Raw genomic sequence first — 72,089 nt, 5'->3', positions numbered from 1 at the left:
GACTATGTTTGTCGTAGCTATAAATCACAAATATTAGTCAAAGTGTAGTTTGTGAATAGTGTAAAAGTCAAACGGTATCAACTAAAAACAACGGAGGTAGTATACACTAATCAATAATTAAGATTAATTAAACAAAATTTAAATACACAAAGAATTGATATAAATACAGCAACCTAAGCTTATCACGAAGTATATGTTCCTATGTACAACAATCAAAGAGTTTAAGAAAAAGATAACAATCTAAGCTTGAAATTTGTTGTGCCAATCATCGTCAATAATGTCACAAATAAGTTTAAAAGATTCCAGAGGAGAAGAAATAGAATTCGTGAACGAATTTCCAGCGCTTAACATTGTGTTGTCAATTTCATCGCCGTTGTCGAGTTAGTGGAGGTAGTGAGAGCTTCTGGTTGATGTCGAGAAAGAACTAGAGCATGTTCATATATGCTGAAGGAGTAATTAAAGAAACAGTAAAAGTAGAGATACTTTTAATCTTGACCATATGATCCTATGTCTAGGGGTCAATGTTACTTCTCATCCTTCTCACATAAGTTTTACCTTCTGACATGAGCCTAAATCTGGAAAGTAGACTTAAGTATCTTTCCAAAAATATATTATATGCCTTATTCCGAGTTGCAGATCAAAAGTTATCGAAGTTTAAAAACGCGTAAAAACTAAAAAGTACCGTGCCACGACAATTTCTACCATGCCACAGCAACCTTTGCCGGTCTACGGTGCTTTATTCTTCTGCAGCGGCGCCTCATTTCTAGTGTTTCGTACCTCACTTCATCATTTTCTTCTATAAATATGATAGAGGTTTTAAACACGTCGTTATATGCTCAAACTCGTATCAACAATATTTGTAAACACTCGACTAATTCTAAACACGAGCATAGGGGTAAGTCAAGGGTCGGTCCACAAGGAATGGGAGAAAGGTTACTAACGTCTAGGGTTAAGCTACTTCAAAGCTATGAAAGGTTTTTGTTACATAAGTTATGGTATCAAATCAAACTAAATCACTAGAGAAATTTAATATAAAAAACACTAGGTATTAGGATCCACATGCAATCAAGATAATGCTAATCGAGGGAAAACGATCAATTAAACATTGCAAGGGCTAATAGTAGTAATCGCAATCGAAAGAATTCAAAAGGTTAACTCCTAGAAGTCAATCTTGGTTTCCTCTATGAATGACTAAACTAGAAGAATTACAATTTAAATTCAATCAATAAATGCAATCCCTAAATTAAGTGGTCATGTCATTAGGAAATCCAATGCAATCTAGCTTGAAAATCAAGGCTAGCTACTCTTATTAATCCAGCACATGCACAATTCTATCAACCAATTTAACTACAACATCAATCAATCAAATTCCTTCAATTAGCAATAATCCATCATTCCTGCATGCTTTATCATCACCCTTGCAAAGATTCTACTCACTAATCATTATGAATTGAAGAAGCAAAACTAAGCTAATCATCATTAACCTCATCATAATTGCAATACAAACTGATCAAGATCAAAACAACCAACAAACTTGAAATTGCAACAATTAACAAAATCAAATGAAAAGGAATTGGATTAAGAAGAAGAAGAATCTTACAAACTTTGATTAGTCAAAGAAATTGTGCTTGAATTCAATGTAAATGAAGATCAAATTGTTATCACCAAAATCTTTCTCAAGTTTCTCTCTCTAAAATCTAGTATAAAAATGGAAGTTGAAGTCTAATTCTAGTTGATAGTATAACTAACTAGGAGGAAATAAGGTAAAAGTCCAAAAATAGACTCGTTCAGGCACGCCCTATCACGAGCATGCGCGCCCGTGACAATCTGGGTACAGAGCAAAAAACCAGGTGGCGCTCCCGTGCGGAGGACATTCGCGCTTGCGCAGGTGGTCTGCGAGAGAGCCATTGGAGTATGGCATCTTCTAAGGTGCGCTCGTGATATAGGTGGCGCGCTCTTTGTGATCAACACTAGGTATGACAGTCCCAAAATGAGGTTTACGGTGGGTTCAACACGATATTATCATGCAAGCGCAATCACCAAATCTTGAAGCTAGTCATTCCTTGCCTTGTGAGCTATGTAAGAGCTTCTACCTTGCACTTTGAGCTTCTTCCAAATCGAGAGATCATCATGAGGGGTCTCAGGCTTCACCTTATACCTACAATCAAATAAAGAATAACAAATAAAAGAGAAAACACAATAAAATCTTCAAAAATTGAAGAAAAGGTGAAATAAGCAAGAAAGAAATAAACTAAAGAATAAGAGGTCAAAACTAAGTGAAAAGAAAGAAAGAAATCTATAAAAGCAACCAAAAAAATTCTATAACATTGTCATTTGAGTGCCATAAATGGAACTCATCAAAATACAAGGCTCTTTCACAATTTCGGGGACCAACACACATTCTCATCTCTCTCTCTCTCTCTCTTGCTCTCACACACACACACACACACACACACACACACATTCTAAGCCTTAAACCTATTCTCCTAATTACACCATACCTTCCGAAGCACTCCAAGAAGGCCGTACAATACCCGAAATTCCTTACTTAAATCAAGGTGTGAAAGGTAGAACCGATTGAGGGTTTAGACTAAATCAACTCTACTTTAATTTAATTTCATTTCAATTGATTTATTATATTTTGAAGTTACTAACGTTTTATTTATCATGCAGTTTAAAGAAGAGCATAACATGAGTAATTTATTCAATTACTTACTTTTTTTTTTTTTAAATTGTTGCTAGTATCATGTTAGAGTTTATTATTATATTCTTGATGATTTGACTAACGATATTATGGTTAAATTGCTTCCAATGTTGATGTTTATTTTATTATTATTTTTGATCACCATATTTCATGAAGGAATATGTAATTGAATATAACGACTAATAAGATAATTTGGACGACCAGTTTAGGTTTCTTTTTAATCTTGTTGTTTAATCAATTGATCACAAATATTTTAGAATTATGTGTGCATTAATATTCAAACAATTTAGACTAATTTAGTTTGGAGCAAATTTAATCTTTCTTTGTGAACCTTTGAGATCGCAAGAAATACTTTTCGTTATAAGAATCGAGTAGAGGCTAATATGGGCGAATATGACTCCATGACTAACTTTGTACCATCATCCCCAATCCTCCTTTCGTGGTTTTGAACCATATGGAGTTAGTAATATCATGGATTATGAATGGAGTGTAACCTTCACGGGTCAATCATTGTTGCCTATCGTTGTCCTTTATCGTGGTTGCCTTATATGATTCATTAACAGTTTACAAGTTCCTTAAAAATTTGTTGGCTGCTCCCTACTTTCCTTGTCCCTAATAGTATAATTTCAATTCTCACTTCCTATGACTTCCAACCATATTCACAACATGCTTAGGTAGGCGCACTTCGAATAATGCCTACATTTATATAATATTGTTTCTTTACTTTTTATTATTTTAATGCATTTCCATTGTCATTTTATATTGATAATTCTACTTAGAAGTTTTAAAATTTCTACTTGCTAGGTAATTTTGGATATAATAGTGTGTTAATGATCAATTATTTAATTTGTTTTCCAGAGTATCAGTATTCAATTGTTCAAGTATAAGCATACTACAACGGATTTATATTAATGCAATGTAAGTTGCATGCATGTTCTTTTGTTTTTTTAAAAATATTGTTGATTTGTCATCTATTTGTATTCTTAACATATAATAAAATATAATGTTGTTGATGGCAAACTCCCAACCTAAAAGGGCACCTATATACTCTTTTGATCAAATTGAGGGCCATTTTCAAAGACCATAGACATAGGGAACCCATACCGGGTGATGATATTCTTTCAAATGAAAGAGATGACATCCTTAGTCTTTATGCCTCTGACCGCCTCTACTTCAACCCATTTGGTGAAGTAGTCGACATCTACTAAGATATACTTCTTTTGGCCTAGCGTAGGTGTATGCGGTCCCAAGATATCCATGCCTCATTTGGCGAATGGTACTAGGCTATGAATCGCCGTCAAATTAGTGGCAGGACGGTGTATGAGCTTGCTAAACCTTTTACACTTTTCACATTACTTCACCATTTTCATGGAATTTGCTTCCGTGGTCGGCCAAAAGTAGCCTTGCTGGGTGGCCCTTCCTGCTAGGGCTCTACCGCCTATATGTGAGGCACAATATCCCAAATATAAGTCCTCCAGAATTTAATGCCCCCTTTCTGGTGTGATGCATTTCAAGAGTGGCTTCAAGAAACCTTAGCCTTCTTGAACAACTCTACTTTGTGAATTTCAAAGTTGGCTGCACGTTTTTTCATGATGACCATTTCTAGGTATGTATTCGGTAAAGTGTCGTCTAACAGGTAAGCCTGGATGCTATCCATCTAGGTTGAGCTCCGGTCCAGTACAGTACATTGATAGGATCCTCTTGAATACTTCATTTTTCCATCACCTCCCAAAAGACTGACCGAGGTGTGTCACAGGAGGAAGATGATGCCAAATTTGACAAAGCATTCACCTGATTAATCTCTGATCGAGGCACTTGACTTAGATGAAATTCATCAAGTGTCTCGAACTCTATTTTGACCTCCTAATGATATTTGATCATAGCCGGATGGGTGGCCTCATAGTCACCATGGTATTGGCTTACAACCAACTATGAATCGGAGTAGGCGTCAATTTTCCTTGCCCCTGTCGCCTTACACATGCGAATGCCGGTGATATATGTGTTTTATATGCTATTTTATCCCCAGTCCCACGGTCAATCTTATGCATATTTGAGCTCTTCGGGGCTACTTCTAGTACTAATCCGTGGTTTCAAGTGTTTTGTAGACTTGATATTTGTTTTGTAGGAAATTCCGGACTTGTAGGTGATTTTTATGGTTCTCCGGCCATTGCGAGACATCGAAGCCTATGTTCACATTTATGACCGTCGTTCGTAGCCCAAGACCGATCATATCGGTGATTAAGGGCTTGGTTCGTGGAATTGGTCTAAGTAGTGGACCAAGGAAGAGGAATTGGGCCATAAGAGTTGGAACCCAAAAGAAGAGAAGCAAGAGAAATCGGCGAAGGAAAAAAAGACCGGGCCTGATGAGGCGGCCTACGGCCCGTTCAGGCGGATGCCTAGAAAAGCGGAGAGAAGAAAGGTGGCCCAATCGGGTGGATGCCCAGAAAAGCGGAGAGAAGAAAAGGCGAGCCCAATCGGGCGGCCCTTCGCCCGATCGGGAGCTTGTTTTTCCTGGGGCGTTTAGGATTGTGTTTTGGATAAATTTTTGGGCTTAGTATTTAAACTCTTTTTGTAACCTTTTTTTAGCTACGTTTTTCATTAGGAAAAATTGACGGGAATAATCCCGACTTTGCTCGATTCGCTCAAAATAATCTCAACTTTTGTTTAATTTTTAATAGTCCGAACTTTAATATGAATTTGCTTTTAATGGTCCCAAGTGACCAAAAACTTGTTAAGTAGGTGAATTTATTTTTTTAGGTTTAATTTACACGGGTCACCACTGCATGTGATTGGTCAAAAATAAGATTTAATTTAATTTTAAAAAAAACATGATTATTTGTTAGTAATTAACACTAAATTTATTTATTCTGAAAAAAACCCACTAATTAACTCTTTTTAAAAAATTAACATTGTCCTCAACAACAACAAAAAAATAAAATAAAAAATAAACGCAAACTCAGAATTTAACTCAAAGTAACACTGTTGTAAACACCCAAATGTGTCTCTCCAAAACCAAACCCAGTGATGAATACCTTTCATGTCATTTGATTATCGAACAAAGCGAAAGTGTGAAAGGTCTAGTGATATGGATGTTTTTATTAAAATATCTTTCTTTATGTTTTTGAAGACATTTCTTTTCTTACTCTATTTATAAAAAACGTCCAATCCAATTTAGTTTGGTCCATGATAAGGGTCCAATAATGGTGTAGTTGGATGGGGCTTGAAAAGACCTTTCCAACGATATATTATAAGCCCAATTCCGATGAATAACGAGGAAGTTATGGCCAAAATACTAAAATGGGCCCAAACCGGATTTTACCTACGACCCAATGATCATGTGTAGGGTCCAAAGGTTTAATCCTATTCCTAAACTAATTAGAATTTATTAGAAGCTTCTATGAGTTTCTAAAAGATCTTAATTATCCTTTTTGAAAAGATAAAATCAAAGAATTTGAAATTGAATAAAACTTTCCTTTTTTAAGTCCTAATTCTATTCGAATTTAAAGATGTTCAAAGATAGTCAGATATTATTTTTGTTCCTCATAATATTTATCCAAATCTTATATGGTTAGATAGATCTTGAAGTTATCTTTCCAATGATATATTATAATATTAATTCTGAGCTATAACGAAAAAGATATGAAAGGAATACGAAACTCTATCCAAATCTGACACCCTTCTACTATTTCGGCCATATCTATTTATCTACAAAAGATTTTAAGCTGATTCTAATTTTGTTGGAAATTAGATTTCAAGAGCTTTCTAAAGACATATTATATGACTTATTTGGACTTCTGGATCAAAATATATGATAAAAATAAAATCCGTAAAAAAGCTGTCCCAGTGCCAAACGACAGGTCTGTCGCCTGGCGCTACTCCTGTCGTCTGGCACTGACTTTTGTCGTTGGCGACAGAAGGCCTTTTATTCCAAATAGGATTTTCTTTAATCCCGTGCTATTTTTCCTATAAATAGGGGTCGTATCTCCCCGTTTTTCATCATTCATAACAATCATCTCTCTCTTTTCTCTCTCTAAAAAAGCTAGAAGCTTTCCTTCTCTCTCTATTCTTTTTCTAAACCTTCCCTTTTACAAAATTCCAAATACATTAGCTCTAGACACACCTAGCCAAGTTCGAGGTTTCCTTTGCCTTAGACATGAAAGGTTGATAATTTCTGAGGGTTTGGTCCCAAACCTTATTACAATTCTTTAATTGTTTTATTTATTATTTTCATTGAAGTTATTAACGTGTGTATTTTGTTATTAGAAAGAGGTACGAGTTATCGAAGTAAGTACTTTGGGATCTTTTGATATAGAAATCATGCTTAAATTATTTTGTTGATTCCTAGTATCATGTTAGGATGTTATATTGCTTCCTAGTATCATGTTTAGGATTAACTAATATTTCTGATATTATTATGATGCTTCCTATTCCTTTTCTAAATATCATGTTAGTGTCATGTTAGGGCTAATTGATCTTTATTGTTTAGTGACATGCTAGGGTTTGTTTATTAATCTTGTTAGTATCATACCTAGGATCTTGCTATTATTATTATGCTTTATTGAGAATATGATTGATGATGATTGTTGTTGTTATTGTTGCTTGATATATATTATGTTGTTGTTATTTCTTGATCCCGCCTTTTATGCATGTTTGAAGGGAATTTGTACTTGTAATCACGCTTAATAAGATAATTAATAATCTTGTTTAGGCTAATATGATTATAGTTCAAGTGATCGCCAATAATAGTTTTGTTTGTGCATTAATATTCAACCAACATAGATTAAATAGGTTTAGGGTTAACCTATTGATTGTATGTTAGTCAGAAAGCGCACATGAATACGAGAAGAATAAAGTAGAGGCCTATTTTTAGGGCAAGTTCAATCTCTTTTAGGTTAGATTTGTACCTTCATCCCCGAACTTCCAGTTATGGTTCTAGACCTATTGGAGTTAACGATCTCCTGGATCGTTAAGGGGTGTAACCTTCACCCCGTGAACGGTTTACAAGTTCCTAAAACTTGTTGGCGACTCTTTTACTCTATCTTCCTTCCCTTTGGACGCCACCATGCTTAAGTTTATGATCATAGTGGGGCTCAAGTGTGGGATGCTTGAAATATTCCCTACAACTGTCCTAAAAAAAAAGAAAGAAAACTAACACTTAATTAACAACGGAGTACTAAATAATTAAAAAAGCAATTTAATGTTGCAAAGTGCAAATAAACTGCAAACCATGCCAGCCACCAACATTAACACCAACACCAACGAGTCAACGACCAGACCACCTCCACCACCCTACCTCTCCTGAGCCACCAATACCACCCATCCACCTTCACCGCCCTACCTCCCCGACCCAATACCACAACCACAACCACTGTAACCAAGGCGGCGTCCAAGATCGGTGATTAAGCGGAATCAACAGCGCGGTCGAAAGAGCCAAGGCAGAGAACAAGCTGCCATGTAACTAGCTAACGTAGGATGACGCTTGGGAGGAAAGCGAGGGAGTGGAGAAGAGCAGCGATGGCTGACTCGATGGTGGGTTGTTGGTTTTAAAGGGTTTCGTGAGGGAGAAGGGTTGGTGGTGCAGAGGGTGGGGCAACGCGGCGCCGGCACAGGGGGGAGAGGGTCTGGTAGTGGCCGGAGTTGGAGGCTTGGGGTCGGGCTAGCGGGGTAAGTGGCGGAGAGGGTGGTTGGGGCTGTTGGGGTGGGTGTTTTTTTTTTTTTAATTTTAATTATTTTTTTTAATTTTTTCTTTGAAAAATAACTTTTTTTAATTTATTTTTATTTTATTTTTTGACCAATTAGGTGCCAACACGTGTTAACTAACTTGTTATAACAAGTTAGGTGACCGATTGGAACCAGTAAAAGCAAGTTGATATTAAAGTTGGGATTATTAAAACATAATCGAAAGTTGGGATTATTTTGGGCGAATCAAGCAAAGTTGGGATTATTCCCGTCAAATTTTCCTTTTCATTATTATTTTTCATGCTTAAACTTTTAGGGAGATTTTTAGTTGGAGATTGTTGTTGAACTCAAGTTTTCCCCTTTTAGTGCAATTTCATATTTCCTTCATTCGGTATTATTTCTCGTCTCTTTTATCGCTTTACTTAATGCTTTGATTTTAATTGCTTTATTAATTTGAGTTTTGATTTTAATCATGTATTCTCTATATGTGTTGATTAGTTTTAATTTAAATATGTGTGAGTAGTTAATTTTTAGGGTTCTTGGGGGATCCATAATTAATATGAAGGGATAATTTGTTATTGTTGATTATTGATATTGCATGATAATTTCTTATTGAATTCTTTTAATTCTTTACAATTAGATTATGAATCGAGCAGATGTGATTTGATTGTAAAACTATAGCAATATTGAATTGATGAATCGAGCATATGCTAATTTTATATTAAAGGTTATTTTCAATAGGAACTTAGATCTAGTAAATTGCGAGAGCATGTTAGATCTTTGTTGATTAATAAATTGTGCGAGCCTATTAATCATGTTATGTTTGCAATATTGATTGTTGATTGTTATGTTTTATTCTGGAGTATTAACTATTGGTGAACCTATGACCATAGGCTTTTTATTATTGATTTATCCCTTAGATTAATTCTTTCAAACCTTTTTCGTTCTTAATAATCTAGATTATATTAATTGTTTAGGAATAGAAGAACGTTGTTTCCTTGTGGATTCAACCCTACTTCCCTATCTATTATTAGTTAGTGGTCTTAGGAATTACTTTTGATTAGGTGATACGACTCTATCTTGTCAGCCGCCTAGCAGGGCCTCATACTCAGCTTCATTATTTTAAGCTTGAAATTGGAACCATAGTGCATACTCGTACTTGTCCCCTTTAGGAGATTGACGTATAATTCCAGCACCACAACCGTTTATAGTAGAGCTCCCGTCTACATACACCTTCTAAACCTGATCTAAGTTCTCTGGCTCTACCGGACGTGCCATTTTAACGATGAAGTCGGTAAACGCCTGGCCCTTCACCACTTTCCTTAGTTCAAAGGTGATTTCATAACTTAGAATTTCAATAGCCCATTTCATCATTCGGCCGGACGTCTCTAAAGTTGTCATTGAGCGCTTAAGCGTTTAATTTGTACAGACTACCAACGGATGTGTTAGGAAGTATAGTCTCAACTTTTTGGCAGCTATAAATAGAGCTAGGCCAAATGTTTCAATCGTCGAGTACCAGAGGCTTGTATTTCGAAGAATGTGGCTAAAAAAATAGAGCGGGAGATGATTGCCATCTCTCTCGACAAGGAGAACAGCACTAAGAGCATGATATGAGACGGCTAAATACATGTAAAGCATCTCCTTTGGAAATGGGTTAACAAGCCTTGGCAAGGAGTCTAAATGCTCTTTCAATTTCTGAAATGCCTCCTTAGCATCATCTCCCCATTCAAAACTAGTTTTCTTTCTGACGGCTTGGAATAAATAGAGGCATTTGTCACCTGACCGGTTGAGGAATGTCCTGAATGCCACTAGACAACCGATTAACTTCTAAACTTCTTTGACAGTGTGGGGTGACTTCATGTCAATTACCGCTTGTACCTTCTCTAGGTTTTCCTCTATCTCCCTCCGATCAATCAAAAATCCGAGAAACATCCCAAACTTAACACCAAAGACACACTTCTTGGGATGAAGCATGACCTTGTGCCGCCTGAGTGTGGTGAAGGTTTCTCGGAGATCAGCAAGGTGATTCATCTGTAGCTTGGATTTGACCATCATGTCATCAATGTACGCCTCTACATTCCTACCAATTTGGTTAATGAAGAACGTATTAATTTAACGACACGAAAGACTAGATTGTTGATATAACTAATCCTCCTATGGCCAAACAAAATTTGTAAACACTTAACAAACCTAAATATAAGTATAGAGGTAAGTCAAGGGTCGAACCCAAAGGAATGGAGGCAAATGCTATAGTCACGTGTTAAGCTATCCCGAAGATTAAGTAATTGGTTTGGTTAATTAAGAACTAATCAACATAACAATTCAAATATGGAAATAAATATCAAAAACACTAGGGAATTAGGATCCACATGCATTCAGGATAAGCATGCCAATTGGATAGGAAATTGATCAATTGAATAATGCGAGGGAAAATAGTAATTGCAATCAAAAGAACTTGAAAAGCTATTTCCTAGGTGTCAAACTAGGGTCTCTACGAATGACTATCATAGGAACATCACAAGTCAAGTTCAATCGATAAATGTAGCTTCCAAATCAATGAGTCGTATCAATGAAATCTACAATGCAATCTAGCTTGAGAATCAAGGTTAGCTACTCCTCAACAAATCAAACACATGCACAATTTCTATCAACCAATTTAATCACAATACCAAATCAATCAAAATCCCCCAATTAGCTATGATCTATCACATACATGCTTCAACACATCCTTAGCAAAGAATCTACTCGCTACACATTGTAGAATTGAAGGAAAAAACTAAACAAGTCATCAAAATCATCATCAACATTGCAATCAAATTATCAACAATCAAATCAATCAATCATCTAGAAATTCAACAAATTTCAAAAATCAAACATTAAAATTGGATTAAAGAGAAGGAAATTCTTACAAAACTTTGATCCATTATCAAAGAAAATGGAGATCACATGTAGCAATCATCAAATCATCAAGTTTCTCTCTCTAGAATCTAAGAGCTAAAGTTTTCCCAAATTGAACTTCTCTCTATAAAAATCTAATTCTATTCAATTCTAATACAATTCTCTAATCCTCCTCTCTCTAAAAAAGAAGAAAATCTATATATAGTAAAACTAACAAAGGAGAAGTTAGTTAGATGTCCAAGAACCCATACAGGCACGCCCTTACCCCAAATTACGCGGCCGCAAAGAAGAGGGTACGGAACGGGAGACAGGAGCCGCACGCCGCGCACAGGTGGTGCGTGCCCGCGTCCCTGTCGTGCGCGTCCGCGCCTCTTGGTTGCGCGCCCGCGCCTAGGAGCAGGGGAGCCTTCCTCGTGCGACCATTTATGCATCCCGTGCGCTCCACTTGATGAACATTGGGGATGGCAATCTCTAAACGTCCCCACGGTGGGTTCAACACCACTTTTGATGCCAGCGTAACATGAGAGTGCGGCCTTGAAGACTTGGAGCTTGCACACCTTGACTTTTAAGTTACAAAGGGAGTGATAGGCTTACATCTTGAGCTTCATATGACCCAAGGAAGAGCCATGGAAAGCCTTGGACATCACTGTTCTCCTATAAACAAAGAAAAACAAAAAAATAAAAGAGAAAAGGCGAAATAAACTAAGAAATGCAAGAAAACGGGAAAACAACTAAGAAATGCACAAACTAGAGATATAAAAGATAAAACTAAAGAAAAAGAGATAAAATGAGCTATAAAAGCAACTAAAAATCCTCCCAAAAGAAGCTAAATGAGTGCTATAAATGACACTCATCATAATTATTTGCTAGAATGTAGTAGGTACATTATTCAAGCCAAACGGCATCACACACTAGGTGAAAAAACAAAATTGGCACCGGTTCAAAACCCCTCAATGCCACCGGTTTTGAACCGGTGCCAATGTGGGGGGTGCCAATTACTTGGATGAAAAGCCACCGGTTCAAATCGGTGGCAAAAATGGTTATTGGCACCGGTTAACCGATGCCAAAAATGACCTTAAAAAAATTTTCCATTGTTTTTGGCACCGGTTAACCGGTGCCAAAAGTGCCCAAAATATTAATTTTTTTTGTCTTTTTTCACTTAAAAATTAAATAAACTAAAATAAATAAGAACACAAAATATAAATCCAATATCAATCCTTATAATCGAATCTCTACAATATATAATCAAAAAAAATTTACAATATAGATCAATAAAATAGATCAATTACAACATATAAATAAAAAAAAAGAAATTACAATATAAATCAAAAATAAAATTTACAACATCACAATAAAAAAATAACCCCATACAACATCTAAATCAATATACTTGCACCTTGATTCTTGCATCAATATACCTGCACCAATTAAATCAAAAAAAAAAAAAATCGATTAAAAGAAATTATAGTAGATGCGAAAAAAATATTAAAAAAAAACCCAGAAAAAAAAATCAGTTAAACACCCAGAAAATAAAAAAAATCGAATTAAAATCAATTAAAATAAAAACAAAAATCGAAAATCAGTTAAAAACCCAGAGAATAAAAAAAATCGAATTAAAATCGATTAAAATAAAAAAAAACCCAGAAAATAAAAAAAACGAATTAAAATCGATTAAAATAAAAAAAAATCGATTAAAACAAAAACCCAGAAAATAAAACACAAAAACGAAATAAAATCGATTAAAATAAAAAAAAATCGATTAAAATAAAAAAAAAACCCAAAAAAAACGAATTAAAATCGATTAACATAAAAAAAAATCGATCAAAAAATTGATTACAACAAAAACCCAGAAAAAAAAATATGAAAAAAATCGATTAAAATAAAAAAAAACCCAGAAAAAAAACGAATTAAAATTGATTAACATAAAAAAAATCGATTAAAACAAAAACCCAGAAAAAAAACGATTAAAATTGATTAAACCTCGAATAATTTTGGACTAAACCCTAACCTTGCTCATGCATGTGTTCGTGGTGGTCTTGGTGGTGGTGGAAAAGTCGGTGTTGCAAACGAAAGTGGTGGTCTTCGAATGAAAGAAAGGAGGAGGACACGAGGGAGAAGGAGATCGAGAAAGAGAAAGAGAAAGAGAAAGAGAAGGAGGAGATCCAGAAAGAGAAAGAGAAGGAGGAGATCGGGGAGCAGGAGAAGAAAAGAGGAGGAGAAAGAGAAGGAGGAGATCGGGGAGCAGGAGAAGGAAAGAGGAGGATAGGAGAGAGAAACGGCTGAGAAGAAATTAGCTAGGGTTGGGGGGAGTTTAAAGGGCCGCGTTTATTTTTTTAATAATTAAAAGGACCGGTTCACAAAGGCACCGGTTCAAACCGGTGGCCTTTATTTTTTTCCACCGGTTTTAAGTGAACCGGTGCCTTATATCCCGGTTCAGCTTCCCACCAATTTTTAAGGCTATTTTTGCCACCGGTTTGGACTGAACCGGTGGCAATTAGGGGGTGCCTTTTTTATATTTTCTACTAGTGACAGTATAACAAAATGACCCCTGATCAGTGACGAATGCCGTCTTTTCTTGATCTTTTTTCCACAAGGGTATCTTGGCATCCATAAAACTCATCAGGGGCATGTACGACTGTAGAGGCGACCAGGCTGTTGATCTTTGGAAGTGGATAGTTGTTCTTCGGACAAGCCTTGTTTAGATTTTTAGACTCAACACACATGCGCTTGGTCCCATTTGGAATTTTGACAAGGACAACTCTAGCCACTCAATCTGGGTAGTGACACTGATCGTGGGAAAGTAGGTCATTGGGGCTACTACCCTAAATCAAATTAGAAATTTATAACCTAAACTTATACTAAGCTAGTTAGTGGGAAGTAAAAGGTTGATCCGCAAGGAAATGGAGTTTTGCTCAATCAAAGTGCAATTATAAACCTATTGCATGTATCAAATGGGCAATTTGAAAGTTTTTGTGTTTTTCAATGATCGAAATTACAACTATTAAAGATAGAAAGCAAGCAAATTAAGAAAACTTAAGCTAAAAATACTGAAATAAGGAAGACAAACAAGGATAGAGAGAAATTGATCAAGCACTAGGGAGAGGGGGTTCCAATCATGATCAACCTAGACAACAATGATAATCAACATGGATTCAGGCCAAGGAATACAAATCCTACTCAAATAATTCATTCCCATGCAATTACACAAGCAAATTGATGAAATAGATCAAACCTAAACTAGATCATTCCCATGTATCTTATTTAGAATTCAAATATTGGAATTAAAGGTGCACATCAATAACTCCAAGCAATTCAAGCACAAAATCATCAACTCAAGGCTAAATCCAATCAACATAGTCCTAATTAATCATGATCTTCACCCCCTTCCCTAAATAGAAAACTAGGCTAGAGAAGTGAAATTTACCATCACTACTACGCTAAGCATGGATTCAATCTTAACTAAGCTAAACATGATTCAAATTCAAAGGAAAAACAAACAATCAAGAAAAATCAAAGAAATAAATGGAAATCAAGCACTATCAAAGCAATTAAATCAAACTAATAGGAAAGAGTAAAAAAAATACTATTATGAAGCTTAATAGATGAAGGAAACTTGAAATACTAGCATTGGATTGAAGAAAACTTGATTACAATGATGAAACTTGAAGATTAAGCTACTTTCTCTCTCTAAAATACTAGAGTTTCTCTCACTATAAAATTCTAATTAATATTGAAAAATAGGATGATAATGAAATTCAAGAAGAAATTTATTTATAGTGCTTGAAGAATATGGAAATAACGAACCAAGGAGAGCCATCTTAAGCCATGCCGCGCCCTCTCCAAGCTGGGTACGGAATTGCAAAACCCACAAAGCCGCGCCCGCGACCCTATATGCTGCGCTCGTGGGTGATAGGTGGAGAGGCCTCTCTAGTTGGGGAGAGGTCGCGCTTGGGAAACAGGGGGAATTTGATCCTCAAAAGGTCGCGCTCGTGGTTTGAAGTGCCGCGCCTGCGGCTAACTGGGGAGAGCAACCCTCTCCCAAGGCGCGGCCAACCTTCTATAGTTCCATCCAAGGGGCTCCAAAACACACTGTCCGCTCCCGCGTCTTTAGCACCACGCCCGCGGCTTCTTGTAGAGCTGTGCGCCCTTTCCTTTAAGCATCTCCTTCTCTTCCTTAGCCACAAGTGCTACTTAAGCTCCATCCATAAGTGCAAAAAAACCTACAAAAACAATGATGAAAAGATAGAAAACACAAGAAAGGATAAAAGAAGAGGAAAAACACGAGAAAGAACAAAAGTAACAAAAATAAAGGCAAAAATGGCCTGAGAAGGCTCAAACAAATGACAAATGAGGGAAAATCCTTAGTGAGAAAGGATGAAATAGTGGCATAAATTTCACTCATCAAAATCCCCCACACTTGCCTATTGCTTGTCCTCAAGCAAAACAAAGAGAAAAGAGAAAAAACAAACACTATAAAGACTAACACAACATGGAAAGGCTTAGAAAAATCAATCAAATCTTAGGGTGGAAATTTCTCCATTCAGACTTAAAAGAAAAAACAAGCGCCAAAGAATACTCACCTTTCTCAATCAAACGAGGGAAAACACGTTCTAATATGCTCATGGTTGAAAGAGACAAACCTAAGCTAAGCTTAGAGAACTAATGATTTCATTCTCTGCCCTAGCCCCATCCAAAACGGTCCGTGTTCTCCCTACTAGCTTCAAATCACCCCCTAGTTAGCTCCTCATGATTCCACGAAGGAGTCGGAAAAAGATAAATTTTGTGAAAACATAAGGTCATCCCGACATCTCAACTATGTATACTCTATCCATAGGGTTGAAATCCATCTCCCTCCACCGGTCTTTGACCTCACCCCACTAAAGTCTAAGGGTCTTTACTAGGGTTGTAATATCATGGCTAGAGGTAAAGGTGGGGAAATAATTTGAAAATTTGGAGGCAATTCCTAAGTGAAGCAAAAGAGTGGCCATTTCTTAAAAACATACTTAAGAAAACAACCAAATCTCAAACAACCAACCTTCAATACAAATTTCATACATTACTACATTTATTTAAGGGAAAAGAACTTCAAAACTTTAATTTCTTTCTTTTTTTTTTGTATATTTTTCGTTTCAATTTTTTAACTTTTTTTCCCATTTTCATAAACTTTTATTTGGTGTCCTTGCCTTTTTAAACTATGGACGGCTTTTTCTATGAAACTTCATTTGATTTCCTTGAATTGCATCTTTCTCTTCAAACTGTTCTTGCATATTCATATTTAGCTCAACTTTCAATACCTCACTAACCAATGTGCAAAGTATTTCTTATCCATATTCAACACGCACAAAACTCAAACCTCACATGCCAAATGCTTCATTAACTAAGAGGGTTGTTAGAACATAGGCCATTTGGTTTGTAATGCGGTTGAAACAAGAAAGGGAAATATTAGTGTAGGGAATATTTTAAGCATCCCACACTTGAGCCCTGTGATCATACACTTAAGTATGGTGGCGTCCAAAGGGAAGGAAGCTAGAGCAAAAGAGTCATCAACAAGTTTTAGGAACTTGTAAATCGTTTACAGGGTGAAGGTTACACCCCTTCACGATCCATGAGATCGCTAACTCCATAGTGGTCCTGAACCATGATTGGATATTCGGGGATGAAGGTACAAATCTAACCTAAAAGAGATTGAATCTACCCTAAATAGGCCTCTACTTTATTCTTCTCATATTCATGTGTGCTTTCCGATCTACATACAATCAAATATTAATCCTAAACCTGTTTAACCTATGTTGGTTGATTATCAATGCACAAATAAATCTATTATTGGTGATCGCTTGAATTAAAATCATATTAGCCTAAATAAAATTATTAATTATCTTATTAAGCGTGATTTCAAGTACAAATTCCCTTTAAATCTGCAAGAAAGGGCGTGATCACGCAATAACAATAATATCAAGCAACATAATAATATTAATACAACAAATCATCATCATCATAACAATCTCATCAAAGCATAAGAACGTTAGCAAGATCCTAGGTATGATACTAACATGATTAATAACAAATCCTAGCATGTCACCAAATATTAAAAATCAAAGCTTTAGCCCTAACATGATACTAACATGATAAAAGAAATTGGAAAGCAACCTAAACATGATAGCAGAAAGCATTAAATACATCCTAACATGATACTAGAAATTAATAAAATCTAAGCGTGCTTTCTAAAGATATAAAGAAATGAAATTACTCACTTTGTTACCTTGTATCTCTTTCTATCAAAACAATACACTCTTTAGTAACTTCAATGAAAATATTAAATCAAACAATAAAAATAATATTGATTGAAATAGGGATTTGGGACCAAACCCTCAGAAATTATCAACCTTTCACGTTTAGGGCGAAGGCAACTTCGAGGTTGGCTAGGTGTGTCTAAGTCTCGTGATGGAGGAATATTGTACTTGAAAAGGAAAGGCTTAGAAAGAGGGAGAAAGAACAAGCTTTAGCCTAGAGAGAGAAAGAGAATCGAGGATGATTGTTGGTTCTTTGAAAACGGAGGAAATCGACCCTATTTATAGAGAAAAACGACCAAAAATGATTAGAAAAGAGTTAGAATTTGAATCAAAATAAAATTCCTTTTGATGCGGCGCGATAAAAAGTATCGCGGCGCGATAGGATTATCGCGTCGCGATAAAAACAATTTTTTGCGGATTTTGTTTTTATCGTAACTTTTGATCCAAAAGTCGAAATAAGGCATATAATATGTCGTTAGAAATTTCTTGAAGTATACTTTCAAACCCAATTAGAATCTTATTATAATATTTTTTAGAATAAAAGACAAGGCCGAAATAGTGGAAGGGTGTCAGTTTTGGATAGAGTTTTGTATTTCTTTCATATCTTTTTCGTTATAGCTCGGAATTAATATTATAATATATCATTAGAAAGATAATTTAAAGGGATACCCAACCATTTAAGATTTGGATAAAAATTATGAGGCACGAAAATAATATCTAACTGTCTTTGAACGTCTTTAATTTCGAATAGAATTAGGACTTTCAAAAAGAGGAGTTTTACTCAATTTCAAACTCTTTAATCTTATCTTTTCAAAAAGGATAATAAGATCTTTTATAAACTCATAGAAGATTCTAATTAATCCTAATTGGTTTAGGAATATAATTAATATTAATGAACCCTCCACATGATCATTGGGTCGCACATAAAACTCATTTAGACCCAGTTTAGTAGTTTGATCATAACTTCCTTGTTATAACTCGGAATTGGACTTATAATATATCGTTGGAAAGGTCTTTTCAAGCCCCATATATACACACTTATTGGACCATGGTTATGGACTACACTAAACTATATTGGACGTTTTTCATAAATAGGATACGAAATGAATGATTTTCGAAAACAGAAATGAATTATTTTTATTAAAACATTTTAGAAAACAGAAGAATTCATAAGACTCTTCAACATTTCATCTTACTCGATATCAATGACGTGAAAAGTACTCATCAATGGGTTTGTTTTTTGGGGAGACATAATTAGGTGTTTACAGAAACCCCTACTTTGACTGAGTTCGGAGAAACGTAAGTTTTGAAAACAAAATTCAAGGTAGCGATAGGGACGGAGAATGATTTAAAACGTTCTGCAATCCTAAATCATTCTTGTAACGCCGACACCTGCAAACTAGCATTAGTTAAATAGATAAAAGAGTTAGAAACGCATATCTTGCACTGTCGAGTACACGTTTCTAGAGTAATCGATTTTGTTGTTGAATTTTGTTGTGATGACCTCTACAGTGCCTCGTGAATGCCATCTTGCTGCTGTTGATGTCGTGGCCGTGCTTCGTCGCTGTTGATGCTTACTCGTCTCTAAACAATGGAGATTTTTTAAGGAATGTTCACTCGTCTCTGAACAAAAGAGCTTTGAATGATATGTCCATGCGTCTCTGAACAAAGAGCTTTGAAATGATATGTCTACGCGTCTCTGAACAAAGAGCTTTGAAATGGTATGTCCACGCGTCTTCGAACAAAGAGCTTTGAAATGATATGTTCACGCGTCTCTGAATAAAGAGCTTTGATGAGATGTCCATGCATCTCTGAACAAGAGCTTTGAATAGGATGCCCATGCGTCTCTGAGAAAAAGAGCTTGAAAGGGATGTCCACGCGTTTCTGAACAAAAGATCTTGATGTTGTGTATCCTGTAAAATCAAAGATTGCCAAGGGACTTTGCTGGTTTTTTTCTTAGGGTTGACCTAAGGCTTGGTGTGCTTAACTCAGTGTGATTAGTTGACTTGAGGTTGACTCAAGGTTTAGTGTGTTTGACTCTTGTGTAACTTAATGTGTTTTGACACATGTGTTAGACTCAACTCGATGTGATGACACGACATGACTCAATGTGCATGACTCGTGTGTGCATTGTATTGTGATTGTGCTCGTGTGACTCGAAAATGCAGAAAAAGAAAAAATTTCCCGTCATTTTTGTGGAGTGTGCCGACTTTCTCCCGAAAAAGAAAGACGCAAAAAGGAAGAAGTGAAGTGTTTAAGCGTTTGCAATGCATGTTGAATGAGCTTAGTCAAGTGTATGCATTGATGTTGTATCTTATGGTGCAAGGATTATAGCATCCTAGGATATCCTAGTTGAGGACTCAATGATGAAAGTATTTGGATAACTTAGGCACGGAGGCTAAGTACTTCATACTTTGCGATGCAATGATGATTACAAGTGATGAGTGATTTTGATATGACAAAGCATGCTTCAACGTTGTGTTAAGATTTCATGAAAAAGGGTTCCTAGGTGAAGGTTTATTTGGCCATGTATCTGTGATGTGTGTGAAAGTGACACTAAGGTTTATTTGGCCATTATTGGACGGGTTGAGTATTTAAACTTTGGAGTGATTAAATCCATATTCATTCCCAATATATTTCATAAACCAATCCAATTCCTAGTTCATTTCTCTACACCATAACTTACTTTCCACTTTTCGTGTCCACATCACAAAACTGTGAGAAACTGATTTTTTGGCCCTATAATTTTGATCCAATTATTATTTAATTGGATAGGCCTTGAAAGAATATTTCCAAGAATATATCATAATCCCAATTCCGATTTAAAACGAAGAAGATATGAGCAAAATACTAAACTCGACCCAAAACCAACACCCTTTCACTAAAACGACCATTTCTTAAAATCTAAAAATGATTTTGACCTGATTCCAATTGGGTTGGAAAGTAGACTTTATATAAATTCCAATTATATATTATATGCCTTATTCCAAGTTACGGATAAAAAGTTATCATAGTTTTAAAAACGCGTAAAAAATTGGAATTACCGAGCAATAACTAAATTGCCGCGTCATGGCAATTGCTGACATGTCACGGTGCTTGTTATCATTACACGGTATTCTGCATAGTGTGGTGATACACATATCATGACACGGTGCTTTCTCGTGTCTTTTCTGCGTTTCTTTTCTCACGCGCTTATGAACCTGAACGCAAATCTGGAAAAATTGTACACCGTGACACGGCGAAATGTGTCGCGCCACGGTGGACATTGCCACATCGCGACATCTTTTGTCGTGTCACGGCACACATGTCGTGACACGGGATTTTTCCGTGTTTTCTCCGCGTACACAACTGCACGTGCTTTATCATTTTAGGGCAAAATAGTGCACCGCGACACGGTAATATGTACCGTGTCACGGTACCCTCTGACCGTGTCACGACAGATAATGACCGTGTCACGGCAGACACTGACCGTGTCACGGTGCCCCAAATTAGGGTTTTTATCTTTTCTAAGGTTTCGTGTGATCCCTTACTCATTTCCTCTATAAATACGAGCCTCCTTTCTGCATTTCGGGGTACCAAATCATTCTCTCTTCCTCTCTTCTACACCATAAATCATTCTCTTCTCTCTATCTCATATTCCAAGCCTTAAACCTATTTTCCTAACTACATCATTCTTTTCTTAAGCACTCCAAGGAGTCCATACAACACCTGAGGTTTCGTCCTTAAACCAAGGCGTGAAAGGTAGAATTAACTGAGGGTTTGGACCAAATCAACTCTAATTTTAATTTAATTTAATTTCTATTTGATTTATATTTTTGTTGAACTTACTAACAGTTTATTCATGATGTAGCAATTTAAATGAGCACCCAAAATGTGAGTTATTAATTATTTTAATTACTTATTTTATTTTAATATTGTTAGTATCATGATTAGGTTTATTTATATTTGATTTGACTAATGATATTATTGTTAAATTGCTTCCAATATTAATGTTTATTCTATTATACTTTTATGATCATCATATTGCATGTTAAAAGGAACATGTAATCGAAAATCACGCTCAATAAGATAATTTGGACAACTGATTTAGGTTCCTTTTTAATCTTGTTATTTAATAGAAGTGATCACAATATTTTAGAATTATGTGTTGCATTAATATTCAACCAATTTAGCCTAATAATAGTTTGGAGCAAATTGAATATTTTGTTTGTATGCCTTTGAGATCGCAGGAATAACTTTTCACGATAAGAATCGAGCAGAGGCCAATACGGGCGAATATGACTCCATGACTCACTTCATACCATCATCCTCGATCCTCCTTTCGTGGTTCCGAACCATATGGAGTTAGTAATCTCATGGATTATGAATGGGGTGTAACCTTCACGGGTCAATCGTTGTTGCCTATCGTTGTCCCTTTATCGTGGTTGCCTTTTATGATCCGTGAACAGTTTACAAGTTCCTTAGGTGGCTCTTTACTTTCCTTGTCCCATATCATTGTCCCTAATCGTATATGTCAATTCCCACTTTCTATGAGTGCTAAGCATATTCACAACATGCTTATGTAGGCGCACTTCAAACGACGCCTACACGTAGTAACCGGACTCGTCGGGAAACTCACATCTTGGCACATTGGGGTCTAAGGGACCCAGCCAATAAGGGTACGTAGGTGGTTGTCACCCCTACAAGATGGCACAGGCCCTTGTTGAGCCAGCGCATATGGATAGTTAATTAACCGGAGGAGTGAAATCCCATCTACGCACACTAGCATCATAAAGTGCATTTGTTTGAAAGAAATTGTGTTGTTGAGAGACGAACATACTTAGCATGCTGTAGGCGTTGTTTGAAGTGCGCCTACGTTAAGCATGTGTGAATATGCTTGGCACTCATAGGAAGTGGGAATTGACGTATACGATTAGGGACAAATAAAGTAGGGAGCCACCAACAAGTTTTTAAGGAATTTGTAAATCGTTCACGGATCATAAAAGGCAACCACGAATAAAGGGACAACGGTAGGCAACAACGATTGACCCGTGAAGGTTACACCCATTCATAATCCATGAGATTACTAACTCCATATGGTTCGGAACCACGAAAGGAGGATCGGGGATGATGTTACGAAGTGAGTCATGGAGTCACATTCGCCCGTATTGGCCTCTACTCGATTCTTATTGTGAAAAGTGATTCTTGCGATCTCAAAGGCATGCAAACAAAGATTCAATTTGCTCCAAACTATTATTATGCTAAATTGGTTGAATATTATTGCAACACATAATTCTAAAATATTAGTGATCACTTTAATTAATAACAAGATTAAAAAGGAACCTAAATCGGTTGTCCAAATTATCTTATTAGGCGTGATTTTCAATTACATATTCCCTTCAAACATGCAATATGGTGATCAATAAATATATAATAGAATAAACATTAACATTGAAAGCAATTTAACAAAAAAATTGTTAGTCAAATCAAATACAAATTAACCTAATCATGATACTAGCAATATAAAAATAAAATAAGTAATTAATTAATTAATTACTCACATTTCGCGCGCTCCTTTAAATTGCTACATCATGAATAAATTGTTATTAGTAACTTCAATAAAAATATAAATTAAATTGAAATTAAATTAAATTAAATTAAAAGTAGAGTTTGGTCCAAACCCTCAGTTAATTATACCTTTCATGCCTTGATTTAAGGACGGAACCTCGGGTGTTGTATGGACTCCTTGGAGTGCTTAGGGTAAGTATTATGGAAGAATAAGGTGGCTAGGGTTTAGACTAAAGCAAGAGAGAAAGAGAGAAGAGAATGATTGTTGGTGTAGAGGGAGAGAGAATGATTTTTAGCGTAGAAGAGAGGAAGAGAGAATGATTTGGTGCCTCGAACTGTAGAAAGGAGGGGGATATTTATAGAGGAAATGAGTAGGGGATCACACGGAACCCTAGAAAAGATAAAAACCCTAATTTGGGGCACCGTGACACGGGAGTGGTTGTCGCGACACGGCAATAAGTGTCGTGACACGGTACAAAATACCGCGTCGCGGTGCAATATTTGCCCTAAAATGATAAATCACGTGTAGTTGTGTACGCGGAGAAAACACGGAAAAATCCCGTGTTACAACACGTGTACCGTGACATGGAAAAGGATGTCGCGACGCGGCAATGTCCACCATGGCGCAGCACGCGGCGCCGTGTCATGGTGTACAATTTTCTAGATTTGCGTCCAGGTTCATAAGCGCGTGAGAAAAGGAACGCGGAAAAGGCACGGGAAAGCACCGTGACACAGTGAAGAATACCGGGTCGCGGTACCAGGCCTTGTGCCACATCATCATCCCCCGCAGCGCGGAAATTTTAGCTAATGTGCGGTAATTTCAATTTTTTACGCGTTTTAAAAACTATGATAACTTTTGATCCGTAACTCGGAATAAGGCATATAATATATCATTGGAGTATCAAGGCCTATCCAACCAAATAATAATTGGATCAAAATTATAGGGCCACAAAATCAGTTTCTCTCGGTTTTGTGATGTGGACACGAAAAGTGGAAAGTAATTTATGGTTTAGGGAAATGAGCTAGGAATTGGATTGGTTTATGAAATGTATTGAATGGAAACATGGATTTAAGCACTCCAAATATGAAATACTCAACCCGACCAATAATGGCGGTGAAAGGTTGTTCATCATCGGGTTTGGTTTTGGGGAGACATTTTTAGGTGTCTACACATGCTAAGTTGCATGCTCTCCATTTGCGCTCTCATAGCCGCCATCTCTTGTTGGTAGTCAAATTATTGGTATTGTTGTTTTTGTTGTTGTCTTCTTCTTCTTCCTTGATGTTGTTGTTGTTGAATAGGAGGGATCACCTCCACCTCATCTTCATCCACCTCTTGATTACCACCCTCTTCATCATATCCATCATCCTCTATTCCTGTTTGAGGGAGGACACTTGAATCCTTCCTCACCCGCCATGGGTGATTAAATCCTTCCTTAGTGAAGGAAGTGAACTCCGGATTAAGGAGGAAACAATGATTCTCAAGGGAGTTACAAGCAAGCTCCATATCCTTCCTTTATCCTCCGTATCCGCAATGAATTTCATGGTTTTCAACTACTCAATGTCAAATATATGTCACTTCCACCACTCTTCTCTACAGGGGTGCAAGAACGTAACTTATCTGAATGCCCCAACTTTTCCGCCAACCTGTGACCATACCCCCACAATGAATTTCCCCCGTTTTCGTCCTTGTAACAATAGCCTCAATATAATTGGTGAAAAGATAACCAAAATTAACTCTATTACCCAATTCCGACTGAACAGCAAGCCAGAAAGCCCGGATTTCCTCCGCGGTTACCTTACCTATGCCTTGCTTATTAAAAACCATATTGCCAAGAATTCGGTGTAGAATTTGAAGGGCGGGGTGCATGATTTGACTATCTAAGGAGTATTTAGCATTGAAGTTATCCATTCTTGGGATGCATTTCCACCATGTAAGGGGGTTATACTCATGAAAACCTTCATGTTCAGGAAAGAAAAGATTGGCATCGGGGTTAAGATCGAGGTGTTGATTGAATTGGCGAAGATTTATGGTTTCTTTCTTGTTAAAAAGTTGGAAGGAGATGAAAAGATCTTTACCTCCAAAGGCATGACATTCAAAAGAGGCTAGAAATTCAAGGGTAGGTTCTCGATAAGTTCGGTATGCTTTAGTCACAAAGGAACCCAACCTTAAATTGTCGAATAAGAACCAACAATCCTCATCTATGCCAAGCTTGCTTTTTGTATCTTTGTGGTAGTTCTTGGTGGGTCAGATTTTCGGAACAGCAAGTTTTCATATATAGGCTTGTGGTGTTTGTTAGTGAATTTAAGTGGTGGCAAAGGTGGTGGTGGTTGTTCGGTGTTTTAAGGGGTTTGAGAAGAGGATCTTTGAAGCTCCTTCCCATTCTTGCTCTTCTTAGAACCACCCACCATATTCATAATCACCAAGATTTAAGCAACACAACTCCAATAACAAACAACAATTTCACTTACACAAAACTTTCACAATTCACACACTCCACAATCCACCAATCAACACAAACCAACCAAGACAAACCACCAACAAACAATAATTTACCAAGAATAATCAACAAATTTCAACACACACTACCATTCACATATCAAAGTTCACTAAATAAAACCACAAATATAACAAATTTAATCACCAAAGAAATGCTCAAAATTCAAATAAAACTAGAGAGGAGGTGATTATACCAACAAAATTGCCCAAAATAAACTCCAACTAGCCTCAAAAGCAAGAACCCCAAGCAAGGTTCAAGAATTTCCAATGGAGAACCCACAAATTCGGACCTTTGTTGATGGAGAATGGAGAAAATGATGATGTAGACATCTACTTTTGGCCTCCTGTCTCGACCGGAAGTGCTATGACGATAAATAAAATCGTCTTCGTGTTGGATCAACGTAAAGGATACTTATGGACTATTGATTAAGTCATAAAAATACAAAACGTCTAGCCTGACCCAAAACGAAATGAACCTAAGTCAAATTAAACTAAGCCCAATCAATAATTAGGCCTAAACCCGAAGTTAAAACCTAATTTTAACGGACTTAGAGACATATAGGTTAAAATCTAAAGCTGTCGCAGGAAAAGTCGTGCGCAACTCAACGAGTTGCGTTAATCTAGCGCGCGCAACTCAAAAGGTTGCGCGTGGCACCCAACGCAACCTCCAGTGATGCGCTCGGGGAAGATTTAGAATTTTGTGAAAATACTTAATCGAATCTTAACATAATACTACGCGCAAGACAATTAGTTACGCTGCCTCTAGCAGCGCATCCAACCACTTACGCGCAGCAGGCGTGCGCGACCTTTTGAGTTGCGCGCGCCACCTGCTACGGTACAATGCTCAAACCCTAAACGCACTCATTCCCTATAAATAGAGGCTTAATACGAAGCTTAAACACATAGAAATTAACCTAGAAAACTGGCAAGAACTTTGTGAACTTGTGTACTAATCACCCTCTTTTCCTAAACACTCACCCTTCTTATTACTTGTCCTTACGGTGGAGGTTCCCAAACAAGAAGGAGTCCATAAGTGTTCTAAACGAAGATCTAGCAAAGAAAAGTGGTTAATTTCCCGAGCACTTAGATAAATCACCTTTTCTTTGTTGTTTAAATAACTTTAATCGATTAATCAAAGTTGTTTGATCACCTTAAATAAACTTTTAATTAATTAATATTCACATAGTATCTTGTGTTAATTAAAGATTAGAACTGGAACAATTAATTGTTGTTTTGTCACCTAAGTCAAGGCGAATCTTGTTTATTTGTCGTTCTTTTCATGAATTTCAATAAAAAAGAATAACGACTTTTACAATGTAATTCCTACGTGATTGATACATGTAAAATTAATTAACTTATTTTTAGGTATCACGTTGCATATATTGTTTGGTGATGAATGTGAAAAAGGAAGAGCTAGTAGAGGCTGCACTAGGGCTAGAGCGATTCCCCCTAAAAGGAACGTTATTTTAGTACCCTCGCTCTCGAACTCATTTCTGGTACAAGTAGATCAATTTGGGCATGGGTAAACTTAGATTCATGCTAAATATCCCTTGAACTCTACTTGGGAGAAAGACATGAACAAGGTTTATGAGTTTTCCTAAAACTCATTGGCGACTCCTTACAAGTTTCTAACAAAAAAGCGTAATGATAGGATCAACTCTAATTCAAGGTCCCCCAAATAGTTAGGAATTCCAATCCTAATACACTCTAAAAAGTGTAAAGTCCTAGTATTTTAAAGGGCCATAAGCATAAAGGAGAAGGATCTCCTACGATGGGCACACCCTCCTTACAGTGGCGACTCAACCAGGGACTTAGAGGTTACAAGATTGGTTTTTAGTTATGGTCCAAGGTTTCCAACACTAGATTGCCTATGTGTTGTAACGGGAACTAACTTGGATAATCTCTAGTTAGAGAGCAAGACTTGAATGCATAATATCTTCCTTTTTTCAGAAAAGTAAAAACCAAACAAGCAACATTGCATCATGCATAATCATAGCACACTATAACCATTGGGAATTGTGATGAGTGTCATTTATGGCACTCATTTAGCCTTTTTTTAGATGATTTTTAATTTCTTTTATAGCTCTTTTATCTTTTTATCTTTAGTTTTATATTCTATTTCTCTAGTTTGTGTTTTCCTTAGTTGTTTTCCCGTTTTCTTGCATTTCTTAATTTATTTTGTCTTTTCTCTTTTATTTGTTTGCTTTTCTTTGATTTCAGGAGAAATTTGATGTCCAAGGATCTCCATGGCTCTTTATCAAGATTTATAAGGCTCAAGATGCAAGTCGGTCTCTCCCTTTGAAGTTCAAGTGTTGAGGTGTGCAAGCTCCAAGTCTTCTAGGCCGCGTTCTCAAGCTGCGTGGACATCAAAAGTGGTGTTGAACCCACCGTGAGAGCATTTGAAAACTTCCACCCCCAATGTTCACCAAGAGGAGCGCACGGAGGCATTGATGGACGCACGAAGGAAGGCTGCCTTGTTCCCATTCGCGGGCGCGCATGAGGCTGGTGCAGGCACGTGCAAGGCGCGGGCGCGCAGCCTTGTTTCCCCTGTTCCGTACCCATTTCTCCGCAGCCGCGCATTATGAGGATAGGGCGCTCCTGTACAGGTTCTTCTTGGACGTCTAACTAACTTCTCCTTTGTTAGTTTTACTATATATAGACTTTCTTCCTTTTTAAAGAGAGGATTGTATTAGAAGAGTACTAGAATTGAATTAGAAGAGTACTAGAATTGTATTAGAAATTGAATAGAATAGATTTTTAGAGAGAAAAGCTCAAGATTTGGGGAAACTTTTGTTCTTAGTTTTTAGAGAGAGAAACTTGGTAATTGATGATTGCTATATTTGATCTTCATCCTCTTTGATATTGATCAAAGTTTTGTAAGAATTTTCTTCTCTTTAATGCAATTTTAGTGTTTGATCTTTGATATATTTTTGAATTTCTAGTTGATTGTTTGATTTGATTGTTGATATTTTTATTACAATGTTGATAATGAAATTGATGATTTGTTTAGTTTTGTTTTTCAATTCTACAATGTGTAGTGAGTAGATCCTTTGCTAGGGATGTGGTGAAGCATTTATGAATGATAGACTATTGATATTTGGGGATTTTGATTGATTTGATATTGTGATTAAATTGGTTGATAGAATTTGTGCATGTGTTTGATTTGTTGAGGAATGGATTTTCAAGTGATTTTGATTACAAATACTATTTTCCCTCGCATTATTCGATTGATCAACTTCCTATCAAATTAGCATGTTTATCGTGAATGCATGTGGATCCTAATTCCCTAGTATCTTGATATTGATTTCCATTTAGAACTTGTCGTGTTGATTTGTTTTGTTTTACCAAACCGACTAATCAATCTTCGGAATAGCTTGACTTAAGACCATAACATTTACCTCCATTCCTTTGGGTTCGACTCAGACTTGCCCCTATACTAGGAGCAGGTTTGGTTATAAATTTTGTTTGATTGAAGGAATTTTAGAATCCAACGACCTAGAATTTCCCTTCCGTTAAAATGGCGCCGTTTCTGGGGAGTGGCATGGTTATTTGATATAGTTGATTGAGTCTATTCTATCTTACTTGAAAAATACAAAAAGATTTTTCTTCTTTTAGGCTACATTCGTAGCCGTGCTATTAATATTTTCCTTAAAGATTTGTATACGTAGGGCACGAGATCGAATTTTAGTGCCATTTGATCCTGAAATTGAGAGACCATAACAAAGATAAGGGTTGCTAATCGTTCCTTAAGTTCAAGTCCCTTAAGAGAGGAAGACCATTAAGAAGAAGAAGAACGAGAAAGCATAGGTGCTAATCTGAGAGTAACATTAGAGGAGTTGGGAACTCCGGGAGCCTAAAAGTTTGAAAGCGGAATTGCTCCTGTGTCGGAATTGCTCCTCCCACGACACAGGAAGATTAGACTAGCGATGATTACATTGATAGAAAGGCTCCAATTTAGTGGAGCCAAGCATGAGAGTCCCCTCAACCATCTCAAGGAATTTAAGAAGTATTGCAATACCATTAAGGTGAATGGGGTTACTCAAGAGTTCAATCGACTTAAACTTTTCCCCTTTTCTCTCATTGGACGTGCTCTAGAGTGGTTGGATAAAGAGGTGAAACCAAACTCTTTGAGGACATGGGATGAAGTGACAAAAGAGTTTCTATCTCATTTATATCCACAAGAGAAGACGGCCGAAGCAAGGACACTCATTCAAAGCTTCAAGAAAAAGGGGAATGAGAGCTTATATGAGGCATGGGAAAGGTATAAGGAGTATCAAAGAGAGTGCCCACATCATGGGATTCCCACCTATCAAATCATCCAAATTTTCTATGGAGGTCTAAGCCTTCAAGGAAAATTTTGCTTAGATGCCGGTGCAAGAGGCCCTATCATGAACAAGACGGAAGAGGAGGTGGTGGACTTAATTGAGGACGTAGTGAGACACTACATGGATTGGCAAGAATGCAAGAGAGAGTGGACAAGCAAAAGTGGTTCTACAGTGTATTCGATCGACCATCTCAATGTCATCAACAATTTGTCCTCACAAATTTCAAACTTGGGAAAGGAGATGACCTCGATCAAAGCAAAGCTTGAGAGTGCTTCATCACAAGCACTAATTCTTCCCTCCCACAATAAGGGGAGAGGTACATCTTCTAACTTAAATCCTCCTTCTACCTCAAACAATATGCCAAATGGTTGTTTGTTTTGTGATATATGTGGATCGTATGATCATGATGCTTCTAATTGTCCACATGCTTTTGATAATTGTGATGATGTTGATAACAATGAGTGTGAACAAGTGAACTTTGTTTCAAACAACAACAATGGGCAAAAATTTGATGGACAAAGGAATTTTGGGAATAGGAACTCTTACCAACAAGGGAACTTTGATAATTATAACCAAAATGGAGGTTATAAAAACCAAGAAAATCAAAATTTCCGAGGCAACTATAACAATCAAGGCTATAATAATCAATGTCAAGGTCAAGGGTCTGGAAACCAAAGCCAAAATCAAGGCTATGGTAACCATCACCAAAACAATGGCCAAAATCAAGGCCGGGGTAATTGGAGCAACCAAAATCGAGGTAATTTTTAAAACAACAATCAAAGGGGACCTGAAGGATTTATGCCTTCGTCAAGTGCAATTACTAAATATATATATGGATCAAATTATGGAGATAATTAAGTTCGTACATTTGGGTCGTTGTTATATCATAGCTAGTGGTACTAACGATCTTTCGGCTAGTAAAATAGGCCAAAGCCTAATTGAACGTATCTTATAAGGTCACACAAAGGGCCTAGATCGAGCACGAGAGGACGAGGCCCATGATGGGCCTCATCCCCTAGTATGGCCGTCCATATGGAGTTATATGGAGGGTTTTGGGCTTCATAACATAGTTTAATTGTAATAGGATTATATATAGACTAGCTGCCTAGGGTTTTGGACAAACAATTTAGTGATTTGTTTGATCAAACCCTAATTAGCAAACACGAAACCTAACCCCTCTCAAACTCTCTCTCTCCTCCTTGGCGCCAGTGTGGTGGTCGATTTTGTCCATTAAAGGTGGTGATCGCGGTTTTTCCTTTCACTCGACCAATCTAGTATTTGTGGATGGCTCGTTCAAATCCCGTGGACTAAGTAGAGGAGCAACGCTTGTGGCTCTATTCTCTCCCTGATTTTCCAGTCGAATAGCTTCGTGGAATTCACGCTTCAAAGATGATTATGTGTCTTGTGTGTTATGCATGCGATCTTAGGATTAGGTGCTTTATGAATATGATTCATATTTTTCCGCATTATAGTACCTATAAACTCCTATAGTGGTATCAGTTAGCCTCTTGCATGAACACACTTGATGATAATAATACAATTATTTGAAGTCCATGTACTTAATTTTATAATCAATTAAGAAGGAGAAATTAATTTAATTATGGTTCAATTATTACATTTAATGTGATTACACTTTTGGAATTGATTAAATGTGATTTAATATGCTCAAATTAGCCATGAAGAGGACCGATTTATGCCCTAGCTCATTCCAAAATTTCAAACCCTAGAACCCTAATTTCGAATTTTTTTCGAAAACCCTAGCCCTAAAATTCGATTTTTTGTGCTTGTTTTTTATTTAATTTGATTTGTTTATGTTTCATAATTTTAATCGGATTGATTTATGCATAAAAATGTTTTGTGTATGATCATCAATTTAATTTTAAAAGTTAAAATTAAATTGGGATTAATTTTATGATGAATCCTAATTTTAATATTGAATGGTGATTTAATTTTAAAATTCTGACTAATTTAATTTAATTTTAATAAATGTTATTCTAATTAAATTAAATACAAAAAAAAATGTTTAAGGCCGACAGCCGCGGCTGGGTGACGCAGCCATGGTGGCTGCCGACCAGGTGGCGGTCCAAGAAAGAGGGGAAGGGGAGGCCGGAGGTCCGGGGTGGCTAGGCAGCAGCTGTGCAAGCGTTGCACACTGCTGCCGTGGCTACCACTACTATTTCTTGCTGCTGCGATGCAGTTACCCACCGTGGCTAGCTTCGGCTAGCTAACCACGATGGCCAGCAGCCGTGCAGTACACGGTTTTCAAAAAAAAAAAAATTGTTTTATAAATTATTTCAAGATAAATTTTGATTTATTTTGGGATAAGTATTAGTTGATTTGAAATAAAATATTTTATTTAGGATAAAGTCAAATCTTTCAAAAGTTGTTAAATTTGGTGATTATCCAAAAATAAAGTGTTTAATTTTGGATAAGATTTGTTAGGATATTCTGAGCATATTCTAAAAGGATAATAATTGATTTAAATAATATGATTATCCCATAATTAGATTAGGATATAATTGATTCTAAAATTATTTGTTTGGCTAGTAATTAGGGTAGAATCTCCTAAATTTGTTAGGATAATCATGGAAGATTAAATATGATTTATCTTTCTAGATTAAAATATGATTTGATTCTATCTCATGCCTAAATTAAAATATATGATATTTTATAAACAATCATGAATAATATACGATATTATCTAATTTTGATTTAAAATATGCGGTGAATTCAGGTTTATCTCCACGATAAACACAATTTTGTTTATCTAGGGGCGTTGGTGTCATTTCGCGTGTTTAATGAGGGGCAAGCATGGGATTGTCTGTTTTTTCGTTACATCGCCGTTAAGTTTGAAAATACACGGAACTTAACCTGATTTAACCAAAGGTAAGAAATCGTTTTGTTGAGAAGTTAAACCTGGGTTGGGTGAAGTTGAAACTGCTTTGGCATTATGGCGACTTAGTCTTCGTTTCACCATATTGCTCGGCGGCAGACGTCGGCGTTTGGATGGACGCGAACATGGTAAGTCATCCTTCGACATTTATATTAAAATACTTGCAATTGTTTAAGGATCCTACAAGTTAGGGTTATAAATATTTTTAATTTCCCCCAATTATTGATATTTGAATTCGACAAGTTAGGGTTATAATTTTTGAAATTTGAATTCGACAAGTTAGGGTTCATTGATATAAATTTGAATTCGACAAGTTAGGTTTCATTGATATAATTTTCATAGTATTAGGATGTTAACAGTGTAATTAATGAGTCAAATTGTTGTGGTGAGTATGTGAACTTGTGATTTTCTGATTACTCAATTGTTGAATCATGTGGTTATTGATTGGATTAGGCTTGTTTAGGTGTTTATTTCATTTAAGAATTTTTTGTAGGGTGTTGATGAAGGTGTTAAGTTTGAGCGGAGATACAGGAAGTCTGATTTGTATCCTGGTTTATTCAAGGTAAAACTACATTGATGTTGATGCTTTGTTTGTCTATGTTGGAATCTTACTGGATGTTTAATGTGTTCACGGTCTATATATAATGCTAATTATGTTGGTGTACTAGGACAATCGGTTGTCAGTTGGTGGGAAAGTGAAGCATGATCACAGTGTTCTGAAGGAGCATTCTAGACGAAGTACTCGAGTAGGAAAATTTCCTAGTCTTTTGTTTTTGGGGGTATGTGTATTGGTAATGCTAGAATTGTATTGTTAATGTTGATATTTGATTTTTGTTACCAGGCTCCTAATCTCACTTGTCGGATTGAGACTTTTGGGAGGATATGTAAGAGTTTTGATAAGCAAAAAAGAAATTGGGTGATTGAAATAGGTTTTGGTGGGTTGCTGAACATTCCAATTGATTTGCAACTTCCGAGACAACTTGGTTATTGGTTAATGACCCGAATAGACCCCATTAGTAGGAAATTCATTGGTGGAGATGGAACAGAATTTAGGTTTTCAAAGAATCAATTGCATTGGGTTTTTGGTATTCCTAATGGTGGGTAACCTGTACCCACCACCAAGAGGATCATGACTGATGAAGTTCGGGCTTCAAGCAATCAAATTTTCAGCATGTATGGAAAATCATGGCATAGTAAGTTCAGCAGGCATGTAGGGAGATTATATAATTCAAGAGGAATCCCTGTCGATTCCAATATGTTGGATAAGGTTGAGGGTCATTGGGAGAAGGATGATGAAGTTGAATTTAAGACTTTGTTTCTGTTGTTGGCTCTCCATATGGTACTTTGTCCCGCACAGGCGACACGCCTAGCAGTTGATCTCATTCCTGCGTTAACGTGTGCACCTTAATGTTCAAGCTATGACTGGTGTGGACTTGTGCTTGATAATCTGATGGAATTTGTTTCCAGCTTTGCCAATCGTTTTTATGGCATTGGCTTTGCTGCTGGGTGTGGTGGTTGTATAATTTTTGTTGTGATAATTGTTATTTCTGTGCTGATCTTTGTGCTTTATATGTCAGTCTTGGTGGTTTGTCTGGCTTCCCTTCCTATTTGATGATCATACAATTGGTAGAAGCGACGCATGGTAAAAGGTGATATCATATGCTTCATCACCTTCCTCTTAGCAACATAAGGAAGTGGTAACCTTACACATTGTTGGGCATTTCTTCTCAGAACAGTTGTGTACAAGCTGTCGGGACGGTTCTTTCTCTTAGAGCGACGCTTTTTGAGGGGTGGTTTAGGTAAGGGTTTGGGTTTGTTTTCTCTTTTCTGCAATAGACTTGTCATTGCGAGAAGCAGTGTTTCTGGCATCCATGCTAAAGGTGGAGGAAGAAGCCATGAATTGTCTTTTTAGGTTAAGGGTGTATATTTTCTTTCTTTTTTCACCAATAGAACAGGAGGAATATACCCACAATCCACAACAATGAGTGCTTTATATAATGGCATTATGTAGGGTCTTCAAGCACAGTCAGTACCCTTTTAATTGGCGTAGAGTTTATTATTTTATAATTCTATCATTTACATAAATACTTTGTAATTATTTGTGGAGGGCATTATTGGGTATCCCTTAATTCTTAATATATGAAATTGAATTAATTAGTTATTAATAACAAATTATTAATTTGTACAATAATACGGTTCACTAAAGAAGGGTACAGGAATTGATCTTGTTAAGCTGGTATCTTCTTATATTTCTGGTGGGCCCACTGTGTAAGGTAAATATCATTTTCCCTTTTCTCGTTTTAATTATGTATTTACTTATATATTTTAGGGAATTTGCTCTTCATGTATGTACGTGCTATTTTCCCGGATATTTATATATATATATATTTTTTGGGGTGATTATTATTTATTTTATTTGCTCGAAAATATTTTAATTGGTGTTAAATATTTTTCACCATAAAACGGTGAAAAACATAAACACGTGACCCATTAATAAACCATGATTACATTAATTACGAGGCATGTTTGATTAACAATAGCACAATAATTTAATAACACAATACATTTAGAAGGACTAATTAGGATGCGAATATGACATATACATAATTGTAGCTGCAATTAAAATAAACACCACCGGCAGTATGTAGCTGGATTCCCTAGCCCGGACATCGACTGCCTCTGAAGAGTGCATGTTGCCGGTGTAGCACTGGTTTCCTGTTACTTGCACATGGTGTGGTGCAACCCACATAAAGAACCCGCAGTTAGTGCAGCTGAAATAAGCTCGTCTCGGGTTTAGATTTGACCCAAAAACTCGAACGTCAGGAAACCGGGGAGGGCTGCAGCCACACAGCGGCTAATGGATCACAATAGACAGATATTCATTACGCGTTTGTCGTCGACTATTTTTAGAAAACATATTTTTTGTCTTTATTTCCAAACAAAGATTTTCAAAATTAAGAGCATACGAGTTTTTGTGAAATTTGATCTCCCTTTACAACAACTTAAAGAAGAAGACTATAGTTGTACATTTGCCAAGTGGACGGTGGTTATTGGATTGGGATTTGTTCTTATTTTACAATAAATCAAGTGTTCCTATTTCCTAATTACGACAAATTTTTTGATTATTTCAACAACTATCATATGAGCGTTTATGAATTGGGAATTAATTTAAGTAATTACTTCACTTTTAAAGAATTTTTTACGGTTAAATCACATGAATGTTTTTGTTCTTCTTGTTAAGTTTCAATTCCATATAACTAGTTAAGCTTTAATATATCGACTACCAATTTAGCTACCAAATTCTAATTTTATTCAACATTAACAATTGTAGTTCAACCTTACTTTTACTTTTACCGCGTAGTACAATTCGATTTTTAATTTTTTTAACTGTTACCGCAAGCCTATTACACTGTAGTACAGCTTTCATTTTACTAATACCGCATAGACCTTATGCAGACTGTATTGTAGGGGTTGCGGTTACTGAGTGAAGCATGCTTTGGTAAAAGTTCGAATTGTCACATCAAAATTTTCAGAGTAGTGTCGGAACTAACAAGTTAGACTCCTGCAACAAGCAATGTAGAGGATACAGTTGTGTGTTGTCACATTTCATGGGAAAAGTGAAACAAATTTTCCTAAAGTATGTACTTTTACAGTGTGCAAGGTCCTTTTTCTCGCCTAAAAACTCCTATAGTGAATGTCTTTGTAACGTCGGTTACAGTATATTAGGAAGTTACCGTTTCATTGTTGAATTGTTTAATCGCTGTTTTACCACCGTTAAACAAAACTTGCCTATTACAATTACTTACTTATTACTTATTTTTCATAACTAACTCGATTAGTTAATTCTTAAAGTGTTTGTTAAAAATTAAGCTAAAGTAATTAATTATTCGTAACAAATTAGTGAATTTAATGTCACTAATTATTGAATTATTTGCCATAAATACAATAACACAAATTAGTCCTAAATACAATAACACAACACACCACTTATTAATTAATTCTTAGAGTCGAATGTAGGGGTTATGAATACAGTAAGATTTTGTCCTCCGAATAGAAATAGAGTTTTATGTTTCGAATCAATCAATGGTTACATCAAAGATTTGTTCTTAACGACGATTTCATGATTGAATAACCCACAATTGATATTTTAGGTACCGGGTTCAATTAGTCTTCATAATTGATTTCATTCATCAGCTGTTGAGAATTCGTAATCTTTGGTATCTTGATCGAAACCATAATCCGTGATATTTTGATTTCAAATCTCAGCTGATGAGAATCCATAAGCGGTGGTATCATATATTCATTTCATATTCATTTAATGTTGCCACGGATTAACCAATTAACGTTTTGAGGGTATACGAGGTTATACTATAGATTAGGGTATTCATTACAATTAAGTTATTCGACACAATATTGTGAGGATCCAATCATATGTCAGCTGATGAGAATCCGTAATCCGTGATATCTTGATCGAAACTGTGATCCGTGATATCATGTCTTCATTACACATTCATTTAATGTTGCCACGGATTAACCAATTAACGTTTTAGGGGTATACGGGGTTATACTATAGATTAGGCTATTCATTACAATTAAGTTAATCGACAGTACACAATATTGTTAGGATCCAATCATATCTCAACTAATGAGAATCCGTAAACCGTGATATCTTGATCGAAACCGTAATCCGTGATATCATATCTTCATTAAACATTCATTTAATGTTGCCACGAATTAACCAATTAACGTTTTAGGGGTATACGGGGTTATATTATAGATTAGGCTATTCATTACAATTAAGATAATCGACACAATATTGTTAGGATCCAATCATTTCTTAACTGATGAGAATCCGTAATCCGTTTATATCTTGATCGAAACCAATTAATTTAACCATTTTCACAACCCTACATATAAAGAATACATGTTACAAACACATTATAAGGACGATTTCATAATTAACTAATCTTTTGGTTTCACTTAACGATGTTTTGGATTAACATATTAACGTTTCAGGGGTATAACGGGTTTTGGATTTGATTAGGGTATTCATTAGGGTATTGATTACAATTTATTTCCTAGGTTAATATGAGGTTTAGGGTTAATTTAGGGTTTAGGGTTACACTATAGCAATTTGAGGTTTAGGGTTACACTATAGCAATTTGGGGTTTACTGTAGCACTTTGGGGTTACACGTGTGGCGACTAACACGTGTAAAGGCATCAAACAGAGTATAGATAGAAATAGATTACGCAAATTATTCATTATATTGACCTTTCTTTATTTTGGAAGTACCCATTTCAAATCAACCTACCTTCTTTCATTTGCACTCCACAACAATGGCTTTTTTTAATCCACAGAGCCCTGTTTTCCCTGAAGGTTGCTATCTTGTAGAAACGACTGACGATATGACTTTCTAGGAGCCAACTCGGAACACGATTAGTGAGTTGGACTTCAATTCCTTCAAGTATTAGCTGGAAAACGACAATGGGACCTTGATTCCTGTGAAGGACGAGGTACTACGTGATATTGTTCGAATCCCTGAAAGTCTATGGGATAAAAAATTGGAATCATTGGTCATGAAGTCCAAATCAGGTATCATCAGCCCTATACACTTGCCTAATTTGCTTGACTGCATTGGAAAAGTTGATTTGTTGGATGTGTTCTTTAAATTACATAATATTAATTTTGAGTACATTAGGGTTTCTAAAATCATCCCTATTTTCTTGAAAAATTTAGTTGACCTTGTGCCTGTCCTGAACTTCTATGGTCCTGTCTACTGTCTTAGTCTTAGGAAGCTGAAAATAGAGATTGGGTGTTACACAGATGCACTCCAAATCTTTTACTTGTTTAAACCTATTACTACTTTAGATTTTGTTGCCAATAAGGGTAGTTATGAAGGAATTCCTTGTCATAGGTACACCCAATTAACCCTTGTTCCAGAGAGTAAACCATATGAACCCAGTTTTAGTCTAGGGTCCACCTTTGTCCTTTGGAACGCTAGGGGGGTTACCAGACCCTCTTTTAATGGCAAATTCAAAGAGCTGGTGAGAGTTTATAACCCAGTATTGGTTATTGTTATGAGGTCCGTGTTCGACAAAAGCATTACAAAAAGTTACTCAGCTCCTTAGGCAGCAATTTTGAGGGCCGACTAGATGAAAGTGTTGGGTTAAAGAAAGGAATTATCATAATATGGGATAAGACCAGGGCAATGGTTGATGAACTACTGATTTCTGATTTTAGGACATGCCCCCTCCGCATTGTTGGATCGATTAAGGCAAGTATTCAAGCCCTGTTTTTACCTTTTCATATGTTTAATCTTGTTTTAAATATAAGTTTGATTGAACTGCAATGTGTTCTTAATACTTGGTGTAAACATTGATGAGGACGCTGATTCTGTGGCAGGTTGCCTCTATTGAGGGACGACTAGCGGTGAATGAGCTTGGATTTGATTAATGAGGAGGAATGGCTTCGATGTTGTTATTGAAGTGTTGGATCTGCTTTATTGGAAAACTATCATCTTACTAATTAATTATGTCATGTCCCGGTTTATGTTGCTGTTAAATACTTTTAATTTACGGATGAATGTATTGTTATGGAGATTTTCTAAATCCTTACCCCATTATTATGATTATGATTAAGATGTCTATTGTTAAATTTGGTTACGATTCTAAATTAGTTGAAATTTGGTTAAATTTGGGTGAAATTTGGATAAAATTGGTTAAAATGGTTGCTACACATTACAGTGTTACATAGCAACCCAGGTTTAAATGCAGTAGGCATCAATCTTGAGAAAATCTCAGCTGATGAATATGATTAGCACCATTGGACTAAAGATATAAAATCTCAGTCACTGTAGCTCATATAAACAAATTTTATAAAACCCAGTAAAATGTGATTTTAAGTAATGTTTTTAACACCAAAGGGGTGTTAAACTAGTGTTAATGAGAAGACGTGAACGCAACATGTAATAGCCAAACACATAGAGATTGTTATGTAGTTGTAATCAACAAATGACAACTTATTAATTACAATAGAGATGAAGTGGTGCATCAACGTTTTCCATGAACATGAGGCACAAGATATGGAAGGATTTTCCATTACCTTGCAGTTTATGACAAAGCACTGACACACCTACTCCCCTCCCCCTATGTTCAGATAATGAATTTACCAGTCACAGTTCCCTCTGATAAAGAGACTTAAAGCAACACCAATTGGAACTAAGATTAAGAAGTTCCATTCCAAAGAAGCTATACTATAATATAAAAGGGATGAACACACTTCTTTTCCATTTCATCTCCTAACCATTCCATCACTTTTCAAACTACCTTCCAAGCGTTAACCATGCATAAAAATAGCAAATCAATACTGTCACAGAATGCGTAACTACAAATTAAAACAACAAAGGGCAAAGGTGTTGTTTTTCATCCAACTAAACCTGTACTTTACTTTAAGCCTGTACAAGCCACAGAAGAACCAGAGTTACAATTCAATTCCGTGGAATACTACTACAATGAAGCTGAGTTAACGAAATTCAACAAGATAGGAGTTGATACACTCCATTCTGAACTGTGTAGCAACCTAAAAGACGAGATAAGATACACTTTCCCTTGGAGAGTTATGAGGATTGGTAATCGTCCGGTGCAGCCAGCCTACATGCCTCTTATTAAGGACGTTGAGGCGTATCTGCATAAGGGAGCTGCTGTGTTCTTCAAATGGTTTGTAACAGATAATCTGTATACCATAAATGTATCAGTTGAATCTTACATCACTTGATCAGGTTCCACTAGGTACTATCAGGCAATTATTAGAGCAGACAGGGAAGATAAGTTGCCACGTCAAAAGCAATTTCCTAAGGGTTCAAAGGTTATTTTGTGGAACGGAAGGAATGTCCACCGGCCTTAATTCAAAGAGAATATTCAGATTATTCGCAAAGAATTTAATCCTATGTTAATTGTGGTGACAGAGGCAAGAGTCTCAACACCAATGTTGCACAGAGTCAAAATAGATATGGGAAGTGGTTACAAGGTGGACGAGGTTGGCCCAAACATTGGTTTGGGTGGGGTTCTTTTGGCGTGGGATTATCGTGTGGAGCCATTCTACACCCGCAGGAAATCAAGCTTGTACGGGCATATTGTGTCCTTCTTTATTGGAGTAAATATCAAAAAGAGCAATGGTAGATTTTTTTTTATTTTTTTACAAGTTTAATATACGAAAAATGATGAATGTTAACTAACTATGTTATGTATGTGCAACCAGGATACGAACAAATGAACATATTGACAGGAGAGTGCCGTCTTACATACCGGACATAATACATGTTAGCGAAGAGAATGGAAGCGACGATGCTGAAGCGATAATATCTGAGTGATACACCAATGCAGGTCTCGACGATGACCCTACTGCCCATGATTGGTACTAAGAGGTGAACATGCAGCAGGGAGGACCATAACCCAGTAGTAGTTATCAAGTATTAGGATGTAATGAATGTTATGAAGAATAAGTTTACATGAGTACCTTAGGTAGCTTCAGATTGCTACAAGGGTTCTTGTTTATTTTGTTTACTTAGAATGTGATCACTGTTATCAAACTTGAATGTTTCAAATTAATCCGAGCTTGTGGTTATTTGGTTTACGGAAACGAGTAGGCAGGAATTAAATAGTATCATGCTCAAAACACAACATTATACGCACTAAATGCAATTTCAACATAGAAACAGTTAATTAAATAGTTTAGATCAAGGTACAGAACTACTGCATCCATAAATACATGCCATCCTCTAGGTTCAAAAGGACTAAAGAAAATGTATTACAATAACAACCATGTACTCAGTCCTTGAGTCGATGAATCTCTGATTCCATGCCATCACTGAGAATTCAAATGAATGTTCGGACGAGCAATCGTCGCTATCACTGAGATCCGGAGTGTCATATCTGGTGCTGCGTTGCATATTGGCATGCTGATCCTACTGAAGTTGTTTTTGTCGTCTAGTATGCAAACAATGATAGGGTTTTAGCCTAGATCAATATTAGTAATTTGTAGACAAGTACGTCTGAAACAGAAATGTTACCTGAACTTCCCCATAGAACGAAGCCAGATAAAAGGTGTCAAGTATGAACTTAGTTGCGTGCTGCAATAATTAAGTCACTAAAAGTTAGAACAATTATGCACAATACATATATACGAAATTATAAGAAAAGGTCCTAAACGTACATCAGGCTGCTTGAGTTTCTTCTTCTTATGACCAGTCTCTGCTTTGGACTTGTTTCTGCTACCCTTGGGTCTTCCCCTTCGCCTCTTCTTTGTAATAGGGCCTAAAATAGGTACCTTGTTTTAAGATTGTTGCCATGGCGGTGGAGGCTTTATAGTAGCCTCTACGTGACACACTATTTCTGGTACATTGTCATGATCAGCAGATAAGTTAGTATCACCCTGCTGGGATGAACGAGTTACCTCTTCATTCAATACAGTTGACTGCATTGGAGTATATGGTTTTCTGATAGATGAAAAGGTCATACCTTCTGCATCTTCTTCAGTAGGAAAGTTAACAACTTCACTCACTGTACGCAGTTGATCTTTTTTCTACTTTGCTTCATCTACATCACTCTTCAACTTACTAAGGGTTTTCATTACAAGGAGGACAGTTTCATCATCCACGTTTACAGCAACTTCGCAAAGGACTCAAAATTAGATAACATTGCGTTGAATCTCTTCACTTGCACAGTTTTAGAAGGGTCATGGTACGGGAATGTTACCCGTGTGTGCCTTCTTTATACATCCTTGCGCCATCGAGTCAGGATGTATTTGTCTGGTATGTCAAACACCAGTTCTGGTCAAGGATCCATAACATGTGTTTACACATTATTCCACAGCTCTCAAACTTGCGGCAGTCACAGGACACCTCCTTTCTGATACTGTCAAAGGTGACCTGGTAAAACCTCCTCGGATCTGTTATGACTTCCTCCTTTTCCTCTTCTGGAATTATCCAAACACGGTCCTCGAGAAGGTACTGCACAACAGTTTCACTAATCATTTTCTCATCACGACAGTAGCAATACATCAATTTAGACAGCTCAGTTTGAATTTCTTGGAATTTGGTGTCGGTGTAAATCATTTGAAACAACTTCTCAAGCTATTAATACTCTCCACTCTTTGAGTAGTCTTCATCCCCGCCCAAAAAAACTCTTTCATACACGCGGGGACCCACATCTCTCGTTCTTAGAACATGTACGTCAGCCATTCATTACTTTCGAGTTCAAACTCTTTAATGAATGAACACCAGTTCCGCTCGAACTCCAGGGTGAAGCTCTCATAGATCACACTTTTCGGCAAATTTTTAAACTCCGAATACCTACACATCAAAAACCATCATACGAACATGGCATAACACATTAACTACATGAAAAGGCCATAATCTGACCAATTATAAGCTAGATTATCAGATGCATCCAAAGACAAAACACAAGTATACACATGCAAATACAACAACTTCAACTAATATGCTACACAATCCAACACATGCAAGGGAATCCAGATTTAACAACCCATATGAGTGGGAGTGAGATAAGTTTTACACACTGAAATACGATGTAAATGAGCCTTTACACTTACACACTTACAGTGGGAATTTCCCAAGCTTGTCACAAAACTTAGAACTAATATGCCATATGCACCACCTATGCCGGGTGTGAGGCATTAGCTCTTCCAAAGGTTTACGCATAGCCGGCGCTTGATCAGTCTAAATACCCATTGGTGCTTTCCCTCCCATACAAGACAGCCACTGCTGAAATATCCACCGAAACGTATCAGAGTCCTCATGAGAAACTAAAGCACAGCCAAGTAGAATACACTGCCCATGATGATTTACCCCGACAAAATTCGCATATGGTAAATCGTACTCATTAGTCAAGTAAGTTGAATCAAAGCAAACTACATCGCCAAAGTATTTGTAGGCAGCCCTACTACGAGCATCCACCAAAACACATCCTTCAGTCGACCATTTTCATCTAAACGGTTTACATGAAAAAAGTTTTGATTATCAGCCATCATGTACTCAAGTAGGAAATCATGGCTGACGAGTCACCCCCTACCATTTTCAAACGCCTCGCCTTGTAAACCTCATGTTGCATATCCTTCACATTCATTTGCATGTTGCAGCCATCTTCCATCTCAACAGCAAAACACCCGTGGATACGAGAAACAAGAACCCCCTCCTCATAGAAAACCATCAACTTCTTAGCCACTTTCTTTGTAAATTGCTTCATACAATACTCCTTCACTAAATTGGCTTGGCTTGGGTGCGGTTTATGATTATTATGCTTGAGAATAACTGTTTTCAACTCCCAATCACCATCACTATTAACACTAGAATAAATCCTCCAACCACACTAACACTTTTTAGACTTCCTCTTAGCACGATTCAATTTAGGTTCTGAAATAGGACCACCAACAACACCAACTGAGCCACTGACCTCCATGGTTTTAGCCCTCTTCTTTGCCTCCCGCATAGCCCTCATCTCCGGTCTCCCCCAATACTCACACCACCATGTAGACCCCCTACCCTCCATATCTTTCTTCTCCGTCTTTTTAGAAAATGAACCTTGAACCCTAGTCACACCAAATCCACATTGCTCACCATATTCCTTTAAGTATGATTCTACATCTTGCCATGGCTTGAAGACCATTCCAATCTTTAGAGATTCAACAGTGTGCACTACATTAACCTTATTACTAGAAACAACAGTATGGACAGTTTCTCCGGTCCCAACTAAGGTTCCTGCTACGGCCCTGGATATCAGCATCACCATCACCATCAACACATGGAGACCTAGTTGATTCCCCATTCTCTACAACATGTGCCCATGTAGGAGACTCTGGAACATAAGATTCGATCCCTCCACCACCATCTCCATCAACATCAGAATCAGTCTCTACAACACACTCTTCATTTATATTTCCCCTGTCAACATTAGCCGCCATTGCTGGACAGACCAAGCATAACAACTCACTGTCACTCCACATAAAATAAACACAATATTCCATATATAACTTAATCATGAACACATAACATAAGCACATTGCAAATCATAATTTCATCCACCAGAATTAAGGATCTATTTTCAAATACAACAGCTACAAATGAATACAATGCATATTATTACAAAATTTTAATTCAGGAACTTGTTTCAACAGTACTTAAATCCAAATCAACAACATTGCAAAAATGAAGCCAAAACTACAAAAATAAACAAGCACATAGGCTATAATTGAACACACCCCAATTCAATTGCAAATCATCTACTCTTACGGACAAGAGAACAACCACTCTTCATAAAAAAAAAAGAATGTATCTCCATACACACAAGCAAAATACTAGGGTTTGAACGACTTAAGTAAATTTCGGGCATACTTTATTTGTCAAAACGATTCTCCTGAAGGGTTGTAGTTCACTATCAACAACACTGTCATCGAAATAAGGGCAACAGAAATCGGTAACAATTTGTATTAAATATAGAAATTTCCCATACAAGCCTCCATTGCTGAACTTCTGAGCTAGAACTTTTTTTTTCCCTCATTTTTTGCATTCTACGTTTTCAATCAAATTAGGGAAATAACTACTGTGTACTAACCATGGTAAATTTTATCAAACGACGTTAGACTTGAGTTAGAGAACATTAACAAACGGTTGTTTTCACCGTTTATAACTTTTCCCTCATCTTTTCCCTGTATATATTATTTTATTCTACTGGTGCATACCCCAAAGCATTTTATTCAGCGAATTTCCATCCGATTCCCTTTGTTTGTTAATCGTTGAGATCAATGGGGGCCTCCTCTAAAATATGAGATATTTTAGGAAATGCATTGCCTTAATTATGAACATTCGATGTTGTGATTTAGACAAGCATGTTGAGTGATTTATTCTATAGCACTTTTATATAATATATGATATTATGTTGCTATATATGGACTAGTATGGCCTATAGATTCTATATACGATCTGTGCATTGTGGTGTATTTTTGTAATCTAAATACAGTCTACAAACCGTTAAGTATTTGTATAACATTTATTTAAAGTAAATAGATTAGTTATTTAAATATTTTAGTCCAAAGAAACCCATGAACTGAAGGCGCAAAGGAGCAAGGTGGATGGAAATCCATGATGGTTCAAGTGGGAGCTTTTTCATTTCTAGTTTTCTTAGGACTAAGGGGCCATGCTATGTCATTTTTTATTGCATTAGTAGATTATGCATGTTAGACTTTATTTATGTTGATTAATGATACGCTAGAGTTCACTAAACAATCACAACATAATAAATCTAGGTCCCAGTAATATTGAGATTGCTTTTCCAATTAAAAACCCAACAAACCTTCGATGATTAATGATAGGTCATGCTAAAGCTGGGCGTCATTTTATCTCTTGGGAGACTTGGGGTAAATCAAGTTTTACAATTTTAATTGGTTGTGCTCAACAAGGTTACCAAAAGCGTTTAGAACCTTGAAGCAAAGAGTAATAATTAAACATGTGATGGTTATTTATTCAACCAAAAGTTACAAGAGTTGTAATCAGTAAAGAGTTTTCTCACCTTGAAATTTAATGGTTGATGGTAGGGCCAAAGTCCGGTGAATTATTGCACAAATAAAAGGTCTTGGAATCACTTAAAATTCAATTGGGATTAATTAATATTGAATAAATTGCTTTTAAAGTTACCTACATAATTCATTTATGGTACTTTAATATTAATTAAACATAATTATTAAACTTTGCCTTATTTTGACATAGATGGGTAGCCGTAACAACGGCAACAACATTTACAATCTACGACCATTCCTTAAGAAGGATAGGTTGAAAGGAGAAAACTTTTCCACTTGGAAAGGATGCTAAGGCTTATTCTGAAATCAGAAGGTAGGGAAGATGTCATGGACACCCCATTGCTAGGACCTTTGGCAGAAGATGCTACTGTGGCAGAGGTCCGTAAGCGCAAGGAAGCACTAGACAAGGTTGTGCCTATCATTTGCTTAATGATTACTACTATGGAGCCTAGTCTTCAAAAGAATTTTGAGGACCAGGATGCATATACTATCATGCAAGAACTCAAAGCTTTGTTTAAGAAACAGGCTAGAGTTGAGAGGTACGAGCTCCATCGAGTGATTCTGGATTGTAAGATGGAGAAGGTTACCACATTTCATGATCATGTTTTCAAAATAATCGACCTTATTCAAAATATGGAATAATTGGGGCACCCATACAGTGATGAGATGGCAACAGACATCATTCTCCACTCACTTCCAAAAACTTTAAACCAATTTATAATAAACTTTAACATGTATGATGCTACAAATGCTATGAATGAGTTTCATGCTATGTTGGTTAGTGTTAGAAGCAAATCCCTAAGGAACCTAAGAAAGAGGTTCTTATGGCTCAAAAGGGAAAGGGGTTCAAGAAGAAGGGGTAAAAGGCTAAGGGCAAGGGTAAGAAAGTTTCCAAGACTCCTGAAAAGCCTAAGGCGACTCCAAAGGCCAAGGCTGCAGATGAAAGTGAATGCTTTTACTGCAAGAAGAAGGGGCATTGGAAATGCAATTGCCACAAATATCTTGGGTTCCTCAAGAAAAATGGAGCATCCACCTTAGGTATTATGTTATAAACATTTTAACTTTCACTTAGGTATGTGATACCAAGTTGCAGTGCTTAACATTATTAATGTTGTGCAGAAGCTGCAAAGAAGTGAGGCTAGCATGGAAATGAAGCTTGAAGGTACACTAGAAGTGTCCGAGTGACCAAGAAAGCTTCATTGTTTTTATTTTAGAATTTTTATGATGATTTAGACATATTTCCAATTTTTGATGAAACAATATTTCAGTTTTATTTTAATACTGATTTGGTTTACTTGGCTTGGACAAGTGTTGATCCATGACCAAGGTAATAAATTGTTTTCATTTTTGCTTGATACGAGTTAATTTTGTTTTACGATATTGATATAAGTAGATCACAAAAGCAAATTAGATGATTTAAAACAAACTTACTTAAAACAAAGTAAGGTTAGGTCACATAAACCATTTGCACATCCAAAGATTTCAATTGGATGGACTCTTATTCTTATTTGATTATGAATCACTTGAGAATTAGAAGTCATGCTTGATAAGGTAAGATGACCAAGTTGCCTTTTAGTTGAAAGGGTGAAGGAGCTAATGACCTTTTTGGAACTCATACATATGATGTGTGTGGACCAATAAGTTCAAGAATTAGAAAAGAGATTTAACTATTTCATTGCTTTTACTAACAATTTAAGTAAATATGTCCATAATTACTTAATAAAGTAAAGCTTGGAATCATTAAAATGTTAAAAAATACAAAAATGAAATGTAAAATCAGTTTGAGATAAACAATTTAACACCACAATAAGATTGTTGCGAAAATTATTTAACTCAAAATTAATGATCATTCAAAGGGAATTGTTGAATTTATTCACAATCCAGAAACACTACAATTAAAATGTGTGTTAGAAAGAAGGAATCAAACCTTGCTTGCCATGGTTCGATCCTAGATTAACTTTAATGATTTACAAATATCGTTTTGAGGACATACATTAGAACAACGATTACGAATATACTAAATAGAAACTCAACCAAAACAATTGAAAAGACGTCATAAGAGTTATGAATTGGAAATGTTCCAAAAGTTGTCTTTTCTAAACAGGATTAAAGGTTATGAAATCTATGTAAAATTTTTACAAATATGACATAATAAACCTTAAATCAAGTAAATAGTTCTTTGTGGGTTTTCCCCATGGAAACTAAAAGGTATTATTCCTACAATCGCGTAGATAACAAAGTGTTTGTTGCTCTCGATAGTGTCTTTATAGAATGAAATCTCTTCCTACAAAGCCAAGTGGGAGTAAAGTTAGATCTCGATGAGATTCAAAACGAGCAACAAATGGATGTGGATAACACTACATCAGAGACGAGGGCGTATGAAATCAGCTAATTTGATAAATCATATGTCAAAGAAAGCTAATTCAACTAGCGAGGCTTCTATCATCCTATTTGAATGAAAGGCTTCAAAGAGTTGAAGAGAATAATTCTATTGTTTCTTATACCTATCGTAGGTTACTTAGGATTAAAAACAAACAGTTTGTTGAAATTCTAAGAAAAGGTGGATTCTAAAATTTTCCTATTGGAATGGTTAGAACCCACACCCTACAAGCAAGCTTTGGGTAAGTACCAACTCGGGAAGTGGCTTAAAGCCATGAAATCCAGAATGGACTCCATGTCTGTAAAGATGTGTTAATCCATGATAGTCTTACAAATGGGGTCAAACCTATTAGTTGCAAGCCTATTCGGATTCTTCTAGTGATTGCTGATTTTCACTATTACGAAGTTTAGCATTGGATATCAAAGTCACGTTCTTGAAATGTTCTTGATGGAGGATATGTATATGATACACTAAGGGGTTTTGAAAATTCAAAAATTCCTAGAAAGTTTTGCAAACTTCAAAAATTCATTTATGGATTGAAGTAAGCATCAGAGAGTTGGAACATTCGTTTCGATTAGGCAATCAAACGGTTTAATTTCCTCAAAGAACAAAAAGGAATCTTGTAGAGGCAAGAATTTTAGTGGGAGCAATTGGTCTTCTTAGTCTTGTTTGTAGATGACATACAGTTCATATGAAATGACATATCAATGCTTGAACAAGTCAAGTAATGGTTAATGAGTTGTTTCTATATGAAAGACTTAGGAGATGTTGAGTGGATACTAGGAATCAAGATCCACGAAATGAATCTTGAAGAATGATTGGAATAAATAAAGAGACTTATGTTGATAAGGTTCTTGGCAATTTCAAGAAGCAAGACTCTAAGAGAGGATGTCTTCCCATGTTTCATGGTATTACGCTCAGTAAAACTCAGTGCCTTCAAAAGCTAGTAGAGTTGAGTCTTATGGATAGTGTACCTTACGCTTTTGCAAAAGGGTCCACTATATGTGTCATTATATGTACAAAGCATGATGTTACATATGACTTGTGCATGTGTAGAAGGTTTTAAGTAAATTCAGAATAAGCATACTAAAAGCTACTAAGAACAAATCCTTGAGTACTTGAGAAGGACTAAAGGAATGTTTCTAGTTTATGGTGGCAAAAGTGAACTAGTTATCAAAAGGTTATACGGATGCAAGTTTTCCTAACAGACAAGATGACTTTAGATGTTGATCTGGATATACATTTTGTGTCTGAATGGAGAAGTACAGTAAGCTTGAAGAGTTCAAAGCAGAATGCTGTCGCATACTCAATGTTAGAATATGTGTATTTAGCAACAGTAAGAGTAGTTAAAGAGGAAGTTTGGATCAAATTGTCCTATGACTAAAAGGATACCTTTGTTAAAACAAAGGAGTCAGGGTCACATCACAAATCCAAACAAATTGATATGAGACATCACCTCGTTTATGAGATCAATGACTTGCGGGATGTCATCATGATCTGCAAAGTTTTATTATGAGTGAGAATATCACTTATTTACTTATTAAACCCCTTCCACAGACTAAGGTATGAGAGTCATATTAAAGTCTTAGATTGTAGTAATTTGTGTAATTCAAGTTGCGTATGTTTTGAGAAAACATATTACATAAAGAATGCATATATTTGCAGAATTATGTTTAAACAGAAATTTTAATTATGGTTTTGGAAATTAAATAAAATGTCCAAAATAATTATGAATTGATGGGCTCACCAAGTTAATGACCTGATGAATGAAACCCCACAGGTGAAATAAATTCATATATTATTTAAGTTCCTCGTTCAAAATCATTAAAGTGGACATAGATGATTTCATTAAATGGACTAGCATGTAAGATTGATTGGATAACCCAGTTTCATGGGCTATAGGGGCATAGTGGTGCTCGGTTAATTACTTGCATATGCATGAATGATGCACGATCGAACTATAAACCTACTTTGAAGTTCAAGTATAGAGCTTCCGGATATATAAGTGGATTCCTTTGACATGAGTGGAACATTGATTTCATTCAATGATTGATTTAACTGTGGTACATTCAAACGTCTTCTCATAACTGGAGATTATAAAGGATGTTTCCTGGTTACTTCAAAAGTTGAGTGAGAGCTTTGTTGCTACAAGATTGGATTGATTCTACCTCTTAAATTAGGGAATGTGTCATGACCGCTTGAAGAGGGAGAATTCAGATAATACGTGGCCGCGTTCAAATGCATTACTCAGTAATCATTTGGTTTTGTAATTCGAACTCAGATTTCAAGAAATGATTTGAAGATTAATATGATCTTGACATGTGATGCAATCATATTATCAAATCGACACACATTAACTTAAGGAATTTGAATATTACACACTTGTCTCAGACAAGTGGGAGATTGAAGGATTTATGTCTTCGTCAAGGGCAAAAACTAGATTTATAAATGGATCAAATTATGGAGATAATTGAGTTCGTACACTTGGGTCATCATTATATCATGGTTAGAGGTACTAACAAACTTTGGGCTAGTAAAATAGGCCAAAGCCCAATTGGATGGATCCTATAAGGTCACACAAAGGGCCTAGATCGAGCATGAGAGGACGAGGCCCATGATGGGCCTCATTCCCTAGGATGGCCGGCCATATAGAGTAATATGGAGGGTTTTAGGCTTCTTAACCTAGTCTAATTGTAATAGGATTATATATAGACTAGGTGCCTAGGGTTTTGGACAGAACAATTTAGTGATCAGTTTGATCAAACCCTAATTAGCAAACACGAAACCTAGCCCCACTCAAACTCTCTCTCTCTCTCCTCCTCGGCGCCAGTGTGGTGATTCGTGGTGGTGGTGGTTCGTGGTGGTCGGTTTTGTCCATTAAAGGTGGTGATCGAGGTTTTCCCTTTTACTCGACAAATATAGTATTGGTGGACGACTCGTTCAAATCCTGTGGACTAAGTAGAGGAGCAACGCTTGGGGCTCTATTCTCTCCCTGATTTGACAGTCGAATAGTTTCGTGAAATTCACGCTTCAAAGGTATGATTATGTGTCTTATGTGTTATGCATGCGATCTTGGGATTAGGTGCTTTATGAATATGATTCATATTTTTCCGCATTACAGTACCTATAAACTCCTATAGGACCCCCACCCGGATTTGCTCCAAGAACTCAAGGCAATGGTGACAATTCCTATGCCCAACCTTCATCTTCTAGGACTACTTTGGAAGAAATCATTGAGAACCAAACAAAAAATTTTGAACACTTACATGTCGGTGAATGACAAAAAGTTCAATGAGATGATGACACACAACAAAATGCTTGAGACATAAATCACCCAATTGGCAAAGTGCTTGAAGAGAGTGCCTCTAGGAGAAGTGAGGAGGGTGAGAAGGTGAGTGATTCATGTGGAGAGAAAGAGCTTGATGTGTCAAAGAAGGAGAGTCAAGATGCCAAAGAGGAAGTGAAAATTAAAGAAAAATTGCATGAGGATGTGATCAAACCCAAACTTCCATAACCCCAAAAGTTCTTGAGGAACAAGATTGATGAGCAATTTGGGAGATTTCTTGATATTCTTAAGGAAGTTCATCTTTCTATCCCTTTCATCGAAGCTATGACACAAATGCCAAGATATTCTAAGTTTCTTAAGGAAAATCTGAATGGAAAAAGAGAGTGTAATGAGGTTGATTCTATGTAAATTGGGGAGTGTTGTAGTGCTTTTATCCACAATGATTTACCCGAAAAGATGAAAGATCCGGACAATTTTTCAATCTCTTGCAAGATTAATGGAAAAATGTTTCAAAATGCTCTTTGTGATCTTAGTGCTAGTGTTATCATAATGCCTTATTCCTTTTTAAGAAGCTTAAGTTTGGTGAGTTTCTTCTAACCAACATGACCATACAATTGGCCGACCGTTCTATTAAGTTTCCTAATGGAAGAGTTGAGGATGTCCCCCTCAAGATAGGTGAGTTTACAATTCCCGTTGACTTCATTGTGCTTAAAATTGCGGAAGATGACAATATACCTATTATCCTAGGGACACCATTCTTAGCTACTTCGGGTGCTTTGATTGATGTGAAAGGTGGCGTTATTACATTGCGTGTTGGTAATAACAAGGCAAGTTTTGAGCTAAAGTCAATGCATGAGTCTTTGTCTTTTGTGAAAGGCATTATATGTATCAATTCACCTCATTCTAATGACAATGTTTGCATGTTTGTGTCTTCTACTAATGATGTTATTGTAGCTTATGATGATGTTCCTATAAGTGTTGAAACCAAGATGGTTAGTGAAGATGACATGAAGTCCTCAAAACTTGTGGATGAGGATGTGATTGAAATACCTTCATGGTTTAAGCTCTACCAAAGGGAGGTTGAAGATGACTCCAAATGTGTTGATGGTGAAAAACCGTCCACTACGAGGTGTAAGAAGACAAAGAAGAAAAAGAGAGCTTTCATGAAGAAGAAAATGAAGTTGAAACAAAACAAGATTGAGTCGGAGTTTTCAAAGCAAGAGAATGCATCTAAAAAGGAAGTGGAGTTGCCAAAGAGTGGCATAAAATTTGTCCCTTCTACCGCTTTGGACAAAGTGGTTTTCTTTGACCTTCCGTGATTTGGAGGAAAGGTTGAGCTTAGGACCTTAAGCAAGCGCTTCCCGGGAGGCACCCGGTTGTCTAACCTTTTCTTTTGATTTTATCTTTCTTATTTTAATTTCTTTTCTTTCTTTCACTAGTTTTGTGTTTGGATTTATAGGTTGTTTTCATAGAAATTGGACCCCCTGAGTGAGCATGAGCATAATGAGAAGGAGTTTCGTGATTAATGATGAGAGTATGCTCGATTTTCTTGAATTTCTGATAAGCGTCATTTATGACACTTTCTAGGGCGTTTTTCTCTTTTTATTTTAGGTTTATTTTGGCTTCCTCGGTTATTTCTTGTCCTTTTTGTCTCGTTTTAGTTAATAATGCTTTATTTTATGTTTTTAGGCCGTAGTTTGCAATAATATGCATTTTGCTCGGTTTTTAGCTTGTTGCGTGTTTTTGTATGTGATCTTTCACTCTTTCTCTCTTGGTCTATTTGTCTAGGTACGTGGCACGTTCCTCGTTGTTGATGACCCAAGAAAAGACCGGAAATTTGATGGAAGAAAGCCTTGAGGCAAAAAGATCTAAGAAGCAAGCAACGTGCATCATCGAAGCAAGCCCGAGCATCTCCGAAAACTGCAGCAAGTGCGCGCAACCATAGCAGCCTCGAGGTCCAAGAAGCAGCCAAGGGCGTGCACCGTAGCAGCGCAGCCGTGGGTACAGGACGCTGGTGAGCTCCCAGCCCTCCACAAGCGGGAGATGCCCAGGAGAAGCCAAGGAGAGGGCGCGGCCTCTAGCCCTGCGAGCGCAGCTCTCCAGCCACCGCGGGCACGGCTTTTTGGGTTTATTTCGCGTTTCAGCTTTGTTTTTGCTCAGTTTTTCGGGATATATATAGGGGGTACGACTTCATTAGGAGGATCATCATCCAATTAATTAGTTTTTTTCTTACTTTCTCTTTCATCTAATTAGGATTAGGTTTAGATTAGAGTATTCTAGAGAGAGATCGTAGTGTAGATTGGGATTTTCTCCATTGTTGCACTTTGATCTTATTCAAGCTTTGTTAATTCAAGTCTTCCTTTAGTAATCTCTTTTTCCATATCTTTCTACTTTAGTTTATTTCTTTCTTTTGGTTTGCATTTTTTTTATTGATTCATTACTTGCTTATTTATTCTTGCTAGTTTGATTTTCATGTTCATCCTTGTTAATTGTGTCTTCTTACATTGGTTAGTTTTCATGGTTTCTTTCACTTCTCTAGGCTAAGTTTTTAGCTAGGGGAAGGGGATGAAAGGCATGGATTATTATTGATGATTGATTATGATTTGATTGAGCTCATGCTATAAATTGATGAATGTATGATTTTTGATGGCTTGAGATTATTAGTAACACATTGCTTGATGTTACCTAATTTAGATGCACGAGAGTGATTTGAATTAGGGTAAGATCTCCTTTACTTTAATGATTGCATGAAAGTGAATTGTTTAAGTAGAGTTTTATGTATTGTGCACTCTTAATCTCTCGATTTGATTAGTGTCTAATTGGATGCATGAAAGTGATCTCGATTAGGCCAAGACCTCATTCATTGATTTGCTTAGACAATTGCATGAGAGTGAGTTGTTTAGGTAGAATTAAGTATTCTATGGCATGTTCTTCGTGATAATCATCGTTGTTCATCTTTGTTTAATCGTGTTTGACACCCCCATACCCCCTAGCATTGTTCCTTTTGGTTTAATCCTTCTTTATCTTTCTTTCTTAATTGTTTTAGTGTTTTTAATCAAAGAAACCCAACAAATATATACTCTCCATTGACTCTTGCATTAGTGAATTTGGTGTTTAAACTCGTGTGCTTCATTTTGGGTTAGATCCTTTACTTACCCCTATACTTGTATTAGGTTAGTAAAGTGTTTATAAATTTATAATTTGATTAGGGTAGTATACCAAAAACCTACTAATTCAGCCTCCGATCAATTTCGAGTCGTATGTGTAAGGTAATCAAGGAGGTAAGTTTGGAAAAATAGTGCTTCAATATGAAGGAAGTTTGTGCTTGGTGGGTTCATTATGGTGCTCTCATTAATTTGGATGTTGAACCCACTATCATGGAGTTTTGAAACTGATATGTTTAGTGGGTTCAACAATTTCGGGATAATAAAAATACATAGAGCCATAGTCGAGTGGACCAAGAGAAAGAAGCAAGGCAAAGCAGCAGGGGCGCGGGCGCGCAGCCAGCCAACATGGGCGCGCACCCTCGCTGCTCGGCCGCGCAGATGCCTAGTCTGCACTCTATTTATTCTTTCTTTCCTTCTTTCCTTCATTTTCCCTCTTACCCACACCCACGACATATATCTCTCTACCAACACGAATCCCTAACCTTCTAACTTTCAATTCTTCACTCAAATCTCCAATTTTCCTCACAAATTCATCAAATTTCCACTCAAATTTCATCAAATTCACAAAAACATGTACTACTTTCCTCCATTTCCTCTTTTCCAATCTCTGTCATCCATTAAAGAGAAATTTGGGGTTTTTTGGTTTGGAGGAATTTTGGGCTTTAAAGTTGATCAATCTTGCTTCTTGTATGGTATAATCATCTTCTCTACTCATATTTTGCATAATTACATCAATTTTATTTGAGAATTTGATTGTTTATACATTAGTTTTAGTTGATAACTTTGTGGAGAAAACATGTCAAAATACTTGAAACCCCTCACCTCTAAGAAGAGGAAAACACAAGTAACAATCGAAGAACCCTCACTCTCAAATTCACCCTTGCCTGAAACACAAACTAGCAATGAACATTTACCATTGCCCAAACTACGATTTGCAAACCTAAAACATAAACCACTCTTTGCCAATTTCAAGAAACGATCCTTAAAGCCCTCTCAGCATTACCACTAAGAAAGCATGGTTAAATTGGGTATCGATGAGGATCTTTGGGGTTTGTTTGACAACCTCTGGATCGGTAACTTTGTCACCACTTGTTACCGAACGTACCTTGAGCCAACAAGAGAGTTTCTTGCTTCAATCTTTTCCACTCTGGTTGGTGAAAAATAATATCAAATCTCATTCTAAATTTTCAATGTGGAGAAAACTCTATCTCTAGCCGAATTCAATGCGGCGCTTGATTTCAATCCGGGTGCGGATGCTCTTTTTCCCGAGCATGTGTTCTTCGATGGCTATTGTAGGGAATATTTCAAGCATTAACCAAACTTGAACCCCACTGTGATCATACACTTAAGCATGGTGGCGTCCAAAGGGAAGGAAGCTAGAGCAAAAGAGTCGCCAACAAGTTTTAGGAACTTGTAAACCTTTCACAAGGTGAAGATTACACCCCTTAACGATCCAGGAGATCGTCAACTCCAAAAGGTCTTGAACCAAATAGGGTTCGGGGATGAGGGTACAAATCCAACCTAAAAGAGGTTGAACCTGCCCTAATAATAGGCCTCTACTTTATTCTTCTCGTATTCATGTGCGCTTTCTGACTAACATGCAAACAATAGATTAACCCTAAACCTGTTTATCTATGTTGGTTGATTATTAATGCACAAATAAAACTATTATTGGCGATCACTTGAATTATAACCATATTATCCCTAAACAAGATTATTAATTATCTTATTAAGCGTGATTACAAGTACAAATTCCCTTTAAACATGCATAAAAGGCGTGATCAAGCAATAACAATAAATAATAAATATCAAGCAACATAATAACCACGATAATCATAACAATTATAATCATGTTAATAATAAAGCTTAAATATAATAGCAAGACCCTAGGCATGATACTAACAAGATTAATAACAAATCCTAGCATGTCACTAAGCATTAAAAATCAAAGCTTTAGCCCTAACATGGTACTAACATGATATTGATATGATATTAGAAAGCATAGGAAGCACCCTAAACATGATACTAGAAAGCAATAATAACATCCTAACATGATACTAGGAATTAAACAAATTTAAACATGCTTTCTACAAGAATAGAGCAATAAGATTACATACTTTGATGCCTCGTTCCTCTTTCTAATAACAAAATACACGCGTTAGTAACTTCAAGGAAAATAATAAAATCAAACAATTAAATTAAATAATTGAAATAGAGATTAAGGTCCAAACCCTCAGAAATTATAACCTTTCACGTCTAGGGCGAAGGCAACTTCGAACTCGGCTAGGTGTTTCTAGATCTCGTGAATGCGGAATTTTGTAAGAGGGAAGGTTAGAAAAAGATAGAGAGAAAGCTTCTAGCTTAAGAGAGAGAGATGATTGTTGTAGATGAGAATTGATGATAATAGAAACGGAGGTTCAGGACCCTATTTATAAGAAAACAATCCGGAAATAGGTAGAATTTGATAAGGAATAAAACTCTACTCTGTCGCTGCAAAACCAACCTTGTCGCCAGGCGACAGGGTCTGTCGCGTGGCGACAGTCTGGATTTCTACGCGCTTTCAAACACGGAGTCCACTTATGAATCAAAATTGATTTGTAAATTCCGTATGAAAACTGAAATCGTATTTTTCATAAAATAATATTTTATTCCAAATAAAACTTATCAAAATATAATTATTAATTCTAATTCTATTAGGACTAAAGAGAACCTTCTAAAGAATTCTAGAAGACTATAATCAATTCTAATAACTTTAGGAATAATAATTATCATTGGGCCCTCCCCTAGATCATTGGGCCGCATGTAAAGATCAAACCGGGCCCAATTTAGTATTTTGGCCATAACTTTTTCATTATTCATCGGAATTGGGCTTATAATATATTGTTGGAAAGCTCTTTACAAGCCCCATCCAACTACACCATTATTGGACCCTTGTCATGGACTAAACTAAACTGGATTGGCTGTTTTCATAAAATAGAGTTGTTTTCGAAAACAGAAAGAAAGAATTTTAATAAAAACCAACTGCAACACTTGACTTTTCACACTTTCACCTCGTTCGATTATCATTCGACGCAAAAGGTATTCATCACTGGGTTTGGTTTTGGGGAGACACATTTGGGTGTCTACAACTGTGCTCAAAATGCTTGGTGGCATGACATCTCGGGTTTAAATGAGTTCACCGCCCGCTAGTGACATCTTTTAACCTTGTCTTCGGGTTCTTCATTAGCTTTTGGGATAGTCGGTTTTCCCAGAGCAAGACTTGGGAAAAATGTCGAAGGCCGAATTGGCTGTTCTTTGGTTGGCCACTAGAGAAGAGTGGCGAGGGAGGCTAAACTTGGGGCACCTCTTCTTGAGAAACTGCATTGATATGCATGGGAAGAAGTCAGGGGATATTCCTTGTGGTAGCATGGTAACTAGATTGGCTACCAAGCTCGGTTTTGGACGATACCTCGCTTCTTGCACTCCGGTGGGGGAGACTAATTCTCCCTACCTCAACATCGCTCAACTCAAGCAAGTACAATTTTTAGCAAAGAACGATGATGATGAGGTATATGATTAGTTGAGGAGGAGTGAAAATTATTGCTATTTCCCTAACCCCTCCTTGACTTCCCTTCACCGGCATGTTCCCAATGTATGTTTTATCCCGTCAGGAAACCGCCTCCCCGGTGATGATGAGATGGAGGATGTGGTTAATGAAGATCAACAATACCAACAACATCAACAACATCAACATCAACAACAACAACAACAAAAACAACATCAACAACAGCAACAACAACAACAACAACAACAACAACAACAACCTCAACCTCAACAACAACAACATCAATTCTCAAACCCCAACATGGAAGCCTTTAGTGCTCAAATGCAAGGCATTTAACTTCGCATGGAGGGGATGTATGATCAAGGCTTTGAAGCAATCTACAATCAAATGAGAGGCATCTCCGAAATGCAAAAAGGTATGTTTATTCAACAACAACAACAACTCTATGATGCTAGTGTAAACTGTGGGGAGATCACCCCCACAGTTAACTACCCATACTTCCCTCCTCAAATCGGTCCCGTGCCGTCTAGAGGGGGTGATGGGAAGCCAACTTTGTAGGAATGATGTCCTTCGAACAATTGTATTATTCTGATAGAGGGTTCAGAATTATTAGAAAGCTAATTATTAAGTAAGGTCAAGTGATCGGAATGCCTAGTTGGAGACCGCTTCCGATCACTAATATTAATATATTATTAATATTTAATATTACAGTTTAATATTGACTGAACCCTTCGGGTCACACCCGAGCAACACTGACGATCCGTCACGACGAATTAATCTGAAAGGAATTAATGAATCAGTCGAGTATAACGAACAAAGACGTCGGATTTCGAGCTTAGAGCGTCGAAACCGACCGTCGTAAGTCGAGTCGATTTTAGGAATCGACGAAGAAGGGAAAATATTCAAATGATAAATCGTGCTAAAAAGAATAGAACGACCCCCACCCACGCCTCGGATCGAAGGCAAGTGGCTAAGCGGCCGCAAGCAACAAGGCACCGAGCCACCGCACCCCTCGCAAGGCCTAGCTAGGCTTGCCGTGGAGTGTGGGGCTAGATGGGGCAGCTTTGTGGGCTACACACCGTAGCAGCCCCAGCCGAGCTTGCCCAGTAAAGGCCAGCAAGCATGCGAGGCTGCTGCTAGGCCTGTGTTGCTACTGTTGCTTGCGGTAGGCGCATAGGCCTGCGGTAGTAAGCATGGGCTTACGGCAGGGTGGCCAGCAGCCTAGCCTTGTTGCACAAGGCTGGCAGCGAAGTTGGTCTTGCTGCTCAAGGCCGAGCAACTGCTCGTGCTGACCGGTTTCATACGGGCAGCCCTTGCCTTGCTTTCCAAGCCCAATGGTTGATGATGGTCTTCTCTAAGTTGACCAAGTGTGTCATGCACATGGGGTTGGTTGGTATATGCTTGCCCTCCAAGGATGGGTTTGTGGTCCTTACCTACTCCCTCCTTATGTGATGACACTTGTCATTTGATTATTGTTTCATGACTTTTAATTTAATTTAGAATAAATTAATTGCTTATTTTTCTCACACTATCATTTCTCCCACATGGAAAGATGATTGGAATGTTTGGGAGCCTTTGCCTATAAATACCAACCTTAGGAGTTGGGATTATTTACTTGAGTTGAACTCAATAAGGCTTCTCCAAATGAGAGAAAACCTTTAAGTTCATTAAAACTCGAGTAGTTTATTTTTGGTATAGCTCAACTAAACTCCGAGTAAGGACCAAACGGGTCATGTTGTGGGTAGATTTCCGTTGGAGGTCTATGCAGTTGCGGGACTCGTAGCTTTCGAAGTAAGAGCTCGTAAAGCTAGCGAAGCACGCATCAAGGGTAATATTCTCATTCTCCTTATCTTTTTAATTATGTTTATTAGTTATATTAATTGTGAGCGGGTCTTGGGGTCGGGTTTTGTTTCCGCAAAAAGTTGGACTTTCCAAAACCCAACAGCGGTATCAGAGCATTGATCATTTATTTTCGTAAATAATATTTTCAAGGTGTTAAAATGGTTTTAATTTCTGGTTGTGGTTGCTAATTAGATTAGTAGCTCGATTTTATTAATTTTAATGTCGTTTTAATTAGAATTTTGGCTCCCAAACCCAGATTTTCACCCAAGACCATTGAATTTTGGGTGGAATCGATGTTTTGGAAATGTTCTTACCCTTTCAGCATTGTGAAAAAGCCAAATTCTGCCCAGAAATGTCTGTTTCGAAGGATTTTTTGTTTTGACAAAAAATTTTAAATCTTTTAAACCTTGAATCTTAATGGCATATTAATTGTGATTATGTGTTTGGTTCTTTCCTTTAAGCTTCTACAATTTTAGACCACTTTTGAGCATGATTACTATGTTGTAATTGGTGCTTAATGGTTGGCTCAATTTTTCACATAATAGCAAATTAATTGCTTTAAGTGTGAAAAGTTTGTGTTTTGAGGCTCTTAAGTACTAAAGATCTAACCATTAATTATTTTAGTTGGTTGGAACTTTGTGTTACTAAATTCCATGATTGTTTATTGAACCTTCTTGATTTAATCATTTATTCAGTTGATTAAAGTCATAAAGTTTCAAACTTGTGATTGAAATTTAATTAATCTTCATATTGGAAAATGTAATTTTTCAAGAATTCACAAGTTAAAGTTGGAATTTTTTCATTGAATATTTATGTTCATTATCCCAACTCCCTTTGAATTTTGTCAAATCTCATGATTAATTTATGTTGGTTAAATTAATAGTGAGAATAGCCCTTCATTTTTGTAACATCAAGTTGAACCAAATTTTATTTAAAAAATTTAGAATTGATTAGAGATGTCACACAAAAAAATCGAAAATTTAAGGCACGAGTACGCAAAACGAGGCACAATAGCCACGTGCATACCTTCGGCTAGCCGGGCTGCTTGCGTACCCCACATGTGGCTGCCGAAGGTAGTTGGCTGATGCCTCGTGTGTGCGATGCTCGAGCTATGTGTGTGTGGGGCAACAGCTTGATGCGGTGCATGATGCACGCAGGCCGGTGCACGGGCTATGCGGGCTGAGGCTGCTAGGTAGCACGAGCGTAGCATAGCAGCAAGGCCAGTGCAAGCAGCAACCTCGCACCATGCCGAGGCTTGGTGCCTAGCAAACCAAGCCTTGGTGCTTGGTGCTAGGCACACGATCATGAGTGGGCTGTGTAATTTTGCGTTTTATTGCTGATTTAATTATTTTATTTATGTTGATTTAATTTAATTAATTTTTGGAGGCTAGGCCTCGGTTTTGAGCGGCACTTGCAAATTTTAATTTGGCAAAATTTTGGGTTTACCGGCTTAATTAATTGGATTAATTAAGTTGGATGCGGAATTTAGTGGGAGATTCATTATTTATTTGAGCTATTTTATTGCAGTTAATCTCATAATTGGTTAACAACTTTGACTAGTTATAATTAGGCGCGTTAATCGGATTAATCACCTAAGTTAGTTACTAGTTTACGCGTGTTGATGCATTATTACTTATTTTCCGTTGTAAAATGCATGGGCATTCACATATATTGAATGGATGAATGGAATGTATATTCTCTCAAAGGATTTATGAAATGACAACTAGTGGGGTCTGATTAGGATAGAAAATACGGATTGTGTTCCGTCATGTATTTTTGTAACTCTAAATACGGTTTGCGAACCGTTGCGTATTTTTGTACATTAATATTTATATTAGTCCTAATCGTAGATACTAGTAGTTGCATTATTTTGGTTATGTCTTGAAGACGGATTTTCTTGGAAGACGAAGCAATGAAGTTGCAAGATAAGACCCTTGAAGGCTTGAAGACTCAAGGGGTCATGCTATAGTTGCCAAATGCATCTTTTACTTATGTTTTCGATATATATTTATGCTTATATATATGAATGATATGTTAGATGCATGTTTAGGGTTTTGAATGTTGCGATGATTAATTAAGTTCACTTAAATCAACCTACTTAAAAACCCTAGGTCCCTAAAATATTGAGTAAAACTTGCCATTCTAAAACAACACTTACCGAACTATTGAGAATAGTGATGGGCTACGCCAAAGCGAGGCATCACTACTTTCCCAGGAACGTAAGGTATGTTGATGGGTTTACTGAAGCAAGACATCATAATACATGTTAGTTTTGTTTAGACTCAACGATATGAGGGATGGAGTCCTAACATGTCTTGGCAAAAGAGATAAATTGTCACGAGAGCATTAGATGCGACGATTTATCAAACCAAGAGTGGCTTGGAGCCATTAGCAAAGAATTGCTTACCTTAGAGTAATAAGTGTTAAGACAAGCCAAAGCATGCTTAATCACTCATTGATTCTTTGGATCTTGGAATCGCCTTATTCTCGCCAAATGGGGAAAATTTTAATGCGTGGATAAGACGCCTAATAAGATTGAAAGTTTGCATGAATGCTTTTAAATTTCAAACTTATTATGTTATTATCTTAATAAATGGTTACACTTTGCACTTATATTTGTAGAATTCTAAATCAAATTATATTATTTTCAATGATTGGTAAAGGAAATCTTTGAGAATAGTTCTCAAAGAAAGGAAAGACATTTCTAAAATACAATTCTCATAAATGACTTTTATAAACTAAGGACGGTTGGACATCCTATATGTATTTAAAATACTAGATAGTTTTGATAAACATGAAGTATTGAGTTAAAAACTCAAATTGTCATAAGTTGACGACCAACATATCTTTTCGCTTCATACACTAATGAGTACAACTCATTGATGTAGTAATTCTGGTAAGAATTAAAGGAAAAGATGGAACTTTGTTTTATGGCGCACTATATGCTTAAATAGGCCTAAAAAAGTATAAAAGTCAAAACACTTAAAGAAACAGTTCTTAAAGATTATGAGATGATGTATGATAAGAAATATAGGAAACAAGGAAAATAAAGGAATAAGATTCCATTTTTACTGAAGAATTCATGTTATTATCGTTAACTTAGCAACACATTACATCTTCACAAGTATCGGATACTACTTGAGTGTTCCACTTTAAAAGTGACCTCAACTATTAAAGTAAAGCTAAGTTATTGACTTACAAGATTAGAATGAAACAAGAAGAGTTACATCAGTTGTAAGGTCGTATGCTTTGTTTAAAGACCTTTTAAGCTAAGGCTGGAACAAATAATGGTTATTATTATGTTCCATAATCAGCAAACAATCCATTTACACATGGAAATACTCACATTCAAAGTAAAAGCAATAATTGCGAATTTATTTGAATGGAATGGTTGCCTAAACAATGAGTCAAGAATGTTTGATTATAAACAAACATTTCACTAACATGAAAACTGACAAAGTTCAAATCATAGGCATGATTTGTGTTCCGAACATCTTTAGCAATGTCACATTGACAAGAACGTACTCAAGGCTCTATTAAATAGGCTCTTAATAGTTGATTGATTCAGAATCGTTCTATGACAAGCAAGTCTTACTTGTTAAAAACCGACAAAGTAAAGAGCTATTGTTCTTGGCATAGACAATTAACTCCAAAAGCTAAAGAAGATTAAATAACTTTAATATTTCACAAGAATTTGAAAGAATATGGCTATATTCATCAAACGTGAACAAAGTTGACCTTGAGTAGCTCAAAAGTTCAGTAAAGTATAGAATCGACTTGGCAAGATATCAAAAACATATAGATTAGTGTACTGTAGACACCCAAATGTGTCTCCCCAGAACCAAACCCAATGATGAATACCTTTTACGTCATTTGATTATCGAACGAAGTGAAAGTGTGAAAAGTCTAGTGATGTGGTTGTTTTTATTAAAATATCTCTTCTTTCTGTTTTTGAAAATATTTCTTTTCTTACTCTATTTATGAAAAATAGCCAATCCAATTTAGTTTGGTCTATGATAAGGGTCCAATAATGGTGTAGTTGGATGGGGTTGAAAAGACCTTTCCAACGATATATTATAAGCCCAATTCCGATGAATAATGAGGAAGCTATGGCCAAAATACTAAACTAGGCCCAAACCAGATTTTACCTACGACCCAATGTTCATGTGGAGGGTCCAAAGGTTTAATCCCATTCCTAAACTAATTAGGATTTATTAGAAGCTTCTATGAGATCTTAATTATCCTTTTTGAAAAGATAAAATCAAAGAATTTGAAATTGAAAAAAAACTTTCCATTTTTAAGTCCTAATTCTATTTGAATTTAAAGATGTTCAAAGAAAGTTAGATATTATTTTCGTGCCTCATAATTTTTATCCAAATATTATATGGTTGTATAGTTATTGAAATTATCTTTCCAATGATATATTATAATATTAATTCCGAGCTATAACGAAAAAGATATGAATGGAATACGAAACTCTATCCAAAACTGACACCGTCCCACTATTCGGCCATATATTTTTATCTACAAAAGATTTTAAGCTGATTCTAATTGGGTTGGAAAGTAGACTTCAAGAGATTTCCAACGACATATTATATGACTTATTTAAACATCTGGATCAAAAGATATGATAAAAACAAAATCCGTAAAAAACTATCCCAGCGCCAAACTACAGGCCTGTTGCCTGGCGCTAATATCCGTCGCCTGGCACTGCTCCTGTCGTTTGGCGCTAACTCCTGTCGTTGGCGAAAGGAGGTATTTTATTCCGAATATGACTTGCTTTGATCCCGTGCTATTTTTTCTATAAATAGGGGTCGTATCTCCCCGTTTTTATTCACATCAATTATCTCTCTCTATTCTCTCTCTAAAAAAGCTAGAAGCTTTCCTTCTTTTTCTAAACCTTCTCTTTTACAAAATTCCTCATACATTAGTTCTAGACACACCGAGCCAAGTTCGAAGTTGCCTTCGCCCTAGATGTGAAAGGTTTAATATTTCTGAGGGTTAGGTCCCAAATCCCTATTTCAATTGTTTAATTTAATTGTTTTTGTTTTATTATTTTCCTTGAAGTTACTAACGCGTGTATTTTGTTATTAGAAAGAGATATGAGGCATCGAAGTAAGTATTTTAATTGTTGATATAGAAATCATGCTTAGATTATTTTGATTCCTAGTATCATGTTAGGATGTTTTATCGCTTCCTAGTATCATGTTTAGGGTAATAACTAATATTTCTAATATCATGCATGTTTCTATGATGCTTCCTATTCTTTCTAATATCATGTTAGTATCATTTTAGGGATGAAGCTTTGATTTTTATTGTTTGGTGACATGCTAGGGTTTGTTATTAATCTTGTTAGTATCATGCCTAGGATCTTGCTATTATTATTAAGCTTTATTGAGATTGAGATTTTGATTGATTATGATGATGATTATTATGTTGCTTGACATATTTTTATTGTTATTACTTGATCACGCCTTTTATGCATGTTTAAAGGGAATTTGTACTTGTAATCACGCTTAATAAGATAATTAATAATCTTGTTTAGGCTAATATGATTATAATTCAAGTGATCACCAATAATAGATTTGTTTGTGCATTAATATTCAACCAATATAGATTAAACAGGTTTAGGGTCAATCTATTGATTGCATGTTAGTCAGAAAGCGCACATGAATACGAGAAGAATAAAGTACAAGCCTATTTAGGGCAGGTTCAATCTCTTTTTGGTTGGATTTGTACCTTCATCCCCGAACTTCCAGTCATAGTTCCAGACCTATTGGAGTTAACGATCTCTTGGATCGTTAAGGGGTGTAACTTCACCCTGCGAACGGTTTACAAGTTCCTAAAACTTGTTGGCGACTCTTTTACTCTAGCTTCCTTCCCTTTGGACACCACCATGCTTAAGTGTATGATCACAGTGGGGCTCAAGTGTGGGATGCTTGAAATATTCCCTACAATTAGATCGAGCGATATTTGCTTGAGCCAAGTGTGATCATCTCAAAGTTATGAAATTGAAATTTTCATAAAATAACTCCATAAAGAACATAGTATGTCTTCACGGAGACCTTGATGCCATTTGAAAATGACTCGAATGATGGATCACATCCCTTCCTATAAAACTCTTAAAGATTTGCACAAATGACTAATGTTACACTAAACAAAATGTCGAAGCTAAAAGAAAGGACACAGAAACCCGCACTTTCCCAAAGGAGCAAGGTAACTATGATTACCGTGTGCCCGGTGGGAGCGACTATAGGAAAAATCCTAACAACCCCTATGTCGACCCCACCCATCCTTTACCACTAGCATTTCCCAATCAATTTACTTCCTTGGATCCTTGGCAACAAGACAACTTTAGGGGACACTATGGTTGGCCACCCGGATACACCGGGGGATGGGATCCTCCATCCGGGTTCTCCTACGATATGGATGACAACAATGATGATGCCGTGCCTAGTGGTAATTAGTTCCCCCTCTTTGTGCTTTTTCCTCCATCCCTTTTATTATGTGATCTTTTTTTTTGTATTGGTGGGATGTTGAGATGTATTTTTTTTCTAGCTTGGAGGAACATTAATCTTGTGGGAAAGACTTGGTGGCCAATTTTGTTGTTGTGAATATCCTTGATCTTTAGTGCCTTGATGCCTTGTGTTTGCTTGTCTTGATTGATGATTGATGATGTCGAATGTTGTTGGTTATGTTATTGTTTTCTATGAGTGTCTCATATTTATCTTGTAAAGTATCTTTTTGATGATGATGTTGAGATGATTGTTTTATGATGATGAGTTGATGATGATTTTTCTCCCTTAATCCAAACCCCTTGAATCCAAAACTCTTGAATCCAAACCCTATAATCCAAATGCCTGTAGATTAGTGTATAGTTTGATTTTGCTATTTTCTTATTTTGTTTGGAAGTTTCTGACGGAAGGAAGTTCTAGGTCGGTGGATTCTAAAACTCCCCCGATCAAACAAAATTTATAACCAAACCTACTCCTAGTATAGGGGTAAGTCCGAGTCGAACCCAAAGGAATGGAGGTAAGTACTATGGTCTTAAGTCAAGCTATTCTGAAGTCTAGGTAAATGGTTTGGTCTAAAACAAAACTAATCAACACTACTATTTGAATATGAAAAAAAGATATCAAGAATACTAGGGAATTAGGATCCACATGCATTTAGGACAATCATGCTAATTGGATAGGAAATCAAGCAATCGAATAATGCGAGGGAAAGTAATTGCAATCGAAAGCACTTGAAAAGCTATTTCCTATGAGTCAAACTAGTGGTCTCTACGCATGACTATCTTAGGAACATCACGAGTCAAGTTCAATCAATAAGAATAGCTTCCAAATCAATATGTCATATCAATGAAAACTACAATGCAATCTAGCTTGATAGTTAAAGTTGATCACTCCTCAAGACATCAAACACAAGCACAATTTCTACCAACCAATTTAATCACAATATCAAATCAATCAAAATCCCCCAATTAGCTAGAATTATCAATCATACATGCTTCACCACATCCCTAGCAAGCAATGTACTCACTACACATTGTAAAATTGAATAGCAAAACTAAACAAATCACCGTATTCAAATTATCAAAAATCAAATCAAACATTCAACTAGAAATTCAACCAAATAACAAGAATCAAACACTAAATTGGATTAAAGAGTAAATAATTCTTACAAAATTTTGATAAAAATCAAAGAGGATGAAGATTAGAAGTTGCAACCATCAAATCACCAAGTTTCTCTCTCTAAAATCTAACCAAAGTTTCCCTAATTTGAGCTTCTCTCTCTAAATATCTATTCCAAACAATTCTAATATAATTCTAGTCTCTTCCTCTCTCTAAAAGGAAGAAAATCTATATATAGTAAAACTAACAAAGGAGAATTTAGTTAGACGTCCAAAAAGAACCCGTACAGGCGCGCCCTCTCTTGCGCGGCCGCGGAGAAATGGGTACGCAACGGGGAGACAGGGCTGCGCGCCCGCGCCTGGGAGCAGGGCAGCCTTCCTCGTGCGTCCATCGATGCCTCCATGCGCTCCACTTGATGAACATTGGGGGTGGCAGTTTCCAAATGCTCCCACGGTGGGTTCAACACCACTTTCGATGCCCACCCAGCTTGAGAGCGCGGCCTAGAAGACTTGGACCTTGCACCCCTCAACATTTGAGCTTTAAAAGGAGAGATTGGCTTGCATCTCGAGCCTTACAATTCCCGAGAAAGAGCCATGGAGATCCTCGAACATTACCTTTCTTTTGAAATCAAAGGAAAGAAAACAAATAAAAGAGAAAAAGCAAAATAAACTAAGAAATGCAAGAAAAAACAACTAAGAAAAGCACTTACTAGAGAAATGACATATAAAATTAAAGAAAAAGAGATAAAAGAGCTAATAAAAAGCAATTAAAAATCATCCTAAAAGAGGCTAAATGAGTGCTATAAATGACACCCACCAAATTCCCCCAAGCTAGACTTTTGCTCATCCTCGAGCAAAACAAAAGCAAGTAGGAATAGGATGAAAAATTTATTCAAACAAGGGAAAGGAAATAAGAGGATAAGAATGTACACTAAAACTCACTTTCGTAGGAATCACGGTTGTTTTTAGCTACAACAAGCCCTTTAAGCCCCAAAGTCGCCAATGAGGACGAGTGAGGTCTCGTAAGGGTATCCAAAGAGTTTGACCCATAACTCTTAAGGGTAAAAATGAGGAAAATCATTAAAAATAAAATAAAATCAAAAAGGAAAAATTCAAACAAATAGCCTTTGAAATGGACTTATACAAATGATCAAATGCAAGTGAATAAACAACTTTCTACACAATAAGGGTATGCACGTTCCAAGATATCCAAGGTTGATTGAAACATAAGATATGCTAAGCATAGAGAACTAATGAGACACAATTCACCTTCATCCCAAACAATCTTACCGCGTTCCCCCTACTAGTTTTAAATTCACATTTAGTGAGCATCTCAATGATTCCTTGAAGGAACCAGAAAAGAAGAGATTTTCAAAGCTACTCGACATCTTGACTATGCAAACCGGTCCATGGGCTTAACTCACATCTCCCTCCACTGACTTGTGACTCAACAAAAAAGGTCAAAAGGTCTTGGAAAGGGTTGTAATGCAAGGGCGAAAAGTGTGAAGGTAGGCTAAAATTTAAAATTTGGCGATATACCTAAATTGTGAAGCAAAGATTAGCCAAATCTCAACACCAAAACCAAGTAATCACCAAACAAAAACACCAAAACCCCCAAGCTTATTCAAAACCATAATCACAAAAGTGTAAGAACGCTTCCCCCCAAGCTCAAATTTAGCATTGTCCTCAATGCTCAAAATAGGGAGAGAAAGGCTTACATCAACTTTGTTATTTCTCACTTTTTCATACATTCACTTTATTATAATGTCCTCTCCTCTTTTACCTATGGACGACTTTATAAACTTTAGATTTTCCTTTTATTCACAAGATATTTACAACACAAACTTGCTTACATTATAAAAACCAAATAATCAATCTCATCCACTAAATACTCCAATAATAAGGACCAAATGCTTCACAAAACCAAGGATGGAAACAAGAATGAAACAAAAGGCTCAAAATCTAAAGATATGACTTGAAAAGAAGGGTATATGGCTCAAATGGTTAGCAAGAAGGCAAATGTAAAGCCAAAATAAAGAAATGAAAACCATCCTAGAAAAGTAAAAATCACCACCCCGAAAAGATGCCTTTGCCCTTCCTAAATGCCTCGGTCACGATCTCGGGAGATGAGAGTCAAATTCTAGATAAGGTAAGCAATAGTCAAGGATCCATGTGACACTTATTCAAGAAATGTTGAAAGCAACAAGAATAGAAACCTCACACGGTTGTAGCAAAAACTCACTATTAGCTCCAAATCCACTATAGGGAGCAACTCCGTCTTACCACAAACAAATAGAATCCGGCTGCAAGGTCCCAAATGGTCTAAACCGCTACCTTAGCATACCCTATCCTAAAATCAACCAAGCATACTCTCAAAACAAGCACACTGATACAACATAGGAAATTATTCATTCAAAAGCAAAAGCTCGGATGTATTTGACGTGGGTGAAACCTAGGTTGTTGATTTCTAGATTCCCCGATCAAAACCAAATTTATAAAACCAAACCCAACCCTAAGTATAGGGGTAAGTCCGGGTCGAACCCCTAAGGGAATGTGGTAAATGCTAAAGTCTCTAGCTAAGCTATTCCGAAACCTAGGTGAGGGTTGGTCTAGCAAACTTAACAACTCAATTAAATGAATACAAGAATGATATAAATGATGCTAGGGAATTAGGATCCACATGCACTCATGACAATCACACTAATTGGGAAAGAAATCGACCAAGCATATTTTGTGAGGGAAAGCAACAAATGCAATCAAAATCACTTAGAGAGGTATTTCCTAGGGTCAACCTAGATGTCTCTACAAATGAGTTCAAAGGAAAATCGCAAAATAAGATCAATCGATAATAATAGCTTCCAAATCAATTTTTCGTATCAATGAAAACTATTATGCAATCTAGCTTGATAGTTAAGGTTGATCACTCCTCAAGATATCAAACACATGCACAAATTTCACCAACCAATTTAATCACAATGATGATCAATCAAAATCCCCCAATTAGCCATGAATTATACATGCTTCACCATATCCCTAACAAGTAATCTACTCACTACACATTACAAATTTGAATAACAAAACTAAACTAATCACAAATTTCCTCGTCAACATTGTATTCAAAATATGCTCAAACTTATCAAAAATCAAATCAAACAAACAACAGGTAATTCAATCAAAATTCAAGAATCAAAAGCTAAATTGCATTAAAGAGTAAACAATTTATACAAAACTTTGATCAAAATCAAAGAGGAAGAAGATTGATAGTAACATTCATCAAAATCACGAAGTTTCTCTCTCTAGAATCTAAGAACAAAAGTTTCCTCAATTTGAGCCTCTCTCTTTAAAATCTAATTCTAAGCTAAATCAAAACTAATTCTTCATCATCCTCTCTCTAGAAATGAATAAATTAAATATATAGTAAAACTAACAATGGAAGAGTTAGTTAAACGTCCAAAAAGAACCCAAAATGGCGCAACCTCTCCATCACAAGCACGGCGGCTCAAAAATGGGTACGGAACAGGGGAAGAGGAGGTACGCGGCCTCACCTCACACCTGCACGGCCGCGCACAAGGCCTGCGTGCCCGCTCCTCACTCGTGTGCGCCCGCGCCTAGGAGCAGGGCACTTCCCGCTCGTACGGACGTTGATGGTCCTGTGCGCTCCACTTGATACATGTTGGGGGAGGCAGTCACTAGAGGCCTTCACGGTGGGTTCAACACCGATTTTGATGTCCACACAGCATGAGAGCGCGACCTTGAAGACTTGGCTTTTGCACTCCAACACTTTTGAGCTTCAAGAGGAAGAACCGGCTTGCACC

The 72,089-nt window shown here is 36.6% G+C and overlaps 2 protein-coding genes, 1 long non-coding RNA gene and 1 pseudogene across 3 annotated transcripts; 1 reads left to right on the top strand and 3 right to left on the bottom strand.

Annotated features, from left to right (window-relative positions):
* Window positions 1-29,817: 29,817 nt before the first annotated feature.
* Window positions 29,818-29,915, bottom strand: LOC145565833 (small nucleolar RNA R71; annotated as a pseudogene).
* Window positions 29,916-32,834: 2,919 nt separating this feature from the next.
* On the top strand, window positions 32,835-35,049 carry LOC145563927 (uncharacterized). The gene is made up of 4 exons (XM_081624316.1): window positions 32,835-32,961; window positions 33,327-33,395; window positions 33,502-33,579; window positions 33,675-35,049. The coding sequence occupies exons 1-4, from the start codon at window positions 32,947-32,949 to the stop codon at window positions 33,936-33,938; spliced, it is 426 nt and encodes a 141-aa protein (XP_081480442.1). The 5' UTR covers window positions 32,835-32,946; the 3' UTR covers window positions 33,939-35,049.
* A 6,652-nt stretch (window positions 35,050-41,701) lies between these two features.
* LOC145563926 (uncharacterized) lies at window positions 41,702-42,586 on the bottom strand. The gene is made up of 4 exons (XR_014094684.1): window positions 42,351-42,586; window positions 42,046-42,224; window positions 41,903-41,962; window positions 41,702-41,819 (listed from the first exon to the last, which is right to left on the bottom strand). It is a non-coding gene; the product is annotated as an uncharacterized LOC145563926 (long non-coding RNA).
* Window positions 42,587-43,570: 984 nt separating this feature from the next.
* Window positions 43,571-44,811, bottom strand: LOC145565197 (protein FAR1-RELATED SEQUENCE 8-like). The gene is made up of 4 exons (XM_081625273.1): window positions 44,637-44,811; window positions 44,225-44,545; window positions 43,916-44,161; window positions 43,571-43,818 (listed from the first exon to the last, which is right to left on the bottom strand). The coding sequence occupies exons 1-4, from the start codon at window positions 44,809-44,811 to the stop codon at window positions 43,571-43,573; spliced, it is 990 nt and encodes a 329-aa protein (XP_081481399.1).
* Window positions 44,812-72,089: the final 27,278 nt, after the last annotated feature.

This window comes from Chenopodium album, chromosome 10 (assembly GCF_948465745.1).
Source record: "Chenopodium album chromosome 10, dcCheAlbu1.1, whole genome shotgun sequence".
In the NCBI taxonomy this organism is placed as follows: Eukaryota; Viridiplantae; Streptophyta; class Magnoliopsida; order Caryophyllales; family Amaranthaceae; genus Chenopodium; species Chenopodium album.
This window is presented reverse-complemented; position numbering and strand designations above follow the sequence as displayed.

Bases quoted from the DNA above. Each gene is read 5' to 3' on its own strand.
- LOC145565197 (XM_081625273.1), bottom strand. From the start codon at position 44,811: ATGGCGGCTAATGTTGACAGGGGAAATATAAATGAAGAGTGTGTTGTA. The intron at 44,546-44,636 runs GTGATGCTGATA...AGGTTAATGTAG, and splicing joins TCCATGTGTTGATGGTGATG to TGCACACTGTTGAATCTCTA. The intron at 43,819-43,915 runs GTGACTCGTCAG...GGTCGACTGAAG, and splicing joins GCGTTTGAAAATGGTAGGGG to GATGTGTTTTGGTGGATGCT.
- LOC145563927 (XM_081624316.1), top strand. The intron at 33,396-33,501 runs GTAAAACTACAT...TTGGTGTACTAG, and splicing joins TGTATCCTGGTTTATTCAAG to GACAATCGGTTGTCAGTTGG. The intron at 33,580-33,674 runs GTAGGAAAATTT...TTTTGTTACCAG, and splicing joins ATTCTAGACGAAGTACTCGA to GCTCCTAATCTCACTTGTCG.